Source organism: Phragmites australis, chromosome 10 (genome assembly GCF_958298935.1).
Source record: "Phragmites australis chromosome 10, lpPhrAust1.1, whole genome shotgun sequence".
In the NCBI taxonomy this organism is placed as follows: Eukaryota; Viridiplantae; Streptophyta; class Magnoliopsida; order Poales; family Poaceae; genus Phragmites; species Phragmites australis.
This window is the reverse complement of record NC_084930.1, coordinates 15,197,374-15,269,462: the sequence shown is the minus strand read 5'-3', so window position 1 is coordinate 15,269,462 and position 72,089 is coordinate 15,197,374. Positions and strand designations below refer to the sequence as shown.

General features: G+C 42.2%; 3 protein-coding genes across 3 annotated transcripts; 1 reads left to right on the top strand and 2 right to left on the bottom strand.

Moving 5' to 3' along the window:
* Window positions 1–27,367: 27,367 nt before the first annotated feature.
* On the bottom strand, window positions 27,368–31,612 carry LOC133883676 (CMP-sialic acid transporter 1-like). Its single transcript, XM_062323048.1, has 8 exons — window positions 31,435–31,612; window positions 30,818–30,901; window positions 30,461–30,675; window positions 29,675–29,753; window positions 29,129–29,298; window positions 28,737–28,923; window positions 27,965–28,042; window positions 27,368–27,863 (listed from the first exon to the last, which is right to left on the bottom strand). The coding sequence occupies exons 1-8, from the start codon at window positions 31,495–31,497 to the stop codon at window positions 27,759–27,761; spliced, it is 981 nt and encodes a 326-aa protein (XP_062179032.1). The 5' UTR covers window positions 31,498–31,612; the 3' UTR covers window positions 27,368–27,758.
* Window positions 31,613–41,286: 9,674 nt separating this feature from the next.
* LOC133883675 (uncharacterized) lies at window positions 41,287–47,173 on the top strand. The gene is made up of 5 exons (XM_062323047.1): window positions 41,287–41,798; window positions 43,228–45,169; window positions 45,306–45,366; window positions 45,451–45,674; window positions 46,878–47,173. The coding sequence occupies exons 1-5, from the start codon at window positions 41,678–41,680 to the stop codon at window positions 46,930–46,932; spliced, it is 2,403 nt and encodes an 800-aa protein (XP_062179031.1). The 5' UTR covers window positions 41,287–41,677; the 3' UTR covers window positions 46,933–47,173.
* Window positions 47,174–63,900: 16,727 nt separating this feature from the next.
* On the bottom strand, window positions 63,901–65,882 carry LOC133930406 (ricin B-like lectin R40C1). The gene is made up of 6 exons (XM_062377045.1): window positions 65,675–65,882; window positions 65,433–65,555; window positions 64,897–65,304; window positions 64,648–64,770; window positions 64,308–64,536; window positions 63,901–64,223 (listed from the first exon to the last, which is right to left on the bottom strand). Coding segments are annotated over exons 1-6 (1,011 nt in total). The 5' UTR covers window positions 65,801–65,882; the 3' UTR covers window positions 63,901–64,221.
* Window positions 65,883–72,089: the final 6,207 nt, after the last annotated feature.

The window sequence follows — 72,089 nt, the reverse complement described above, 5'->3', positions numbered from 1 at the left end:
CGGTTCTTCTAGGGGGAAGAAAAAAAAAAGACCCGTGCTTCATAGAAGAAGAATGGCAGGCACAGAAGAAACAAAGATCATTTTCGCTTAGTTCCCTTCAGAACATGGAATGGATGCACATGGTCAGTTTTGCTTTGCCTTTTTCATCCTCTCAAGAAGCCAACGAGGGCAAGATGAGCAGAAACCGGCAAAATGGGGAACAAGGGCTGATCACCAGATTCATCTCAGGTCATCAATCAGTGGAGATTGAGGATTACTGCTTATCTTTGTACAAATCAGTTAGTGTCTTCATCTGCTGTTACTTGGCATGTTTCACTAACAACTTAACAAGCATAGTTGGAACCTGCACAGGTTAAATGCCAGTAGCATTTAAGCATGTTTTGAATACGAGAAGTTTCAAGGGGAACCATTACAAACAAATGAAAAGGAAACTCTGTAATTTTCGAAAATGAAAAGAAAATTCTGTAAAATTTTGGTGTTTCAAAAAGAGAGTCAGAGCCTGGCTTGGTTGCTACATTGCCTCCATGAGACTGCTGCTCTTGGACACAAAACAACAAAAATCTCCTCATGCCTTTGCTAGAAGTTATCAAAGTGGACACAAAAGGAAATCTCAAGGCAATGCTCACTTTACAAGCTAGCTTGCCTAACTTCCTTTTTGCTCCCGTCAACTCCAAAGGGAAATTCCAATATGGAACACGGGGGGAATATGAAATCTTCACGGCTGTTTGCGCATCAAGAAATTACTAGGGAAGTCTATGATACAGACTTCAGTCTGAAATTATGAACCCCTTCTCATGTGGTATTTACCATGAAAATCACTTCCATCCCCAAGGGATACAAATGGAAATAGTACTGAGCTCAGAAAGGAACATCTCCTCACATACTTACAGGTCAACCATATTATCTCTTGTCTTTATATGTTTCTCACATGAGCAAGCAGTAAACTAAAAGATAATAATTTTTCAACTTACGAAGAAGACTTCGGTTTGATACTTTGTCAATTTTGTATTGTCTGTTTCACGTGAGAGAAACAAGCCGTCGGCGACGTTTTGCTTAGAGTAAAGTAAAACATGGGCGTGCCAATATACTTGTGGTATACAAAGTAAAAGAGACAAACAACGTAATGGAAACACTGATTCTTTATTCATTCATTCGAATTCACAAAATACAAGTTTCCAGTTACAATGAATACACCACACATACGAGCACATCTAACTACATCTCTGATGATCTTGTCGTCCTTCTAGTTCCCGGGGCTTCGCGAAGCTCGCCGGTTAATTACGTCCATCCTCCACGGATGACCTCTGACTAAGCTGTTGTGATAGTCATCGTGTCGACGGTCTCCTGAGCCCTGCATAGCTGTAAACAAGAGACAAAAGACAGAATATATAGCAAAGATAATAGCATGAATTAGAGTAAAGAAAGGTCGGTCTCAATGTTAACATCATTGACCGTATGCAATCTGGAGCACAGTCTCATATCATCAACCTCAGCATATATATGTGTAATCGCACATCATCGGCCTCGGTCTCAAGAGATATAGAACAACAGAGGGAGTCAAAGACTAGGCACACAGCAAACTCACACAGCTACAACCTAGCAGGAGCCCGATGACCTGCATAGCATCACTAGACTTCTATCTCTACCTCCTGACCTCAGCCCATAGCATCCTCGGTTACGGCGACAAGGCAACCCCTTAGGCGACAGGCAACATCCCTCTTGGCCTCAACAATATCAGGCAACAGTATCATTATCACTCTGCCATCCCGAGGCAATCAACCCACAAAAGGGAAAGCCGTTGACATATCAGGCAACAAAAGGGGAAAAAGCTCCACTGTAGCCCTTAATTCCACAAGCATCACCATCGATATCCTCACAGGCAGCAGAGCCTGCTATCACTTCAGCAGAGAGGGAGAGAGCATCATTTTAGCCATCAAGCTATCAGAACTATAAGCGCACCAGATGACAAACTAGTGCACTCATCTGACAAACAAATCTCTCATCTGACTTCAAGGATTATCATTGATTTATCCCCAATTCATCAAAAGAGCCAGCATCATCAGCCATCATCCCAACAAAGAGGGAGAGGATATTGTCATGACCGGCAACAGATCAAGCGACAACCCACTGGTATGTATCAGAGGACAAGCACCAGTACAACTGACAACATGGCAAGAGTAAAGGACACCCATCCGCTTCAGCCGTCGACTGAGGCCAAAACAATGCCAGGCAAGCATGAATATCAGAGAGAGATTATCACAAGACCAGGACAATTATTAGCAACGAGACTCATCAGCAGGCTCGGCAACAATAAGCTCATCACTAAGACCAGCGACTCTGGCCACAGAGCTCATCACCAGAAATCGCCAATAATAGTAAAGGAGACGGCGCACTATCAATAGAGCTAAATCATAAGGCAAACCGTGCAGAGCGACCATACAATGGCGCCAACAGAACACAGATCGCCCTGACAACAGCTCGAGGTGGCACATCAGTGAAAATGGCATAAAACAGCCAGAAGTTCAGAGATCAGGGCACACACGCACACCAGCTGACGGCACAAGCGCATGGCGAGCAATCAACGGCGGCAAGGCCGAATCAGCGCGGGCATGTCAACACAAGACCGGGATAGCACCCACGCGGCCGGACAAAACGTAACAAACAGCCATACGCCAGAGGGAATAGGGAAAAGGGCAACGCGACGGCGGCACGTACGCCGGCCCGGAGGCGGCACACGCGCCAGCCGCAGCCAGGGATCAACAGAATAGTGACACACACATAGCCGGGCAACACGGCATCGGCCAAGAGCACACACGCCGGGAGAACAAACTCATCGACAGCAAATATAGATTTGTTAGAATTTGATTATAGTTAAACTCATCGACGGCAAATATAGATCTGTTAGAATTTGATAACGTCGGCCCGGAGGCGGCACACGCGCCAGCGCAGCCGGGGATCAACAGAATAGTGACACACACATGGCCGGGCACGGCATCGGCCAAGAGCACACATGCTAGGAGAACAAGCTCATCAACGGCAAATATAGATTTGTTAGAATTTAATTATAGTTAGTGATCAATTAGCAACAAGATATCTACCAAAGCAACATGTCCTCTGGTTAAAAGACTTCATACTCTTTCATTATGCCCATTGGAGAGAGATATGTCTCTCCAATGTTACCCTTTTATCATGTACATATGTAAATATTTCATTGAATCAATACAAAAGTTTTATTATCTACTCTATGTGCTCTCTCTTTACTTTCTATTTGCAATACGTTATCTGACACGCTAGTTTCTACCACTAAGTGGCCAGGAGAAACATAAACTAGTGGCATGAAGGCCTTCATCACATATGGACGATCTACGCTGTGCTATGAAGGCGATGCACTCATGCTCTACAATGCGTTCATCGGCACCAACACAGAAAAGAAATCGAGTCTGACCATCAAGAACAGAGGTACGAAGGCCATCAAGAACTCATTGATGCCATACCTTCAACCTTGATGGTGTTGGAGATGGCACTTCTCCTAGTCCTTCCCCTTTGCCGTCCTCAACGAAGCCGCCCATTCGCTTACCAATATCGGCATGGATGCCATGGCTTTCGCCACGGCCAAGGGCGTCTTCCGCACCATGGCTTCCACCATCCACACCTTCGTGGACATTGCGCTCTGTGCACCAGCCTTCAAGCCAGTGGCTCCTCCATAATGACAGTAGCAGTGGACACCGCCACCCCTCCGAGTTACGGCGACCCCTTCCTCACCACAACGGCCATGGAGCGTCGCCATTGGATCTTTGGACCCGTGGAGACCGAGGCTACCTCGGCACCATAGATGACTCCCTTCGGCTCCTTGGCCACTCACAAGGCGTGAGCAGCGCCTTGCCACGATCGTATCACCTGCTCCCGATGTTCAACATCGTTGTCGACCCTGGGGTCCAGTCATGGGCCTCCTGCTCAGTGACTTACACATGTCATCCTCTACTAACACGCCGAAGTCACCGACCGACCCTCTGATTCGGCTGAGCACTTCGGGTGGCGATGCGCACGAGCACAGGAGATGGCACCGGCGGCCACACCAGTGGACCAGCCTCTTCCTCAGCTCTGGTAGCACAAGTGGAGCCGAACCCAACATGCCCTCATCCATGGAGTTGTCCCATCTACGTGGCACCCACTTTACCCGATCTACGGGATAGCGGCACTAGCGACGCTTCCACTGGCCACACCGCATCAGCCCACCTTGGCACTGCAGAATGTTGACCTCATGGTGATGGTCTAGCCACGTCCGCAATGGCAAGACATCACGCGGTGCAACAGCGTAGCCCCACAGCTGCACGACTCGACACGGCAGCGCACCGGCCCAGAAATGCGATGGCGCCATCGAGGTTTGGGTGCGGCGGCTGGGGTTAAACCCTAACCATCGCCCCCATCTCCCCTTATAAGCTGCGCCTCCACTCCTCGATTGGGCCGGTCGAAAGGCCATCACGGCCCAAGCCCAGGTTGTTTGCCGCATGGGCCACTGGAGTCTTGGCTATTTTGCAAAATGCCCCTGGGTTCTTAATAAATGGCAAAATAGTCCAACAAAATAGTATTATGTGTCTAGTACTTTTCATGTATAGGCCCTCGGTGTTTTCAGTAATTGTACATTATATTATTTACTGATGTAAAATTGAATTCCAGACCCTATTTTTCTAGAAAATCTATAATGTTCAATGTGTTTGCTATTAAGTATTCCCTATAACATGCAGTTGAATTAACGATCGTGTTAATTTTGCAATTGAGAATTTTCTTGCAGAATTACATATTAATTCTCCTTAATTAAGCTCAAAGAGCTTTTATGCCCAGCAGTGCTTAATTCAAGAAGAATTAAAATGTAAAATTAAGTGACTACCTCAACTAATATTGGTATAACACAAGGTCGTGGATGTTATAAAATCTACTGCAATATTTGAAGATTATTTTCATAACAGTGAATTACTCGCCCACTACTATGCGGTCTATACCATTTTTTGTGACTACCGTCAAAGTGTTAAACCATTACTATGCGGTCTATACCATTTTTTGTGACTATCATCAAAGTGTTAAATCACTACATTTGAGGTCTACACCATTTTGTTGATTATCTTCTAAATGATTAGCTCCATTTAATATTTGCGAAACACAAGGTAATGGAACAATGGCATCTACTATATATTTGCAGATTATCCACAATTACTATGAGATCTATATTTATCACCTTGACTTAATGATTACCTTCAATGTGTTCTTCCAAATATTCTACTTAGCATAACACAAGGAAATATGAATATAGACATCTACTGACAAATGTTAGATTATGCCTTCTACTACTGCGAGATCTATACCACATTTGGTGATTATCTTTAACGTCTACACTATGTAATTCAAGTCTCAGCTTGACTTCACAAATTTTGCATCATTATCACAATATTACCATGATGATTTTTAATTTACCTATTGTAAATTAATCAAATCTATGGTCAAATCCATGTAGATACAATGACTGAAAAAGAGTTCGATTAACTCACGTTTTGACGGTCACAATTATCTAACATGGGCAATGGACGTTAAGGTCAGTCTTATATCCCGCAAAATAGTACCAGCACTCCAACCTTTCCAAGAGAGAGAACCATCGCTACCAGAGCAAGTTAAATATGAAGCTTTATACATAATAAGCCACCATATCCATACAGATCTCAAGTCTGAGTATCTGATGGAAGAGAATCCGAACGCTCTATAGATGGTTCTAAAAACAAGATATGAACAACAGAAGACAGTCATTCTGCCTGATGCAAGTCATGAATGGACACATCTCCGACTACAGGATATCAAATCCTCGAGAGATTACAATCATAATGTTCATAAACTCTGCTCAAAATTATGTTTTTTTTTCAAAAAAGAACCTACATATGTGGAAGAATAAAGAAAACTTTATCTTCTATGCTTCCCGCTAATAGGATCTTACAGCAACAATACCGTGCAAGAGAAAACAAAGTTTATTTTGATTCAATACATGTATTACTTGAGGCCGAATAGCGTGATGAACTCCTTCTAAGGAATCATCATCAGCGGCCAATCGGTATTGCTCCTTTACCTGAAGTACATGCTAATGTCTAGAATAACAAGTTTGATAGCTCTTTTAGATATCATCCAAAGAACTTTAATGGTAAATGCAAATGCAGCAAGAAGCAGAAGCCCTATGCACCGGATCAGGGACAAGGCATTTCCAAATTTGACAAATCTAATATTTGTTGCAAGTGTGGATGCTGCAAGTACTTCACTAAGAAATATCTCAACCCGAGACATTTAGTTGATTTGTATTTGCAATCCATGGAATATAACCGACCTGCTCAAGGACAAAGATTTGAAGTACACTTCAATCTTCAAACTGACTCCATCAAGAAGGCTAGTTGTTCACAAAGTTCTATAAAAACCAAGTAACAACCAAACTCTTATGCAACCAGAAGATCCCATGAGCACAGAAAATATGTTTGTCAAATTTGCTTTGCACAACATGTTTGGAGATCTTAACTAGTCTCATAATTCATTAGATATCATGTTATCTACGTCCTATTAAATGTGGTAATACAATATTGTATAGCGCTATGATACTACAATAAAGTATGTATGTATTCTATATATCTAATAAAGAATTTCATATCAAATTCTTCAATTATATATATATATATATATATATATATATATATATATATATATATATATATATATTTCTACGGGAGTCAATCCGATGGAGAAAATGTGCCTTGTGCACAGCTATACCACAAATTCTATAATTAGGGAAACCAAAATATTTCCAAACTCTTACTAAGAGACAAGGCAATATTTTGGTAATCGTGGACATGATGTAGTGATTGTTGGCTCTGGTCGTGCCGTAATTACTCTCCCTATAGGTACACAAGTCATAATCGTTGATGCTTCATTGTATCCCGATTCAACTCGTACCTTACTAAGCTATAGAGATATATGTCAGAATGGTTTCCATATTGAAACTCATGATAAAAACATAGAGAAATTTCTTCTCTTAATCAAAATAACGGATATGACAATCTTCCCAAAATATCATTTGGATTGTACTATACATACATCAAATCCAGTACCACATATTGCGTACAAAATAATTTTTCTATCTTGATCAAATCAAGACTTGACATGATTGTCTTGGTCACTCTACTTTAGAAATGATGAGAAAAATTATTAACAATTCTATTGGTCACAATATTCCCAAAATCTTCAGATTTATGTGCACCATATGTGTCACAGGGAATTTAATTTTAAGGTCCTCTTACCTTAAAATTCAAAATGCACCACTCAATTTCGTGAATGCTGATTGATGCATCTACAAAATAGTCTCACATATGTCCTTATACATAAGACACCACAATTATGCCAACTCATTGCTCACATAATTAAAATTAGAGAAAATTATCCTGGACGCGGGATCAAATCCATTCTCATGGATAATGTTGTTCCTTAACGTGCATTCAATTATTGTTTGGCTTTAGACATTACTGCATTTAGTACCTTATGTGGACATTAATAGTGGTCTAGCTGAATATCTCATCAAGAAAATCAATTCATTTGCATGACCAACCATAGAATTGCAATTTGCCAACATATTGTTGGTGACATGCGGTTTTACACACCGCATCATTAAACCAAATTCATTCAACTGCAATCATACAGTTCCCTCCGTTGTAGTTAATACGTGGAAATTTGGCATCAGTCAAGTATTTCCCATCTGCAAATCGGTTACATTCTGCATGTACCAGTATCACCATCGCACAACATACATCAAAGGGCATTGGGGATCTATATAAGGTATAATTATCCATTAATCATATAATATCTCGAGTTCCTCACATGTGACATATTCATTGCCTATATGCTTATAACATTTTGAGGACAATTCCCGAGTATTAGGGGGAGATTAATACCACAAAGAATGCCATGAATCAAAAGAGAACGTCATACACATACACATTCATATTCAGTCCTTATATCCATGTACCAGAGATCTGAACCATTATTCAGAGCATCTTATATTTGCAATATATTGCAAATAATCTGCCATATGCATTTACTCGTCATAAAGGTGTCACCAAATCCTATTTTCCTAATAGGAATGTGCCAAAAAGAGTGGAGGTACCAAAACAAATCACTCAACTCCAAAATAAGAGGGGGAGAAGTACGGTCACAAAGTATAAAACTTCTTGTAAGCTACCACAGAAACAGACACCTTGTGGATATTCACTATCCAAACGCCTATATATGTTCAGCATCCAAATACTCAGCATAAATGTGTACACAAATTCACGCGCTGGGTCATGGGAACACCATAACTCTATTGTTTCGGGAAATACACGGAGTTAAATGAGATAAAATTTCCACAAACTATATTGATTGTATAGAATTAATCAATACCAAAGACTACAAATTGTCTATAAATATTTCTCCTCAAAAATTATAGATCTTCAATTGGATCCAGACCAAAGTCCATGGTCATGGCAAAGTGCCTCAAGCACTCGGACTGGACAAAATAGAAGGAATCAATTGAAGTAGAATTACACTCGCGTACAAAAAGAGAGGTATTCACAAAATTAATACCTACACCTCCAATGTCTTCCCTACAGAAGTAAAATAGATTTTTATTCCATAAGGTCATGAAATAGCGAGGCTAGTGCACAAGGGTTCACGCAGAGGTCCGCATAAATTACGATGTTACATACTCCATGATATATGTGAAAATTATGCTCTCATATTCAATATCATTGACAGATCAAATGAATTGGATGGATTCGGACATATAAATCCTAATGGACTTCGCATTCTAAATTTAAATACAAATCGCAATATATATTGTGTACAACTTCAAGTCATTCCATGACTTCAAGTAGTTAAGTTGAGTGGTACTGACTAAATGAGTTCTTTCCACAGAATGGTTACTCCAACGATTGCATATGTGTGTTTATAATGAAATCCTAATTGGGTGTTATATCATCTCCAAATTACACATGACAAAGTATATAATCATCTTAAGACAGAATTTGAAATGATTGATTTGGTTAACACCAAATTTCTCTTAAGTCTGCAACTTAAGCATATTCCTTCAGGAATATTTATCCATCAGTCCACCAATATTTAAATGATATTGGACAATCATATCCATCAAAACACTTATGGTCATTCAATCCATAAATATGAATCAAGATCTATTCATACCTTAGGTTGACAATGAAAGTGTCATCAAAGCACCCATGTATCTTGCAAATCGTAATAGGCATGATATTGCATTTACAGATAACTTGCTAGCTTAAATAACGTAACTCTAACAACACCATTAGGTAGGAGTCCGAGAGGATACCCACATATATATTTATGGCACCAAAAATCTAGGTTTTTCTATCAGAAAAATCAAGATATAACTATAGTGAAATATCCAGATTCTGGCTATATAATTGATCCCCATAATGCCAGCACACAGACTGATTTCATGGTAATATAGTCATCTCATATGAGTCATCAAAACAGATTCCAGTGACTATTTTCACCTATCATTCTGAAACATTACGTACATGTGTATGACTTTGTAGAATGATCAACCACATAAAAGTCATGTGGTATTTGTTCCATTGAATCAACAACCATTATCTATGAAGATAATTCTACATGCATTGCTCAAATGCAAATAGGTTACATAAAGAATAATATAACCAAACATATTGCTCTTAAATTGTTCTATCCTCGTAATAGGGAGATAGAAATGCAAACTAAATCATTTTATTTATTCTCTAAGTTCTTACCAACTTCCACATTCCAAATATTCATGGAATTAGTATGCGATGACTCTAAGATTTGCAATGTTCATGGGGAGTTTATCCCTAAATAATAATATGTTCACAATTATATTGCACTCTTTTCCTTTATGAGTTTTTCCTATACGGTTTCTCATATAAGGTTTTTAATAAGACAATATTACACAAGATCATATGTCACATCTCTTTTTTTTCCTTTTGGAATTTTTAAAGGAGATACCAAATGCATATCTATTATTCTCTAAACTCGCTTATAGGTTTTTCCTTTTCAAGGTTTTCTCTTATGAGTTTACAAAGAGACAATAATCAATATATGTTGTACCATTCTCTCCTTATTTTTTCACTAAATTTTAAAGGAATTTTAACAATATATCACCGTTATTCCTCCTATTTTCCTAAGAGGTTTTTCAGAGGTTTTAATATGATCCATATATCATAATTATTATTCTCTAAGCTCACCAAATGAGTTTTTCCTATCTAGGTTTCTCGTATGAGATTACAATGAAACAATAACAAATATATGACATGACATTTTCTCCTTACATTTTCCATTGAGTTTTAAAGGAGTTTTAATGTCATATCAATATACTATTTTCTCCTCATATTTCTCCCACAAGATTTTATAGGAGTTTTCAACAAGAAGTTTACATTATGGATTGATCAAGGGAGTGTTAGAATTTGATTACAGTTGGTGATCAATTAGCAACAATATGTCTTTACTAGAAGGACATGTCCTTTGGTTAAGAGACTTCATACCCTTTCATTGTATCCATTGAAGAGAGACATGTCTCTCCAATAACACCCCTTCATCATGTGTGTGTGTGTGTGTGTGTGTGTGTGTGTGTATATGTAAATATTCCATTGAATCAATACAAGAGTTTTATTCTCTACTCTATGTGCTCTCTCTTTCCTTTCTATTTGCAATAAGATCAACGCATACAACCACCTAGTCCACCGCATCAGTGGTAGCACGTGGCACGATGGCGGCACATGTGGATCAACACAAACAGGCCAACGCATATGGCGACATGGCGGACCAACACGATTGGGTCAACCCTCACGGCGGCAACATATACACAAATGGCACCACAAATCATGGCGAACAGCCAAATGAACATGAGAAGGTCAGCAGCATGGCGCTTGGCAACACAGTGGAGCTTCTCGGCGGCTCAACCCACATGCGCGGCACAGAAGCACACATGGGCAGAACGGGCACGCTCGACGCCGGCACGCATGCCACGCCAGCGATCTAAGCATGGAACAGTGGCCAACGGCGTCGGCGACAGAGGGGAAAACAAAATAACCAACATATCAGGCACACACACATGGCCCAGAACAGCACAACGACAGCAACCACATAAACAGGCAAAAATACCTCGACCGACAAAACACATGCACCCGGCCGGAGACCGGATCAATCTCAACACGCTCACGCTGCAAACAACGCACGCATGGCCAGAGTATCACTAAGATGCTCAACGGTGACGGCATGGAACAGTGGCGGAGCCACAGGGTAGTTCAGATAGACTAGAACTACCCTAGGTTTTGGCCCATCTACATATTGTCGCTTCCGCTCCATGGCAATGCTTCTAAGCCGTGGTGGCGAACAGGCAGAGGAAGCGCCTAAAAGCACGCGAGGATGCGGTAAAGATGGATGCGCTGGAGCTGATGGCGGCACTCCTCATGCGTGCCTCGTCATCTTCGACCTCAACCACACCCTCTAGGTCATTCCAGTGGTCCATCTTTCTCACCCTCCATTCTCCTATCACTCTTTGGCATCTCTTTTGTTTCATTTTCCATCAATACTTCTTATTAGTTGATTGCTAGAGAGGTTAATTGAGGTTCCAAGAATGGTTCTTGGAATATGAGGACTTTGCCAGTCCATTCTTGGGCTGCACATTATCTCTTATTAGTGTAGGAATCCCACAGCACTTAAGCCAAATCACACTACGTGAAAAATAGCCATGGCTGACGGTTCATACCCATCATGGATGACGGGTCCCGTACCCATCACCCCGAACACGTCACTGATGACTAGTCATTGGTGATGGGTAAGGACTCATCACCAATGATATCATCGGTAACGGGTCATAACCTCGACCCGTCACCTTTGAGCGTCTCCCATGTGCGTTGGTGGCGGACATAAGTGATGAGGTAATCTCTTCACCCGTTACTTATGTCTATCACCCATGTGCTGGGAGGAATACATAAGTGATGGGTAACTTGGGTTACCCATCACTGATGTATATATTTCCTGGCAGGAATGTACTGCTTCAAGGCTGCATCCTGGAGCGTCGCTAGGATTTGGCAGTCGTCTTGTCCCTGCAAACAACAACAACGTATGCAAATCCATATCGACAAACACAGTTATATAAGAACTCGCTTCATCGTATAATCACAAAGGTTACAAAGTTCCAATCAATTCATTACAGAATCACAAATGTTACAGAGTTCCAATCAAGTCATATTACAAAAGACCTAACAACCTAGGGGTTCTATAGTGGAACTGGCCATGTGGGTTGATGACTTCAGACACTAAGAACTCGGCGATCTGTCGTTGAATCTCTGGGAGTGCACCATCGTAGAAAAAAGAGCGTTAAATTCCTACATAATTGGACACGTAAGCAATGTCATGTTATCATGGCGTTAAACTAATTACTGAAATTATTTACGAATAATCTTGTATTGAACTTATATTGAGGGATTTGATATCCTTTGCTCAGATTGTAAGGATCATGTTCCACGCAACATAGAATCCGCATTGGTTGCCTAGTGGTTGTTAGTGGCACTGCTGGAAAGAAAATTTAATTCTAGATCAAAAGGAAAAAACAACAACAGAGAGTATTTAGTAATATGTTTGGTAGCACTTACCACGAAGCCGGTCTTGTGTGTCAGTCTGCGGTCATCTTTCTCATTGTAGTCAGGTTGAGCTCGAATGTACTTGTCAAAATCCCTGCATAAAGATGGATCGATTAGGGAGCATTTGAATGTTAGAAAAGTTAAATACGTAAACTAAGTCAGCCAGAACTTACGCATCGAGGAGTCCTTTTACAGCGCTGTAATCACGCTCTCCAAGTTTTCTTTTTCATCCTACTGGTCTTGACGAGTCGAGGTACCACACCAAGTTCCACTTGAGGTAAATAACCAGTAAGATCCAATGGCCACCGGTGTTGTGGGCGCCCATCAGGTATTGCATTTTGGAATGTTGTTGCATTGCCCTGGTCACATGGTCCATAGCATAGTCGAGGAGAAGTTGGATGACCGATATTGAAATGGCTTCGGGGTCGAGAAATGCGATGGGCTCCTTGTTCTTCTTTGTTTCTTTCATCATGTGTCTGGAGATAAGAACATAGCTAGATTCAAGACTTAGTGGTATTAATTAATGAATATTCAATTTCAAGGGACTTACAATGTGAAGATTCTTAATAACGAAACGTCCAGGGCATCAGGGTTGAAGAGGTCGTATAAGTCATTGAAACCCACAATGAAGTAGTTGTCTACATTACTTAAGAGGTGTCATCGTTTGTACTGTATGACTATGAATGTGGCATTGTTGTCTATAGAAGCCTGTATGTAGTAATTATACAGGTTGACACATGCTTTTTCTGCCCTTGTTAGGCCATCCATCGTCATCATGGGCTTCCCATATTCTAATTTCGTGTAGGCACTAGTCCACGCTGCTCCAATTTTCGTGGGCTACTTTACCAGTACAATGGCCGTCGACTTCTTCAGCAGGTGCTTCTTAGAGACTTTCTTCTCGGCCTCCTTTTTTTTTCTTCTTTGTACTCTCTAGGGAAACGAAATTGGATCTGGAAGCGAGGCTACTGGATGCAGAGGAGAAGGCAGTGGAGCCAGCTTCTTTGGAGGAGGAGAAGGTAGTGAAGCTGCTTTCTCTGGAAGTTAGGGGCAGTGGCGGTGCACTTGGAGATCATCCAGACTGGGATGTGCTGGAGACCACAATGTCGCCCCTCTTCCACTAGATCCTTTGATGAAGCGCTTCACGCAGAGTTGTAACTTTATCATTGGGTGGGAGCTCCAACACGTGATCAGTGGTATTGTTATGTACCATGTCCACTGTAACCACAGCATAGCCTGCACATATCGGGACCGTATGTAAGATAGAGACTCCTGGAAGCACCTGGCCCCTTGCAACCTTAATGTGATACCTGCCAAGCCTGATTACAAGGCTGCAGTGTGTGGGTCCTTCTAGCAGTTCAATTGTATCCGGCTCAGTCACGGCAGCAGCTACTTGTTGCTCAACCTCCTTGGAGGCGCAGCTACTCTTCCCTGCAGCTTCGGGCTAGCTTTCGCTGGCATGGAAATTTGTATTCCCTGTAATGCAAGCTACTCCATGATATTTACATAAACTTTCCAGGTGATTTCCTTTGTCAATGCATCCACATCCACTTGAGACCTCTTCCTATTCTTGTAAATCCTGAGGTCTTCGAGAAAGCTGTATTTCCAGTTCTGGGAACTTGATCCACCCCACACTCGACCTGGGTGCTCCAGGTTCCCCAGCGCCGCTGAGAGAACATCATGTTCCCTGACCCCGGTGAAAGAACCTTGGCTGGCTTTGGCTGCCTTTTCTTTAACTTTTTCTGCGACTACCTAGGTTTCGTTGTTTCTGAATGTGATTTCCCCGCTTTCGGACAGCTCACCCCTTGCACGCAAATATGACTGTGATCGTCCTGGAAATTACATCCAAGGATTCTCGTGGCCTTCTCTGGCTAACTTTTCATCATGTGCCTGCCATTTCAGCCTTTTTCCCATCGTATCCGGTTGCGCCGGTCCTATGGTTGTGCTTGTTCCTAGCCCGAAGTTGCTTCTTCTCCTCGCTCTCCTTTTTGAACTTCTCTTATTTCTTCATCTGCACAAAAGCACCCCAATCTTCCTCTTTAAAGTGCGTGTAGCTCTCGAAGAGCGCCACCCCTTTAGAGAAGTACCGATTCACAAGCTTGCTCTTAAAGCTTTGGTGAAGTTTCACGATCACTTTCATTGTTGCATTGACCACGGCGATCATTTGACGCTCATTCATGTTGCCAGGGTACTCCAGATACTCCTTGACGACATTATCAAACAACTCCCTCTTTGCTTCATCAATAAGGCCATCGAACTTAGTCGTTACCGGCACCCTTAACCGTGCAATGAGCCATGCGACCCTTCGGAATCTATTCAGGGCCTTCTCATTCGTAGGCAGCCCATCAGCATCAATTCCCGTGATGGTAACCTTGTCTGTGGACCACTGTGTTTGTGACCTTGTCTTTCGGGCTCGTGCACCACTACCAGCTATCTGGCTTGGAGATTGTGCTTCCGCCATCTAGAGAGAAAACAAGAGGAGTTGACATAAACAAAAAATATTCCTCCATTCAACAAGTATAAAGTGAGTTGACTCATATCAATACCTCTTCGGCAGGATTGTATCTTCGTCACTTGCCTGACGTTGGATCTCTCGCATCGGTGACGGGTCAAGGCTAGGGCTACGATACTTGCTTTTGCTGCTACCAGAGGAGGAGGACGCGTGCAAGCTTGAGCTCCTATCCACCCTTTCTTGTGTCAGGACGGCCTCTAGTGCTAGCATCCTAGAGATTTGTGTTAAGAAATTTCAATAGAGGAAAGAAAAGGAACCAAGGTTAAGAAATTTGTGTTGAAATGAGTGTTCTTTAGATAGTGGTAGATGTGATAACCTACTAAAATAAATAGACCAATCTGCTCATATTGCTACAAACTCTCCGAACAGCCCACCTTCCGGTTTCAGATACTAAAGGTGGCAATGAGTCCAAGTATGCCAAAGAAAAGTGTTATCAAACTCTGCATCTCATTCAAGATAAGAAAAGTGTGTATATTCAAGTGCTTCAGGATTCATGCAACTCCTGTTAAAGACATAGAGCCACTAATTCCTTTTACATATGCTTTGCAGTCAATACTTTTGTTCATTATCTTTGGTTAGTTCAAGAACAAGTGTATGAACAAGCATTTTCCGAGTAATGATGCATACTTCAACTATAGTCCATTCAACACAGACAAATCTAATTTGAGACATATCACAGATAGGTTTTGACCAAAATTTTATGAATGAACTCATGGGGAAGGGAAGAAGGACGGGAGGAGCTGGCGGCGGCGTTGCCTTGCCTTGGGCTTAGACTCGGGCTTTGGAAGGAGCTGTGAATCGACGGCGGCCAGGTGCTCGGAGAGGGCTCATGGCGACAGCGGTCGGGTGCTCGGAGAAGGCTCGCGGCAACAGCGGCGAGCTCGAGGGCGACGACGAGGCTTCGATGGGGGCAGAGAGGACATCGTCGGTGGGGGCAGCGATGGGCTCGAGGGCGACGGTGGCGATGGTGATGACAGCGATGGGCGACAGGCGATGGGGTGACTGCGGTGACAGAGACGGGTTGGGGGGTGATGGCTCGTGGCGACAGCGACAGGTGGAGGGCGCGGCGGCAATGTACCGATCAGACTCTCGCAGATATTCTTCTTTACATGTATGTTGTCGATAGCGTGGTGAACATCTAATTTTCCCAATACTCTAGCTCAAATAGTATTGGTTTCTTGTTCCACATTCGTAATTGTTCATCATCCTTTGAGGATTATTTTCGTTTGCCAAGGACAACATTGATATTCTTAACCTGATTGTGGACATCTTTCCCGCTGAAATGCCTCGAAGGTAACGCTTTCTCCCTTGTTCCATCAAACTGCTTGTCAATGTTTCGGTACAAGTGCTTCCTAGGAAGGAAACGTTGATGCCGCATGTACACTATTTTCTTTGAGTTGTTCAACCTCAAACCGCATGTGTCATCTAAGCCATGTGGGCAAGCTTCACCTTTTCTTTTGCTCTGACCTGACAAGTTACGAAGTGTTGGCAAATCATTGATGGTCATGAACAACATGGCATTCAAGGTAAAGTACTCTTGCTTGTACTGATTTTGTAACACCCAAAAATTCAATATTTGCAATAATTTAAAATTTTGTTAGAAATTGATCAGGCGCTGCAACTTAGCTCAATAGGAAATTAATTTATAAATTTAACTTGGCCTAGAAAAATTGTTTGATTGCATTCATGCCGTTATAGATGCATTAAGGTTTTATTGGGTGGAAAAAGTTTGCAAATTTCGCTAGATTTTGCCGCTTTAAAACCTCATTTTGAAATATGTTGAAAATCCTAATGGAAAAAGTTTTGGAAATTAAGAAATTGCGCTTGGGCCAAATTCTTTCTTCCGGCCCAGCAATCCGCCACATGGTGCCATCCCGCGGAGTCTCCACCGTAAGGTGAAAAAGATCAAGTCCCGGGAGAGGGCGCTCGGGGCCACAGTCGGTGGTCCCCGAGTACCCCAGTTCCCCGATGATCCACGAAGTCTAAGTGCTGGGAAGAAAGTGCTCGGGAAGGTGTGCGGTGACCTCCGAGCACCCGAGTCCCCCGACAACCAGGAAGGCTAAGTACCGGGAGAAGTGTGCCCGGGGCCGCGAGCGGTGGCTCCCTGGGCGCCCAAGTACCCCGAGGATCCACGAAGGAAGTTCTGGGAGAGAGTGCTCGGGGCTGTGTGCAGCAGCCCCCGAGCACTCGGCCCCTCGAGGATCCGTACAAGTGTGCCCGGGAGAGAGTGCTCGGGGAGGTGAACAATACCCCCAAGCACTCGGTTCCCTGAGGATCAAGAAAGGGCGTTCTCGGGAGAGAGTGCTCGGGGAGGCGTACAGTGACCCCCGAGCACTCGGTTCCCCGACGACCCAGAAAGCCCTCTGACAGTGGCCCCCGAGGGGCCCACCGATGAGGTGTCAGCCAGTCAAAGGTCCAAGGCTGCATTTAAAGAGCGTGCGTGGCCTGTCACCTCCAACTGCTCCCGCCGTGCTCGGTGTCAGTTCCTGCCATGTTCTGGCAGAAAGGCGTGGGGTCATTGAATGCACGGGTCCCATCCCGTGCCATCCAGACCGTCTCGGGATAACGTCGTAAGGGCCGAGGTGTTCCGTCTGCCGCGCTGCTGTGGCAGGGGAACAAGACAGGGCGGGCACGCCGGGCCGCTCTGCGGCTGCCCGGTGGGCCCTCTCCTCGGCGCCCGTTGCCAGTGCATTTATGGTGACGGACGACCGGCCGTGGGACGCATTTTTCACCCCCGGTCACTTCACCCAGAGGAAATGATGATGCCCTTTCCATTTATGGTATCTCAGAACTCATGCCCCCCTCCCGTTCGGGGCACGCTACTACCGGCGGGTATTTAAAGCATCCGGCGGCACAGAAGAAAGAAAAAGGGTGGGAAAAAAGACAAGCTTCGGAAGAGGAAACAATTGCTCATAAACAGAGAAGAGAAGATCACAGGCCGAAGAACAAAGAGCCCCAGGCTCTAGGATAGATAAACATTCTTGTAACCAGCAACATCCTTGAGGGACTTTCTCAAGGCATTTATAGTATCCATACAGGAGTAGGGTGTTACGCCCCTGTGCGGCCCGAAACTGTCTAACCGCTGGTGCATTTACTCCGTTCCGCATTAGATCTTTCCACCCCACCGGCCATCGCATTCATACCCATTTATTTCTCTGGCGAACATATTCAGGATCATCCCCTCGACCGAATCTCTAAAAAAGGGTCCCCCAGGATCCCTGCGACAGGAGTTCACCCTCCGACACCCTGGCTCTTGCTCTTGGGCATCGCAGGGCCCTCGGTGAAGTCTCCCGGCGTTCGTCGGCTTCTCCCCGTCACCGGAGCGCCGCCGCACCGAGCTCCGAGGTCGTCGACCGCCGTTCTTCGCCGCCGACCACCTTCGGATCCTCTCCGCCGGCAAGAAGCCCTCCGTAAGACTCCCCTTTGCCTCCTCTATCTTTTGCGCCATTTCCCGTCGAGGTCCGTACTCGTTTGCGCCATTCCGGTGAAGGTCCGGCGATCCCCGCCGCCGCCGGTTGCCGCCCGTGCGTGCCTATGCCGCCGGCTAAGCCCCCTTCAACCTCGGCCGCCCGATCAAGATCCAACGGCCCAGATTATTTGGTGCATACCCCTTTGAAATCCGGTGCACCGTAGGCATGGACCGCCTTCCAGGCCGTGGTCCATGGTCCTGTAGACCTTTTCCATACGATTTTGTGTCGAGAAATAAATCTGTTTCGCTTTATGATGTCATAAATCCAATTTCCAATATAAAAACAATTCGGATTTTCTCTAATAATAAGAAAAATTGCAGAAACACCCCTGGAACTTCAAACACTCACAACTTTTTTACTCGTAACTCCGATTTAGATGATCTTTGCGCTCATATTCTCATAGCGATGTGTAGATTCTGTTTATAGGGTTTTTCCCTAGTTTTAGGTCTGTTTGGTATACTGTTCTTATGTATGATTGTGTGCTCGTGTAGACGATTCAGTCCAGGAGTTCGGAAACTTTCAGGAAGAAGATTTTGAAGGACCTGTGCATCACTTCGACGAAGGCAAGTGTCTTGACCTTGTTGTGAACCCAGTTTTTACATAAAGATAGTCTTTATCAAATATGCATGCTGTTTTACAAAATGGATAGTATAGCAAATACTAGTGTTAGTTGTAGGTGTTTTATCCTTAGAATAACATCATGTTTATGCTTAGCCATGCTTTTAGATGAACATGTAGCGTGTAGGTGTTGAATCATGAGTTGAACTAAAAAATTGATATAGGAAGTATGTCATGAAGACTAATGTTGTTAAGGGAGTTAACAACAAAGATAATTGGGGTTTTGGGCAAGAAAGGGCTACTTTTCCCAGCATGGTTGGTTGCTTGGAAATGTTTGGTAATGTACCCTTATGGGGTTATTGGCGGTCTTGCCTAGACTATTTTAAGGACCGGTTCGTGGAGCGACCATCCATGGCAAACAGAATAACCACGAGACCAATATGGTACAGCTTGGCCTAGTAATTAGATGTTCTCACAGTGTTGTATGAGTCAATTGGATGTGTAGATAAGGAAGGGTTACTTCCCGATTCTACCCGGCACAAGAGGGGGCTTCTGGGGTGGAGGGTTACTCCACTTATGTACGGCGGTGAAACCTCAGTGGGCAAGTGCATACTGGGAGACTCTTTGAAAAAGCCTCGTAGTGATCTCTTGGCGCACACCCCGGAAGTGTGTAAGGTACTATCAGGTGCTGGCAACAGAGAAGATCACGACTCGTGGGTAAAGTGTGCAAACTCTGCATAGTATCAAACTGAATATTCAGTCGTGCTCATGGTTATGAGCAGTATGGACCCTCACATGATTAGTCAAGTGGTTGTTTTTCTTGGATTGGGAATTGGGTTGAATTCTCGAAGGTTAAAGAAAATCTTTGGTACATCTTTTCTCGTTTAAAATAAAATTTGTTTTCCATAGTTCAGGGATAAAAATTGGCTTTTATGCAAATGAAACCCTAGAGAATAGGAAACCATGATTCAAGCCACCATATCAAATTCATTTTTCCCCCACTTGTTGAGTATTGGAAATACTCACGCTTGCTGTTTTAGAAGGTGAAACTTTTGAAGAATTTCCTGAGGACGACTTCCCTGAAGATGATGCCGAGTTGTAGGCTTGTGGAACTCCCGGTCGGCTGCCTGTTGGCTTGGAGCTGCGCCGTTCTTTTTTTTTCCACTGTGGTGTTTCTTTTCTTTAGACCCGTGTGTGGTCATTTTGTAATAATTAGCGTTGTAATAAGAAGCATTGTGTTTGTTACACTAATGAAGTCGCTATATGTATGAATAAACTGATCCTGGCATACATATAGTTTGCATCTGGTTTTGGTCTTAAAACCGGGTGTGACAGATTCCAAACCTCGACACCTTCCGACCAGAGTTTCTTAAGATCATCGACTAAAAGCCTGAGATACACATCAATATCATTGCCAGGTTGTTTTGGTCCTGATATCAAGATCGACAACATAATGTATTTTCACTTGTTACAAATACAGGGTGGAAGGATGTAGATCGACAATACAACAGGCCAGGTGCTATGTGAGGTACTTGTGTTACCGAATGGATTCATGACATTTGTGCTCATAGCGAACGAACTAAATATGGAATCAACGATTCGCCACTGAGCGGAATCCGCCAAGTGTCGTATCATTGCGTCGTTCTTACAACTCTCCTTATGCCAACGCACCAATTGTGCCTCATTTCTGTTGGCAAATAGACGCTTCAGACGGGAAATTACAGGAAAATATCACACTACATTCCTAGGACCACCTTTACTTTTCTTGCCTCCATCCCCATCACCACCGTCATTTCTACGCTTATATCGGTGGGTTTCACAAATGGGGCATTGATCCAGCTCTGCATACTCTCCATCAAACAAGATACAATCTTGCTTACATGCATGTATTTTTTTTCTATTTCTAGTCCTAAAGGATAAATTATCTTCTTCGCGTCGTAGACGCCCTCAGGCACCAAGTTCCCCTCCAGTAACATGTCCCTTAGTAGATCTAGTAATGCTTCGAAACTCTTGTTAGTCAAACCATGGGTTGCCTTCAGCTGTAGAAGCTTTAGATTCCCAAATATCCGCGTGTATTTCTCCTTACAATTGGGATAAAGAGGCGTCTTGGAGTCCCGCACAAAGTCCTGGAATTTAGCAAACTCACCATTGTTATACTCGTCGTGCCGCTCGACATCCCGCACCATCTAGTCCACATTCTCCACAAAATCCTTGAGATCATTATTATTGAAACCTAATATATCCTCATCCTTGAGATCGTGATCCATTTCACCGGGTGTAAGTCCTTGATCCACACTATCGGCATGGAGGGCCCGATCCAACTCTCCCTCATTAAGGCCTTCCTCACCATGATTGTTCCAACATATATAATTCTCTTTAAATCTATGTATGACCAAGTGTGCATGGATATTGTCTGGTTTCGGGAATTTCTTATCATTCTTGCGGTCGCGATATGGACAATATATTGCCGTTTTACCACGATCTTTTATATTCACCAATGCAGCATTCATGAAATGTTTCACCCCGCTCAGGTACTCCGGACAAGTCTGGATCTCAAGGTACATCCAATTTCTGTCTGTCATCTACAATTAATATAAAAACATTCATTCTTCATTAAAATTACCTTAATTTCGTGGTTAAGCATGTGTTTAAAAATTACATACATTGGCATCTCACGGTACCATCATTGGCATCTCACGGTAGATCGGGCAAATCTAGTATCAAATCTAACATAAATACAACTCACTTGTACTAAGATTTTGGATAAAGATGCAAAAATGGCCGATTATAACTCAAAGCAAAAAAAATCTACCAAATAGGGATTAGAGGAGAAGAAAAGGAGGAGAAAAGTGGAGATGCAAACCTTGAAAGACCTAGCATCAATTCAAACTTCAAATCAATAAGATATTAGAAAATCTCTACCGGAACCGGTGAAAATCACCAATAATGTGCGGGTGGAACTGTTGAGCAACTGTTCGCTCGCATAGTGCCTGGCCAACTCTTTAAACAGAGCTAAGTAATAGGTGACGGATGATAATATTATGCACCACTTATTATTTGTTATAAGTGACGGGCTATGTTACGACCTGCCACTTATAACTGGCTCAGGGAGACCCATCACCTTTGCCAAATCATAAGTGGCGGGTCGTAATTTGACCCATCACTCATGTTATAGGTGACGGGAAGTATTACGACCCGTCACCCATTATTTGTTATCTGTGATAGGTAAATACCTGGTCCCGACCTGAAACGACATAAGTGATAGGTCGTGTAATGACATGTCACTTATGTGTGTCTCCTTTATCCGTTTTTTACGTAGTATCACTCATATTTGATCTTAGGATAAAGTTTTGAATGTCCATCTCGTGTTACCTGAAAGGGTTTTATCTTGTGTTCATTTTGTGTTGAATTTGATTTATTGGCTAAATTTCATAATTGATGAGCTGCATCATACCAATTAACGGATTAACTACATTAATTCGCATCATGCGGTGTCGACTTCATGCCGCCATGAATTATGTATTTCCTTGCTCAAATAAAACAATAGCTTTGGCATGGCTCTGGATTTAGGATTTACATAGCATAGGCTTCAAACTCTATGAAGAAATGGTGCTACCACTAAATTGCTTGGATGTTTTGCCATGATTTCAACATTTCACTCGTTTTTGCTAAACTCCCTAACTCTCATATATTAAAGGAAGAACCAGTTTTAAAGAACAGAATAAATTCAATTCTCTTATTTCCACTATGAAGATGGTTATGTACTTATGTTCACTTGGGTGTGTAGCTGAAGTGCTATATTACTTAAGGTTTTCCTTGGAGTTCTAATTCACACAAACCACGTTAGGCCATCTCCAACAGAGTCGGCAAACCCATCCTCTATCACTGTGCTGCCAGATTTGAGGTTCGAGAGCTACCGCATCTATCTCCAACAGAGCCCATATCTAGTGATACAGTGTTGCGGAAAGAGGAGCTCATTCTCCAAATTTGCGGATCACTGTAGCACCCGCAATACTGTTTACAGAGGTTGACTATGGGTCTGAAGGAAGGAGAAGAGTAATAAAAGGTAGAAAATAGAATAGCTGCTAGAGATGAACAAATAGATAGTACTGTATTAGTGTTAAAAGATGTTGTAATAGTATTATAGTACACGAATTTTTAAAGTATCTACTGGAGATAGCTTTATCATAGAAATCCAATTGGATTCCTGCAAATACAACTTACTCTTGACTCTGGATAAAATCTCATCAACATAAAAATTTGGAATTAAAAGTAAGAAGGTCAAACATTTAAAATACAGGGGGTTATTTGCATTACAAGTCTGGATTTAGAACTTATTTGTTGAATTTACAATATTATAAGACATTTTTTAATACATTTATATTGTATTTTTAGGAATTTTTTTACTTATATATTGATTTCATAATCTTATGAAAAGTTGAAGTGTCTACCCATCGTAAAAATCCTAGCTCCGCCACTAGCACAAGGCTGGCCGGAGTGTCTCGACCGGCACAGAGCACAGGCCGGTGGGAGTATCTCGTCTACGGCAAACACGCAATGCGCAGCGGCGCAGAAAACACCAGCGTACGCACATACCTCGATGGCTGTAGCATACGCAGATCAGCCAGTGCAAACTTGGAGGCTTGATTCCATTGAGATTGAGATAAAAATGGATTCAATTTGGCTTGAGATTAATGCGGGATTCGATTGGATAAGAGGGAGATCTCGTATGATAGTAGATGAATTCCCTCTCGTAGTCGAGTTGGATTCTCTGGGAAATTTGGGGGTATTTGTTGGGGATAGAGGCAACAGCGGCTGGAGAGGCTCAGTCACCCGGCTAGAGGAAGAAGAGAAGCAAGGTGGGCACACTGGGCCACTCGGCGTCCAGTGGAGAGAAAAGGGGGCGGCCACAGGCCAGCTCGGCTAGCTAGAAGAGAAAAGGCAGAGGGGCACTCCTTTAGATACACATAAGGTGAATTTATTTTTTATTATTTATATTTTCTTTGTAAACAATAATATTCAACTAAAATTTTCTGTTATTTTATTGCTTAGAAACCGGATAGAAGCACCATAACTGTCGGTGTATCAAGTAAAGAGGTACCCCGGCTAACAGATCCCACAAAGGGTGCAAACAGCCAGGAGAACATCTCCTAAAAACTCTAATCGATGAGCTACCCTGACCAGTGCAAAGCCTCCAAAGCCTCCAGCGACCAATCTCGCTACACCTTCATACAAACCCATGACCAGCCCCTGGTCTCGGGACTGGATTGGACACTTGCTCGAACGTTCTCTTCACCAGGCACCGGTCCTAACGGATAAGGTCCTGGGTGGTGCAGGGGGGCATTGTCCCATCCTGTAGCATTAAAGGCTACGGAGTGAGGCTCTACAGGCCGGCGCAGCGCCGCACGACAGATGAGATGTTATTAGCCATCCAACAGGGCAAGTGGACGGAGATGGCGCAGAGAGGCAAGCGGGCGGGAACGGCGCAGAGGCAAGTGGACGGGGATGACGTGGAGAGGCAAGCAGATGGGGACGGTGCAGAAGGGCACCGTTCCGTCCCATCGCATTAAATACAGCAAGATAAGGCTCTACGGGCCAAACAAAGATGGCGCGCAGCAGCACGATATACAATGCTGTCAAAGCAAGTTACATGCCTTGTACTCCGTAAGGATGATTTGAGTTAGATATTAGAATAAGGAAAGGTCATCTATATAGAACCCGCATGCTAGTTCTCCCTCTCCCTACTATATAAAGGGATGAGGACCCCGTTGTAATCAAGATAGATCAATTCTAGCAAATTGCTAGAACACCGTTGTAACCAAGTGAGATCTAATATAACACAAAACACAGGGCGTATGGTTGTTATCCTCCGGGAGATCCGAACCTGTATAACCCTCGGTGTCTCCGAATCCTTCATCTACACACAAACACACTCAGTCCCTGAAACGCCGTTCACACACCCACCGTCTGACATACCCCAGAATCACTGTCAGATATTTACTCTCGACAATAACCTTACCTGTACGTTATCACTCGAAAGCCAATTCTACTTGGAGTCAAAGTCGAGTTCTAGTGGAATCTAAAGTCTACTCAAAGTCCCAGAATAACACATTAGTAAAACGGATATAACTCCTACGTACGAAGTCCGATTGAGACGATCTTGAACTTACTGGAAAGCTTACGATGATCTTTCTAAAGGATCTAGCCTTGACTAAATATTTCTTATAGAGTAGTCAGAGTCGATGAAATAAGATGTTACATCACCATATTGAATCTTATCGGGTTATGTAATCGTATCGGGGTCGAAGTCCAGATTGTGTAACCTCTCTCTATATTGCACAACCCTAGATTGACTTCTTCATACCCTCTATATATATATACAGTACCGTCGTAGTTTAGACTTAAATTTTGATTAGATAATTCTATTTTAACAGTTTCACCATTTATCGATTTTCGTTTTGTAGAATCTCTAACTCGAGCATTTTATTGGTAATCAACGTCGAAACTCTACCAAATCAATTTATCATATTACTTTCGAAAGATCGAAACTCAACCAAATTAAATTATCAGATTAACTTCAAAAGATTGGACTAGATCGCATCAAAAGGACCTTTATGCTGTCTGTCAAGTGGGCCGAATGAGAGGAAAGAAAAGGGGAGAAGAAAAGAAAAGAGGCCCGGCTGCTCCTTTTCTTTTTTTTATATGTATTTTGTATCTAGGCAGAAAAATCATCCCTGACTCACCCTAGCAGGATTGAAGAAAGGACCATTGTTCACACGGTCCGATGGGCAAGCCTCCAGAGCCCTAGAAAGTATAGACTAGAGCCAGGTCATCTGGAGGCAAAAGTTTTCTTGAGGGAAAGGGAAGAACCCAATAATTCAGTGCTGCCAATCAAAGAGATACAGCGTGCCTGGGAAAAATGAAGAGCTCAAGAGCACAGGATTAGCAACACCTTTCAAGTCTAGAGCTTATTGCACCATATCAAAAGTGAACTGAATCTGAATTAATAGTGTATATTTAGAGCTAAATTGATACGATATAGTGCCTCTGATTTTGGTCCAAGGAACTACAAGTTGCATTATTTCTATACACGCGGCCTGGTAATTAGGCTAATAGTGCTCATGTTTCCAAAGGCGGCCATTGAGTAGGCCTGCAGGCAGAGAATTTAGTACACATGACCCAGGACCCAAGCGCTGCTATACCCATGGAATAAGATATGCAGAGAATTTAGTACAAATGACCCAGGACCCAAGTAAGCAATGCTATACCAATGGAACAAGATATACTTAGTTATACAGGCTAATACGAAATAACGTTTGCGGCAGGCACACTATTCAAGGGGCTCTGGGATGGATTGACTACAACTAGCAAAAACAGGGGGCAGCCAACCAACCTAGCAACAATTTTCAAGCACACATGTACCAACTTATATTGTTTTTCGATAAACATCAAAAACCAGTTGGCCCGAGATATTCCAACAAGTGCCATGTCAGCTCCTTGCTTCCAAATTGAATCTCAACCACCGCATGGGATCCACTCTCGACGATACATTACCATCAATTTCTAAGTATATCGTTGCAGCAGCAATCTGTTTTACAGAGGTTTTTTTTTTGGCACATCATGGCATGCTAATATTAGCATGCATGTGGTGCAGATCAAGGGCTCATAGTGGTGAGCTATAGATCCTATCATGAGTACAACATATCTGATTCATAAATAACTACAGAAGTGAACCAATTTAAAAAGGGAAAACTGGTGGCTTCGGAAAATGCCATTGAAATTATTAATATTGCGACTTTTGCAAATTAAATCAATCAGAAAGCGATGTGCCTTCTGTTAAGATTAAAGATACATGTGCCTAGTTGTTGACAAAAATCAGAGTAATGATGGATGCTAGATACATGTTCCGGTACAACATAGCATCTGACAGTATAACAGACGCACATCAACAACAGATGTCGACCACATTATTTGATTTGAAGTAAATACTACTATCAAACTGTAAATCAATCTCAATGGGCACTTAGTCCAGTTTGAATCTTTCTTGAAGAGAGAACGACATGATAAAATATACAAAAGTATGACTGCTGAAACGGGGAAAAATAACACACTTTTTGCGAAGATGCTAGAACTCATTTCATTATCCAGTTTTGTATATATTCTGTCATGTGAATATCAAAATTTTGAATACAAGGTGAATGAACCGTTTTGCACTAGTTGAAGAATATTTGTATGGATTTCCTTTTCCTAAGATACTATTATACAAATCAGCATCTGTCCTTTACCTGAATAAAATTAGGAAAGCTCATATGAGTTAACCTTATGGTATTACATGCTCTCCTCACAGTTGATTCACCTTCTCTGCAGCATGAAACTAAACATAGCTGTTGAGATTGCAGACTCAAATTTCTAATGGATGACTCAAATAGAGCTGAGCTACAGATAATCAACTTGCTTCTTCAAGCAACAGTGTCCTACACTCCAATCAATAGGTTAGCTAACAGTGACATTGACCTATTTTGATGTAACTGGCAATGTTTGTGGCAATTCAACAAGCATGTGCACAGGCATAAAATACATCTGCAAGGAAATTATGCAGATGATAATGCCTAAGAAAAGCTGCATAAAGGATTAACACATGTGTTAGTACAAATAAATAACTTGTCAGCTACAAGAAATCAATACAACAGCATACTACAAATACAGCATAGCTAAAGCACCTGAATTGTAGCTTTCACACTGAAAAGATATATAGATAAAACCATCGTCAAAAGCATGGCCATTGAAGTTGAGTACACCTGATAAAACAGAGTTTCAGTAACCATGATATTAACAAGGTCAAATGAGTTCAGGAACAAGCTAGGACAGCATAAACTTACCAAATCAACTCACAAATAAATGCAGCAAAGACAACTTCAGTAAAGAAAAAATAATGTCTTCTGCACTATGAATTGCTAAATAAATCGTGCTTTCGGACACAGGACATATTGATCGCTCAATTTCCATGTTTTCTTACGCATAGGTGCACAGCACATCTAAAGCATGCTATAAAACAGCTGGACTAACCAGGTAAACCAGTTTTCCTTTCAACATATACGAAGACAACAAATTAACACAAAGAAAAAATATACAGTTTGACTGTACAGGCATTAGGAACAGGCATAAAATCAAACTTTTTAGCTGCACTTCTAAGGCCAAGGGTCAGTTTGTGGTTCCTATGCTGCACTTATTTTTAAGCTGCTGCGGGAAAGCAATGATGAATAATCACATAGTTTGTTCCGGAAACAAAATTAAGGATAAGATAAATCTTGTTACCCAACTGTTGTTTCTGTCATAATTAATCTGTATTTTGAAACAGAATAATATTGTCCCTTGCAATTTAGATTAGGAAAAAAGAAGCGGATTGCCAACACCAAAATCTCTATAAGTGGTTTCGACAAATGAGACTATCATAATACACCTCAATGGCAAATGTAGCATGAACGATCTCACCTTGACTATATTGTCTGAATACTTCATCAACCATGATACTAGTAGACCAGTAGACCCTAAATTGAAGACAACCATCCATGTTGTGATAGAATAACCATTAAAGAGGCGTTGCCACCATGGACCCAACTCAAATCCAGCTTTAAAGTCACCATAAACTAGCCATCCCATGTTGAACATAACTCCAAACCTGACAGCATTTAAGATGAATATGAAATAATGTTTGCCATCCTGTTCAAGCACACTGGGGACAGTCAACAACATGCACACTTGATATGATGGTTCAATAGCCTTGAGAATGTTTTGGTGCACATTGAAGTCAGGAAACATGCATAATGGGGTTTTGAGCCAGGGCAACGGCTGATAACAAACCATTGTTAGATATAGATACATACGTGTATAATTGTATATTTTGCCAGTACAAACTATCATTGTTCTTCTTCATCAAATACTCTGTGTAGACACCAGCTAGAGCTGAAAGACAAGCGGAAAGTATGCCAAGCATGTAACCCTGAAATGGTGCTGAGAAAAGAGAATCACACGGTGCATCTCCACATCCTTTCACCTGTAAGAAATGGAAAGTTTAAAATTGGTCCGAATTTAGTGACTTAACATAAGTACAATTAAGATATATATTACAATTTAATTTATATACTGTTTAGTTAAAAAATCTCAAAAGAACCGAAAGATAAAAATCAATTTGTGCTGTTTGGTATGCTTATGGTTTATCCAGCAATCATGTGATAGCTTGTGAGTTTGGTATGGTTCTGAGATTAGACTTCTGTATATATCAGAGAACTTATAGGTTAATTTATACATAAATTTACTAACATCACAGTGAAACACAACTTAAGAAGTAAGATCATACTCAAAATCGTTTTGTGTAAAACAAACCCATGCAACGAAAACAAAAACAGAGATATTTCATAATATTAACCAACCTGACTAGTAGTTGTACCAACAGCCAGTAAAACAATTGCCATCCATTGGAGATTTGACAGCTTCCTTTTTAGTACAAGCCTAGTAAAATTTGCAGAGTATAAAGCACCAAAAAGCACAAAACACACTTTGATTAGCATATTGACTAAACTTATTGGGCAACAAACTAAAGTAGAAAAGATGTAATGAATTCATAATCCCATTACATTTAGGTTTCGAGACACAACTATAAATTACTGATATATCAACCAGAACAACTCCAGAAATTCCACGACAGTGTGCACACACTATGTGAAAAAATCTCACTTTGAGATGTGTAAGCAAATATAAAAGTTATAAGCATTTTAATGACTGATTGCATAGTGTAGCAAAAAACGCACAATTTTATAATTTATGACCTGATAAAAACAGAAAATTAAGATAGTTGTCCAGGGTGAATACAATAAATAATCACAATTATTGCACCTTGAGGAGTGGTCAAGCATTATCTACAACTACAAGATGTATTCGGATGATAATTGGTAGTGTGGGTGAGTTAACTGCTCAGAGTTATAATAAAAAAACAGATCTCCCCATGACTTCAATCATTCTGTATCAGCTGACTCTTTTAAAAGTTACAAATGTACTTCAAATCTCAGTTCTGCTAACACGAAGCAAATTCTGGATTGGAACTGCTTCAATGACTGGAGTTGGACCATACAAGGAAATAAAATAAAGATTTTATGATGCCAATGGTATTAAGAAGAATAACAGAATGAACATTGCAGTGAAGAGACAAATTTGCACACCTAAACAATATTCCAGTTGTGACAATTTTCAGGTTTCCCATTATCTGATAGGTAGATGGATCAACATAGGTCAAGGTTGCAAACTGGACATTGTTGTGGATGAGGTATATGACTGAGGGAACAAGATATAGCCGCACAGTCCTCCATTCCTTTGTCATCCTTGGTGGAGGCGAGGACTGGCATTCCTTCCAAAGTAAGAAGCTTGAGACAGACAACTGCGTCAAGAACAGGGTAATGTTAACACAGAAAATTGATGAATCAATGTACCCTACATGTTTTCACCATTTAGGATAAACAGCTATGAAGGTGCGAAAAACCTTATGCACAATAGAATAAGATTCAAGATCAGTGCTGTACCTTGAATAGTTCTGCTAGAAAGGGAATCGTGGCATAGTCATACTTATATTTGCCATTGCTCTGGGAAAGAGTAGTCAATATACCCTGAACATAAGTAAGCCAATTAGACACAATAGAATTAAGAAATTAAGTCAAATAACAATTCATGTGTAACGTTCCAGTCTTATTTAACCATAACATTGTTCTGCCTCCTATCCAAGGGTTCTTGATTGCACAATTACCATGATCCTTCACTCAGAAATAAAGATTTTCCCAACAACAACTCACAGCCAGGTCTCTACTAATCCACAGTTCAACTTCTCAACTACAATCAAGATACAACTGAGAGTCTGGAGAGAATCTTGTTATCTATCTGAACATAAGGAGTTCAAGCTAACACTCTTCTGAACCGCATTATTTTTCTCCATCAAGACTATAGAAGCTACATTCGGGAACACCGCCGCAGATGGAAGCCGCCGCCAACGCCGTCGCGCATACGATCAAAATCCCAAAAGCACGTAGGAATCAAATTGCAAAACAAATACCTGCTTCTATATAGATCTGGAAGAAATCTTGATCAAATTGGCAGAAAAGAAAAGAAGGGAAAACGGGGGAACAGGGAGGGTTTAAGGGGTTGCCTGGGAGCTGGTGAGGACCGTGAGGAGCGCGGCCACCGAGTACCACTGCATCGTCACCTCCATCGCCGCCGTCCTGCTCTCTCCCTCTCTTTTTATCTCCGGAGATTGGAGGCGGCAGGGCACCACTGAGGCCTGACTGGACGGCTGGCTGAGCACGCCGGGCTTTTCCGAGCATGCTTTTTCCACGTCAACCCCATGGTTTCAGTTAATTGTGTTTTTTCTCAGCAAATGTTGCATTCAGAGAAGAAAAAAAAAGTCCAATTTTCTATCTCAACACATGTCTTACAAGTCTATATCTGGAAAAGCTAACATATGCAAAATGCTATGTCTAAAAAGACTGATATTTTAAAAAAATAAATGTAATTACATTTGTATTAGTTTGTTACTCAATACTATTTTTGTTAATCATTTTCAATTTTAAAAAAAATCTTAAAAATATCAATTTGTCACCTATTTGAAGGGCGACAGGTATATATCGTCTATCCACGTTGACAATATGTTAACTTGCTGAGATTTGTAATATTTTAAAACAGACCTATGTATTTATAATTTTTTATTTAAAAGAATTCCAGCGATAGGATTCCGAACTTGCTGTTTAAGGGACTGGGCCTAAATTTGCAGAGAAGATTGCACAAGCTGATGGGCCTGAAATTTTGGGCTATCAAGGTTTGGACCTGAGGATTTGAGGTTGAGTTGTAACATTTGGGCCGTACTGATCCGGATTGGATTTCCTCCCAGCCCAGGTAAACTAAAACCGTTTGCTTTTTTTCTTTTCTTTTTTGAACTCAAGGCAGGTGTGGTTTCATGTAATAAGAAGTTGCCTCATCTTAAGTGCAACGGGACCAAACCGTACAACCCTAATTAGAGAAAGCCAGGTTAAGAACCACAAATAAAATAGCCAAATTAACTAGCTAAAACTGTCACATCTCACTTTGAGTTTCTTCCGGTGTTAAGATTGTCTTGCTGTCTGGATGCAAGAATTATTAGCAGCAGTGCCTGGATCGACCAGAAACATGTAAAAAACTTAGCCTTTACTGCTCCTCCGCAGCATCCAATACTGGAACTGTTGCACTGCATAGGATTCTCATTCGCCAGTTGTTCATCATGGGTTGAAGCCTCTGTCAGAAGTCAGACCACACTGCCTTCTTTGTTTGTTTTTTTCCCAAAACAAAGAAAATGGGGAAAAAGAGAGGAGAAGGCACCCTGTCAACAAGATTGGCAGCTTAACCAAGTCGTATATGTATGAGCAATTTCCATGAGTTTTATTTTTGTTTTTCATGTAATGCTGGCTGAGAACGGACAAGTGCATCTCCTTGCTTGTAGTAGTATTTGCTTATGAGCCACAGCAAGACACACAACATGACAGAAAAGACGTCACCTTGTACACTGCTGCCGGCACCCCACAGCCTAGCTCAGGCAGTGCTACAAACCTACAATGCAACAGCTAGCTAGGCAAGCAGTGAGGCCAGTGCACACTGCACGCTGAGTGCAGCTCCAGCTCCTCGCAGCTTCAGAACCCAAAACAATCTAAACATTTGCTTTACATAAAATCTTTAGAAAGAGTAATTAAAAGTTGAAGTGTGAAATTGTTTCTAAAGGCACTCTGGGCATCTTTGAGAAAGAACAATGCTGCATTGATCTCCGTGCAGGAAAATGAATTGAATGAATGGTCATGTGGCAGGCAGGCACCGGCGCTTGGCTGGGGTAAGACATCATCCCCCTTTTCCTTTGCTGGCCTTTCATGTGAGGAAGTTTCACTGGGAATCCTCCTCTCAAAGTTCGTTACCTCTTCTTTCGCAACTTTCCTCCTTTCCTTCCTACTTGCCATTGTTCAAATTTGCTATGGCAGAAAAAGAGAGAACCCTGCCCAAATTCAAACAAAAGTGCACGGCACAAAGTAGACCTGCTGCTGAATTCGTTGCAACTGAGGTGTGTAGGGAGTTTCTTTGGAAGACGAAAGTATGCATTGGCTGGGTAATCTTCTGCCGAAAGATGATCCTCCTGTCGTTTGCTTTGTTCCATTCTTCCTCATTTTACCCTTCTTTTGTGTGTCAATTTATGCATCGCTGTAACATCAGTAGTTCAAATATGCGTGGACTAGCATGTAGTGCATGTAGTATTTGTTAGTAACAGATATATATGTGACTGTATGAAAAAAAAGTCATTAGTGATGGATAATAATAGGTATTAGTGACGGATCATATTCCCGTCACTTTTATCACGTTACTAATGATACGTTATCCATCACTAATGAGATTATTAGTAACGGGTTATAACCGTAATCCGTCACTAATATTCAGTCATTAGTGCTCAGTCGTAACTGTGATCCATCACTATTGACTGAACATTAGTAACGAGTTATAATCTTGACCCGTCATTAATAACTGATAAATATTTTTCGTATTTTTCTAACATCAAATGTCAAAAAAATATTTTTTTTCACTCGAGTCATCTCAACGCAGGCCTATCACATATGTCTCAAAAGCCATTTTTTCCACATTGTTTTCAAGTTTGCGTTATATGGAAATTGAACCCGCGACCTCCTCCTCGCGCTTGTAGCCACCTTACCACATCTGCTATCACGTAGTTGTAATAGAAACTAGATATTTTATCCTTTTAATCTTATTTACCAAAGGTCATTAGTAACATGTCATAACCATGACCTGTTACTAATGACTAATTTTGCCAAATTTCGTCGAGGTTTATAATTTGATAAGTGATCTGGAGTGCATTCGATAAAAAGGGCATAACTTTTGTATACAGACTCTGATGTCAACATTTTTTAACTCTATGAACATCTACATAAAAAGTTACATTCATTTCTCCCCTACTTTCTCAGGTTCAAAGAATTTTTAAGGCCAAAATCGGTTTGAATGATTGAGTTCTCGCCCACAAAAGTTTCTACATCGTTTTCGAAACGCTCGTTTGTGTCCATAGCCACCATACCTTACATCAAACTTGACTAGAAATGTACAGTAGTTTCTATTCTAATGATGCTGAGGTGACAAAAAATAAGAAAAAAAAATAAAATTAAAATAAAAATATTTGCGAATACCGTCGTTAATGACTAAAGTTGGTAATTAGTGACGGATTACAATTTGATATATTACTAATGGTTAGTTTAGTACGCCCCATCACTGATGAATGGATCATTAGCGATATGTCAAGTTATGATCCTCATTAATGACTGGCCTAGCATGACCCATCACTGACGACTAGTTATTAGTGATGGGTCACCATTTCACATGTCACTATTATCATCAGTAACAGATTATATTACGATCTGTCAATAATGATCACTCATTAGTGACGGATCTATATCTGACCTTGATCAGAAGACACATTAGTGATGCATTTTTATTGTACCGGTCACTAATATCCTATTAGTGACGCTTGTTAAATAGTCTTTACTAATATGATATCTCTTTTTCTCATTTCTTACATAGTGCAATGATACATGAAAGCTAGTCAATAGCAGACTTGTACCAAGATGATGTATATACCCAGTCACCCAGGGATAAGGTCCTGCATGGACCATTCTAGGCTTAAATGAGCTCAGCACTTTCTTGCAGCTCCATTGGTTTGGAGATTGGTTGCAAAGATCTCTCTCCCAGGAAGATACTTAACCTTACTTGTCTTCTTTTTTTTAAAAAAAAAATCCCTAACCTTAGTTGTTTAGTGAGAGCTAATCATATGGGGCTGTTTGGTTTGATAACCACAAGAAACATTTTGCTTCACCTAAATTTTGACAGGTATGGCCAGTTTTAGTCTCCTAAATTTGACTCCAATTTAGGAGAATCCTTAAGCCTACTTGTCGAGTGGGAGTAAATTATATGGCCATGTTTGGTCCGATAACAAGAGAGGCATTATTTTGATATTCCTGAATTTTGTCAACTTTGACCAGTTTTAGCCACAATTTGGTTCGGCTTCAAAATTCAAAAGAGTCGGCTTTGTTACCATGTGCTTTATCCGGTCACAAACCAGATAGGCCCATCATCTTCGAAACCACAATAACAGTCACATGATATTTAAGATGCCTGTGATATATGATGACACTGTAAGGCACCACTAATATATGGGCTAATAACATCGGATTATGTCAAATGAAAACCTGCTGACCTAGCTAATCTCCAATTCAGATAACAAATACGATCAGCAATAGTTTTTTAAAGCACTGCATTAACATGCGGCACATCGTCTTCCTCGTGCCTGACGTGCTCCCTACCCGGCACCACTCCACCGCTGGCCCCACCCTCCGCGTTGTTCCTCCACCCCCTCCACCAGCGCCGCGGCTGCCCTACCTCACCTTCCACCACCGCGCCTCCTAATGCCCACCCGTCGAAACCTCCTCCCCACCCTTCGCTAACATGGACACCTTGACACTCCCGCCCCGACCTAGCCCATCACACATGGCCGGTGGTGCTCCGCTGTCTTGATACCCTGCCTACTGCATCGCTACCCACCACCGGGGAATCAAGATAAAGAGGAGAGTGCAGCCCCCAGAACCCTCCCCCTAACCCCAGCGGCCCCCTTGTCTTCATTTGGAGGGGGTCGCGCTATATAGTTTCCTTTTAAAAAAGATATAGTAGCAACATTAGCAATTGGAAAACACCAAGGTACCTAGTGGTATATAGATAGGCCTGGTAATTGGATAGATACTGAGAAGACGCCATCGAATCATAAAGACAAGGCCGTCACCTGAAAGCCGATTAATTCCTACAAATGTTCTTGCACCGCTGCACGCGAACATGTTGATAGATGATGCTTGCTTTGCGTTAAATAAAATGAAATGAAACATGAGACCGTGATAGCGATTAGTTCAGGTACAGGTGTGGTAGTAATGATTTTTTGGCATTCAAGCAGGTCATGTATAACGCAATCAAGCAATCACATATGTTAAAGAAGGCCGATGTACCGTGAAGGAAATGGATTCGGCTGTGATCGGATCCATTGCCACTTCGCATCACCGGAGAACTTTTCCAAGGTCACAGAGGTTTTGTGGGTCTGTCTGTTGCTTTTTGCGACTTCTTGTTCTACTTTAATGCAAAGATGTGCAAGTCTTTTGCATGTTCTCCAAAAAGTATTTACATGTCGCCTAGTGCGAGGAGCGGCTCGTGGAAGGCTGATTGGTTGGGTCGAGGATTTTTCAAAAGCTGTTTCTGACTAATGATCCTAAGAAGCTGCTTTTAGTTGATGGCTTTTGAGAAGCTGATAGGCCATTTGGTTATCTTTTTGGCTTATGGCTTTTGAGCTGAATGAAAAATACAATGTCTGTAATTCTCTAGGCTATGTGGAGTGAATTATTTACTTATGTAAACTGTTTTAGTAAATGTTATTAATATTTACTGATTATATTAGTGATTGATTTAGTTTATTAAAAATGTAATTAATTAAGCAACAATATATCTTAATTTTTGGAAATATGTGTGTCCCAAAATACAATGTGATTATTCTATAAAAGGATGATAAGGAACATTAGGCCAAAATCCAAAATTAGACAACATACCTGAGCGTATTTGCCGAAATAGACAACATGTAGTTGTATTTATTAATTTAGCATTTGTATTCGACACATCGTGTACCGAAAATCCATTTTTGGTACACCGTGTACCAAAAATGGATTTTTGGTACACCATGTGCCGAATACGGCACTGTTGCCCGTATTCAGCACACGGTGTGCCGAAAATGGACTGTATTCGGCACACCGTGTGCTGAATACAGTCTTTTTTTTTCATACGGTGTGCCGAATACGGGCAACAATATTTTCGGTACACCGTGTGCCGAATACAAATGCTAAATTACACCGTGTGCCGAATACAAATGCTAAATTAATAAATATGACTATATGTTGTCTATTTTAGCAAATACGCTCAGATATGTTGTCTAATTTTGGATTTTTGCTGGAACATTACATGTTACCTATTCTCTCATTGACATCAAAGTATTAGCAATATTATCATGAAAAGTATTCATATCACTCTCTTCATGTCCTAGTGAACTAAGTTGAGACGACAATGCTTCATGATCATTGGGCATATAGTCTTCATCTTCATCACATCTCTCAAAAAACTATTTCAAATAAAGTTGTGAAGAGATATGCATGCTATAATAATCTTTGATTGCTTGCTCATTGGATAACTCAGCAATTTAATAATATTCCCCACTTCATCTTTAAAACACCAAATAATTTCTCTATGACATATGCATAAATCAACTAAACAACATTTTTTGTCTGTGTTTTACACAGAAACAGTAAGATTTCTAACTCTTAACTCAACTGCTATTACATCTATGTTGTACAGTATTACTAATGATCTAACACATGGTTTTTCCATTGATTCACATCTTTTGTATAACCTTTTTACCCATCCCTCTCTACCCATCCAAGAAATAGACACACTCCACAGGGAGACATGACATGATAATATGCAAGAAATATCAGCTAGACACAGTGAATCACATTACATCCCTCTCTATCCATCCAAGAAACAGCCTAACTTGCCCTTCTCCTTCCTTCGGCCTAGACCCAACTTGCATGAATTTGAGCCGCATACATGCACACAATGCAGCTCTACTTCCACTAGGATCACCAACACTTGCACGAACACCAACTGCTGCTATTCGGAATCACATTACTGCACATGCCCACTAGTACAGATGCAAAAACAGTGAGGAATCACATTGCACCTCAAGAAGAAGATGAGACGGGCTATGACGGGATCAACGGGCAGCCCTGGCGGCTGGATCGATGAGCGGTGTCAATGGGTGGCCCTACCAACGGGAGGTGTCAATTGGGGGCCCTGGAAGCGAATCGACAGGTAGCCCTAGAGGCGGATCGACGGGCGTCAGGGCTGACATGACGACAGTGGGAGGCGTTGAAGGGAGACAGGGGACAGCGATAGGGCGGCACCATGGACGACTGCGGGCGACGAGGCGGCAGTCGGATGGGTGGGGCGATGGGGCGACAGAGCGGCGACGTGGATGGTCGGGGGTGACGGCTTGTTGGCGTGGACTGGCGGGGGCGGCGGCAGGGGTGACGGGGGCGGTGAGGTGACGTTGTGGATGGTTGGGGGCAATGGCGTTGATGGCTAGGCGTGACAGCTCGGTAGCATGGATTGACGGGGACGCTGGCCTGGACGAGCGGGGGCGGCGAGGCAGTGGGGTGATGGCATGGACAGACGTGGAAGACGAGGAAGCGACTTGACGGGCAGGGTTGACGGGGCAGCGACCCGGCATCCATTGTCAAAGAGGAGGAGACGAGAGAATGGGCCGAGCAAGAAGGGTTGCGAGGGTGAGCAAGCACATAAAGAACATTTTATATCTGATGGCATTTGCAGATATTTTCATTCAAACTTGAGGCCTATTCTTGAAACGTGCCCCATCGAAGCTGAGGAAGCCAACTTGGGCTTGCTTCTCGGGCTTAGGTCTTTTTTGTGCTTTTGGAGCCTCTAGATTTTCAGAAGCTGAGATGAAAAGCTCGACGTTTAGTTGGGCTTCCGGCTTCTAGGGGTGAAAAGCCGAAAATAAGCACAACCAAATAGATCTTAGTAATGCTTTCGATTACGACTGAAATTAGGTGGTATGGGCTTTGTACCGGGCTGATAACCGATTACATGGGATCTGATTACACCAAAGCCCAACCAAACATGTTTTTAATAGTATTTGTTCCCGTGTAATCAGATCACAAAGCATTTTTTTCCCGAACCAAACACTTCCTTAGTTTGCAACATGGCCTGAGCACACTGCTCAGATGAGATCTCCGCCACACAAGCGTGTCACATTAGCAGTTTAGCACTTGTTCGCTTCGACTTCTTGTTCGCTCAGTGGAATATTTGATGAGAAAGACCTCACACGACACATAGCTCTTGTACTAGGGTTGCTATATATGCCACTCGTAATCCCATTCCCCGTCTTCTATATGACTCCCAACTCTCGCTACACCGTCTTCCTCTCACAGTGTCGCGGTAGAAATGCTTGCACGGCACTGTAGCCCGTGATTCTGACGGTCTGCGGGCGGTTCACGTGGCCGATAGAATCGATCGATTGCCCGTGGCATGGAGCAATGCTGCAGCAGCAGGGGCCGGCACAGTTGGTTGGATTCGGGCAGCATGGCTGCAACAGCAACGTTGGAGACTGTAAAAGAGCCAAAAGGGGCTAACTGAAAGCAGTAGCGGTAGGAGTGCAGGACCAGCCGGAGTAACAGTGGCCTCTGCAGCAGGAGGCCAGCCCAAGAGAGTGGCCCCGTCGTCTTCGCCTCCACGCGAGGAGCAATGGAGCCTTGGTGGTTGCTGCAGCAAGGGAGAAGGGTGCAGCATTCCAAAAGCTCAAGTATACCACGTGGAGTTTGGTGGCTCGGTTTTTGGCCAAATTTGTACCTTAAAAAATGAGGGGGAGGTGCTTTGCCAAATTTTTTGGGGTAAAAATTCAAAATTAGATAATATATATATGAATGTATTTGCTAAAATAGAAAATTTAGTCGTATTTATTAATTTAGCATTCGTATTCGGTACACGGTGTATCGAAAAAGCTATTTTCGACACACGATATGTAGAATATAGCACTGTTACCCTATTCGACATACCGTGTGCAGAAAATAGATTGTATTCGGCACACAATGTGCTGAATACGGTATTGTTACCCATTGTACCGAAAAAGCTATTTTCGGCACATGGTGTACCGAATACGGCACATCAGTCTATATTCGGCATATGGTATGCCGAATACTGGCAATGGTGCCGTATTCGGCACACCGTGTGTCGAAAATGGATTTTTCGGTCCACGGTGTACTAAAAATTCATTTTCGATACACCGTGCGTCGAATACGGATGCTAAATTAATAAATACAACTACATATTATCTATTTCGGTAAATAAGTTCATATATGTTGTCTAATTTTGAATTTTTACCAATTTTTTCGTTTATACCAAACACCGGCCAAATTTTGTTAAAAGAAGCCAAATTTCTGCTGCCATGTTTGGGCACCATTGAGCAATTAATCGAACTGGTCGTACGTGAGCAACTCAGTTTTATGCGGGACTTCTTCTTTCGAATGAAGGATAAATGGAGAAATTCAACGACTCCACATGGTATTAACAACGCGCTGCCTGCCTGTCAGACAGACTTGTTCTCCCGCTGCCTCTACGTGGAGTGCAGTTCTGAGTTTCTTCTGCTGGCCTGACTTGTTCTCCTTGGTTTGTCCTTGCCGTCACGATTCATAGGAGAGCCAGGTAAACTGTGTTTAATATTCCTAGTGATCTTGAAAGGAAATGCTCAACTCTAGCTCAAGTACGTACGATTCAAATGATTTGTGGTGCCGCCACACTTTCTTTGCAAACAATTGCTGCTACATTTCGGGTTGAACAATGATGACAAAATATATGATAATGGTTGAACATTTTGCACTATAAAGTGATTTTTTTTCTTCATAATCTGAAGTTTATAATGGTAGTACGTGTAATCTCAATGTTGATATATTGATAACCATTTGTTTGAAAAGTTTAACAACATATATTCCAGGCCAACCAACACTCTTTTAAGAGTAACTAAGTGGACATGCATAGATCAAAGTATAATAAGACACGAGGAGTTTCCATGGACGTTCAACACTAGCTTACTACTAGTAGTAGCATCTAATGCACGAACCATTCATCCCTACACGTAGTGCAGACCACAGAGAGGACGACGATATCAAGGGAAAAAAACAGGTCAGAAACACAAGAGAAACACAGGCGGAGTTGATTAGTTGTAGCACCGGTCCGCAGTAACGTGTGGGTGAGCTACTTGTTCTTTCCATAAAAAATGTTCCATTGTTGCGTAAATTTGTTGGCCACCCTCACCCGCGTGCCTCATCGTCGCAGAGCGAAAGACGAAAGCCGCAGCGGCCAAAGCTGAGCATCGGAGTCAGAGACCAAGATGGCCCCGTGACGAACGAAATTAAATTCGCACCCACCTGACCTCCCTCCCTCTCTTTCTCTACGCTTTTCCCCTTCCACGGCCCTCAACGACAACCAGCCCGCCCTTTCTTCTCTCTCCTCCCGCTCCCTCCCTCCAGGCTCCAGCCAACGCCGCAATGGCCTCGTGAGCCTAGGATTTGTCTCCTCTGGCTTCCTTCGTTCACAGCTCCTAGCTGCTCTTCCGCGGTGCGAGCTGTTTGGTTCCTGGGTTGATGCGGCGGCGGTTCGTGTGACGGGAACACCGAGTAGGAGCAGGAGGAGGAGGTTGTCCGGTGAGGTGGGAGTCGGGAATGGAAGGGGAGGCGGCGGCGAGGATAAGGGTGGTGCGGTGCCCCAAGTGCGACAAGTTCTTGCCGGAGCTGCCCATATACTCCGTCTACGTCTGCGGCGGCTGCGGCGCAACTCTCCAAAGTGCGTGTCCGCTATGCTTCGATTTATTTGTCTACTGTTTTGCAGTGTAGTTTCCACTGCTCATATATTTAGTATGATTTGTTCATCAATTGTATCCTTGTTGGTAAAAGTTGGAACTTTATCCTCCAATCTGGCTAAAGATTTGGTTTAGTCCGGTTTGTGGTTGCCATAGTTTTGGCGTGCTATAGTTTTTCAACATTTAACTCCATCTATCATAGACTATCTTTTTTTTTTTTGTCAAACTTTGCCCACACCTTAGACACTATTTTGCTAAAGATGCGATAATCGACTGTAGTGAACCAAACAGGCCTATTTCTATTGGTCAGCTGGGACTTCGTCTTTGGGTGACACTGACACTTGCAAAGGGGAAGATTTAATTTTCGCAAACTAATCATCATGCTTTGCAGCAAATTTGGGGAGGGTTTGCATTTTTTTTCTAGGATTTTTAGACAGTTTTAGACTTCAGGAATTGGTTTGACTTATGCTCGCTAATTTCTAATGAAAAAATATTTGTTTTGGGGCTACTTCATCCTCATTTTTTAAGAAAAAATTGGTTTGACTTACATGGTACTGCGCGGTAATGTTTACCCCATTTTTTATGAACAAATGCCAACTTCTGAATATTTTAAGAAATGTTTGCTCCATTTCTTATGAACAAATGTAATCTTTTGTTTTTGTTCAGGAAATATTTACTCCCATTTTTAGAAGCAAATGTAATCTTTTATTTTTTTAAGAAATGCATACTCTGTTTTTTATGAACAAATGTAAACTTCTGGTTTTTTAGAAAATGTTTACTCCCTTTGTAGGATAATATTTTTCTCAATTTTTCGGAACAAATGTATCTCCTGAATTTTAATCCAAGTTATGTTCTGTAGTTTTTTAGTCCTCCTTTGAGAAGCATATTATCGTCCTTTGGATTTGAATTGGAAGAATCATGTCTCCTTTTTTTCACGAAAAATAAATTGAAGCTGAAACTCTAGTCTGTGCCTTGTTCTTGATGGGACATGGCTGTCGCCTGTGCATGAAGGCTATCTTATTTGGTTATCTGCAGCTATCCTTATGATTTCTTGAATAGATCGCATCGGGCTTAAAAAACATAATGTTGGTATATTTTCTACTTGATTCAGTGATTTTTATACCCAATATATGTCCTGTCATTAGTGATTAGTTTAGGATCCTAGCTGTATTTTAGTCTCCGGTTGTACTTTTCAAGGTTGCTTTTGAGGTCAATGGCGAGCCAAACCAATGCTATTGGCGCCAGGCTAGCAGAACTGGTTTTCCTTTTCATATCATTTTGAGCTCCTTGTTAAATATCGTAGTATGACCTGGTAGCCTTTAGCCTTCCTTTTCTTAACTGCTAGTTAAACTCTGTCATAAGGTGGTAATCTGAATCTGAAAATAATATCTTCCCCTGCTGAAAAATTTGCAGCAAAGAAGAAGAATTCAGCCCAATTTTCACATGACTCGGACAATAGAAATGTGAAATACCTCGAAGTACTGGAGTGTGTTCCAGAGGCATCTAAAACAATGCCTGAAGCTAGTATTGCTGATAGATCAGAAACTAAAAAAATGGCAGATGTACATAGTAAATCAGTTTACAGCCGTCATGATAATATTCGGACTGGGCCAAGTGCCTCAAATCTGAACTCTACTGTTCGAGATGATGGCAGGGAGGCAAAGTACCGGCACGTTCGTGACTGGGAGAATGAAGAAATGGGGCAATCATTGAGAGCGAGAGACATATCCCCAAGGTCTCCAATAGATGGCATTCCGCCCAATGCTTATGGTGGAGAAGGCCTTGTTGACTACCATTCGAAGCCGAGGTACAGATATTCCAATAGGGAACGCTCCGATGAAAGAACCTTGGATGGTCCAAGCAGAGTCAGGGGCCTTGAGAAAGACCGTGCTGAAATCTTGAGGATGCTTGATGAGTTGAGAGACCAGGTGCAGCAATCCTGCGATGTAACTGATGGGCCAAACGTAAGTGCTCCAACAAATAGAGCAACAGATGCCGCAAGTTCGTATGGTACTTGTGACCGGTTGAGTCAATTGAGGCACGATGCACCTCAATTGCATCGAAACGGTTCACATCAATCTCCATCCTTGAACGTGAAAAGTCCTAGCATTCCTGTTTATGCTGCAATGCCCACACAACAAGATCATCATGGATATGCAGAGCCCATTGCTCATGCAAGAGCCTCTAGCTATCCTGCTGGCCTCTATCCATGGAGAACTTCTGATAATTATTTCTTTGGACAGCATGATCCTGATCCTCATCTCTCTTGCCGCCACGATGGCTTCTATAACCAGCCTGCTTGTTCTTGCTTGCATTGTTGCCACCGAGAATTCTTGCCTGTACAGGGAAATCACCTGGGCTTCAATGATCAAAGGGCACCGTATCTTATGAACAGTTATGGGGCCTATCCTGTGGACAGTCCCCTGTATGGTCAGCAAAGATATAGTACAAGAGGCACTGATACTACCTTGCAGCAGAACCGCACGAGGGCCAATGTAAGCAAGAAGCCCGCACAGACTTGTGAGCCGGTTGCAGGTGGTGCCCCTTTCACCATATGCTACAATTGCTATGAAGTGCTGCAGCTACCAAAGAAACAATCCTTGTTGGGGAAGGAATATAAGTTGCAGTGTGGATCATGCTCACATGCGCTTGTTGTCAAGCTTGATGGAAGCAGACTCGATGTATCAGAACTTGCGCTAAGTACACATTTATCTGCTGGACAGCAAAATTGCATCAGCAACAGCATGGAAACCAATGAGCATACTGCAGATGAGAGGTCCGTTCCAGCTTATTGTTTTTCTGTTGGAAGCCATGAGTCTCAAGAAAATGATCTGCACTCCAATTTAAGTGAGCCAGAGAACAACCATACTCCTGTAGGAACTAATTCTGAGGACACTTCACAGTCCAGGAATCTTCCTTCCGAAGCCAACGTTGCTTCCCATGTACCAAGTTTACCACATCGTGATCATTGTGGATTCTCTCCGTCTGGACATTCTGGTGTAGGAAGTAGAAGTACCCACTCTGAACCTGAAAGGGTTATACTGTTAACTGAAAGTTGCAAGCAGAATTCAGTTAAAGATGTATGTGTAGCAACTGAGATGCAGTCACCAGACAATGAGTCTAACGATCCTGAATACACACAAGATGCATTAAATGTGCCACAGGAAGCTGCCCACATTAGGGTGACAAAGGCGGGTGATTCGTTTCTCACCAGTCTGATAAAAAGGAGCTTCAAAATTAACAATGGCATGCGTAATGGAAGAGCAAGGGTTTTCATAAATGGCTTTCCTATTTCTGATCGTGCGGTCAGGAAGGCAGAGAAGCTAGCTGGAACAGTCTGTCCTGGTGATTATTGGTAATTTTCTCATGTTGCTATGATGCTATCTATATTTGTTTTTTTGTCTTAATGAATTTTACGTTTCACCTGTGCTTCACTAACCTAGAAATGGTATACTTCCGACAAAAAATAATTCTGACGCTGTGTTACTTAGGTATGACTACCGTGCTGGCTTCTGGGGTGTTATGGGACAGCCCTGCTTTGGCATGATACCTGTAAGAGCAGCCATCATGAAATTTGTGCATTTCCTTATCCTGCATTTCGATAACCAAAGCTCTAAGTGGATCTTTTGCTTGCAGCCGTATATTCCAGAGTTTAATTACCCCATGCCCAAGAACTGTGCCGGTGGAAACACTGGCATATCTATTAACGGGAGAGAACTTCACCAGAAGGATTTGGATTTACTTGTGGCTCGAGGACTCTCTGATTCCCCTGGAAGATCGTATATAGTAGAAAATTCTGGGAAAGTTTCAGATGAAACAACTGGTGAAGAGCTTTACGGCCTTGGCAAGCTTGCACCAACGTAAGTATTTCTTTTCTTATCATTAAAACTCTGTGAAGAAAATTACTGCATATTTGTTACATATGGAAGCAAAACATGATCGATACTGCAATAGTACAATTTTGCTGCGAGACATCTTATCTTCCTGCAGTGATATAGCTTGAATCTAGGATCATTTTTTTTTAAGAATAATCCAGGGTCATATGAAATCTATTATTAAGGAATCTTGCTCTATGGATACAATAGTCTATACTTGTTGGGAGTACTAACATATTGTGCTTTCCATGAACTGCTTTTTAGGTCTCTGCCATCAGATACTCTGATATATAGAACTTCTTGAGTTGCTGAATATGCTCAGAATGGCATATCATATAATATTATTAAAATCTTGTAATCCTGCCAGTTAAATGTCAATTATAAGCCCGATTTTTTTTTTCTTTCGAATAGCTTTCAGAAGTTACATATGGTGGAGAAAGAAAAAGCATGCGTTATGTGTCATAACATAATAAGATCTAAGGACCAGGTATCACTTCGATAGGGGCCACCCCTACTTTATTTTCCTAAAAAAAGGGTCAGGTATCAGCATAGTCAAATAACAAAATCTGTCTTGGTAGATGGGTTATAGGTCCCATTCTAAAATAGTTGCCCTAATTCATTTTTCTTAATATTGATTACATTGCATTTTTCCAGCTTAACATGTAGTGCTTGACAGTAAACTAGTATTATTTACAAATGATCGGAAGCACTGTCAATCTATAAAGTGCCAGATGAGATCATATATTGCACAGTTAGCAGAGAAGGATTTTCAACTTAAAAAAACAGAGCAGGTTCTACAATTTCCAGTAGGCAAAATTTTGGAAATCTTGTTAAGAAATTTTTCAGAGTTACATTAATTGGTGATCCATGTGTGTGGTGTCTTCAAGAGGGTTCGTATCACTGGTTACCTTTAGTTACTCTAAATCCTTTTGTCTTTCATGGATAGTTACTCGACATCCTGACTGTACAACATATTAGTTACTCAACGGACGGATGTTCTATTTGTTATACTAATTTGTTTATGCTGTCACAAGAACTTCTATATGTGGAGTGTGATTCTCATATTCAGAAACACTTGTGCTCATTCTTCGATTGCTGTATTCGTTTTTCTGCCATGGACCAAGCTATAATTTCGCTGAACAGGCCCTGCTAACCGAAGTGTATCTGCTTGTTCTTTCAATTGTGCAGTGTTGAGAAAATGAGGCGCGGATTTGGCATGCGAGTCCCAAGAGTCGCCCAGTGACAGGTCAACACTGCACAACTTTCAAAAGCTCGGTCGTAAATGGGTAGGGATGTTTTAAGTCTCCTGTAGTTTATTTCAGTTGTGAAGCTAGTTTCATCTTTCTTTCTTTTTTCTTGATTGTATCACCCCATTATACATGAGGCCTAATTCAGTCACACGGAGGTATTCTTGTAATTTTCTAATGCATTGGTTTTCCCTGGTAAAAGCCTGTCAATGGAAAATATTTCCTTTTTCTTTTGCATGTTGTTGATGAACCATGCACGAAAATTTAAAGCAAATACCTAGTCTATGAATCTATGAATCGTATGCAATGCATCAAATTAGCTAAAAGGGAAATAATCACTACTTTGTTTCATACTGAACTACCTAATCATGATTATTTTCAACAGCAACAGTATCCTTCGTTTTTTTTGGAAAAGAGGAGCTTATCTCTCAATATTACATAAAGATGATACAATGGTATCCTCGGTACCTGTGGAATTGATAATTCGTGTCCAGAAATCTGTCTCAAACGTTGATGACTTGTATCTCGGAAGGAAAAAAAAGATTTATAGCTTCTAGGAGCCGAGTACTCCAAGAGTGTTTGTAATTCAAGAACTTTGTATGAAAAATCGAAGAACACAATTCATTACCTGCGTGAATTGTGAATAGCTATTGGGTTTTAAAAGTGCTTAAAACTATGGCTGATGCTATATTACAACTGCCTGAAAATGAAAAAAAAATAGTGGATCAATCATAGCAGTTGGATCAAGATCGGATGGCTCGTGTTCATTCTTCAACCTCCCAGCTATGCACTGTTCTTCTTCCTCCTCCCTTCACTCTCTTCCCTATCACTTTTTGCTCCCTCGCCCAGCCCGCCTCTAGCGGCTCTCCTGATGTTGGATTCGCTGCCGTCGCCCCTCCTTCGCTAACCACTCCTTTTTGCGTTCCCTTACCGCCAGCACCACATGCTTGCTACCAACGGTGCCATGCCGCACTACCAAACTGTAGCCCACCGCTGGTCCACTCGCTGCCCGTGGCATCCCTTTTAAGCTAGGCAAGACTCCAGCACCCCAAAAACCCAAAACACCTAACCCTAACCCTCGTTGGCGGCGTTCAGTTGCTCGTTGACTGAAAGCTCTTGAGTTTCAAGCGCCTGAACAATATGAAGCGTGTAAAACTATTAGTCACCCACTAAGCTGAGGTCGCTACCACATTCTTTTATTGTGCTTGCCATTGCCCTTGTTAGTCGCCTCCTAAAGAAAGATCAAAAGCTTTTTTGAATTTTATTACGCTGTTTACCATTTCAAGAGACTTCGTATCTCTATTTATACATTTAAAATGTTCTGACACAACCAGCATCAAAATATTAAATGCCCCAACTTCCACCTACCTATCACTCAACTACCACCAACCACGTTTAAAGTGTTCTGACACAACCAGCCAACTCTCTGACGACAAGAGTGACTACAATGATGATATCCACTTTGACTACGAGCATCTAGAGCATTGGTTTACTGCTTGCATTGTCGCAACAATATTGCATACACTTGCTCGCATGTGCAAGAGGCGAACAGGCTCGATGAAGACCTTGCAAAGGAGATTAGGGAGATGCACTATTGGCAAGAACGCGACTATTGCTTCTTGCTATGCAACATCAGATGCATTTCGACAGTGCTATATAGAAATAACGTGGGAGGATGTGCCTAGATCAAGTAACAACAATATCACTTTTTCTATAGGTTACAATGTGGACATTGTATTGTTTGAGTGTGTGTGGGTGGGGGTGTAGGATCTAGAATACCGACTAGAGGGGGTGAATAGGCGGTTTTAAAACTAATTGCTAAGCGATCAAGAAAACTTGCGAAAACAAACTAAAGATCACTAGAGTAATATAAAAACAACTAAAAGCTATGTCAAGGTTTGCAATCCTAAAGTGACATGCAATAATTTATATTCTAGAAAGATAAATTGCATAAAGTAAATTTGCTCAAAGTAAATTACTCAAGGATGACATAAGAAATTTTTCCTGTAGTATCGGTCATTTGCCGATCACCCCTAATCCACGTTGAGGTGAGTTCAAGCTTCTAACTGCTTCTCTAGCAAGTGTCCAATTCTCACAAGAGAAATGGCTCACACCAAGCAACTTGATCTTAAACCGGAACAGAACAAGAATTACTCAATACCTCGATTCCACTAAAGTAGCACTTAGCCTCTCCGGCAAGACGTGCTCAAAGCCTCTCACAATCACCGCCGTGGCTCCTTCACAATTTTCTTTGAAGGGTTCAATAGCGCAACAACCTCCAAGCCGTCTAGGAGGTGGCAACCTCCAAGAGTAACAAGTCGATGATGCTTGCTTGAAGGATCACTAGTGCCTCAATGCTCAAACTCTTCAAAGTTATACACTAGATGCTCTCACACTCTCAAAAATGCAATCACTAAGCCGAGAGAGGGAGAGGAGGAAAGCAAGAGCTCAAAAGGGTTGTAATGAAATTCTAGAGTGGTTCCTTGAACCAGCCAAGCTCTTATTTATAGCCCACACTCAATAATGTGGCCGTTGCTGTTGATTTGACACCTCTGTGAAGTGGGCGGTCAGACCGCAGCTCAATCGATGGTCGGACCGCCGCAATTACAATGGCTACAAAAGGCATGATGATGACACTAACACATGTCTGACAGTCAGACTACGACCCCTCATGGTCAGATGATGAGTAGGGAATAGAGTGCCAAAAACACTCTGTTCCTAGGGCGGTCAGACCGGCCATGCCAGGGGTCAGACCGCTAGCTAGACCAGAGGGTCCAAACCCCTTTGTTCGTTTGGCGGTTAGAACATCACACTCCCCGGTTAAACCAGGACTGAGTTCTACTAAGCATCGACCAGCGGTCAGACCGGTCATGCCAGGTGATCTGACCGTCACAAATGAAACTCGAACAGTACTACCTTTCCTTGGTTTCTCTCAAACTAAATTTCCCACTCTATATGAAATGCAAGTTTGAGCAATTATGGCACTATAGATATCTCAAATAAATGCACATCAACCCCTCTTAATAGTACGACACTTATCCTATCAATCTGGTCAATTTCTCTTCTCTAATCTCCTTTGACCGGTAAAATAAAATACCCTACAATTATACCTTTACCTTGAGCTAGCCATTTTCACATTTTCCACTCATGCATCTTCTAGTTTCGCAACATCTTTGTGACTAACCTTTTAAGACTCATTCACACATGTTAGTCCACAAAAGACATATTGTCAATAATTACCAAAACACGAATTAGGGGCCTAGATGCTTCAATCTCCTCCTTTTTGGTAATTGATGACAATAACATTAAGAAGTGATGTGATTTAAGTTTTGAGCCTACTTTTAGCGATTAGCATAAAGAAGACTCGAAGGTGAGTTTCTATAGCAAGAATTTCAAAGATGTGAAATTAAATAGAGATAATTTGCTATAAAAACTCATGTTAAGGTAAGCTCCCCCTACACTTGTGTCCATAAGATTTAGAGTAAAACAAATGGCACAAGTTAAAGATTTGAATAATTTTTTTGACGGAGTTTAACTTGTATATGTGGATCCGAGGAAAGAGATATGATCAATATAATCAATAAGATCACCAATTTAAATATATCACTTAAGAATATTTTTCTCTAGACATCCAACAAAATTTAGATCATATAGATATAGATGAATATGGAGATAAGCAAATAAATATATTTCATCACATTACAATACTTAAACATAGTTCATCACATAATACCAAAATAAATAAAGCTGCATTACAATACTTAAACATAGTTCATCACAATGCAATGCAAGATATGCAATGCAAGATAACTATTTTCTTCACTTCTTCCAATTTCTCCCCCTTTGGCATCAAATACCAAAAGTTCTAATCATCCAGAGGAGGAGGAGGAGGACAAGGATAGATACTGTAGAAATGTTCGAAGAAGGTAGTGAACTGATTATCAAGCCACTGCTGTCCAAGAGAGAGGTTGTTAAATATTTCATTCAATTATTGGTTCTGAGTATTAGGAGTGGCAATATCCTCTCGAGCCAGGGAGATGGATAGACGAGTAGATTGGAATTTGGTCATCATAAGCTGATAGAAGTTCTGTTGAAAGCTAGCCTAAAAAGAGTTTAAACTTTGCTGAAAATCCTACTGAATGGATGCCATATAGGGATCAAAGAAACCAGTTGGAGGTGCCCACTGAGGAGTAGCTGGCTGAGCCTTAGGAGGAACATAATGCTGAGGTTCCTCATCCTGACCTCCCTGAGCTGCAGGGATATCCTGACCTCTATAATTGAATCTAATACGGTGGCTTAAGGATACATGTGGTTTGCTAAAGAAGTGAACCCATGGTTGCTTATAACTCGCTTGAGGATAGTTAAATGATCAAATGAGAAAGTTAACTTGTGCATTTTAATGTGCTAAGGATGTTCTTTTTCATGTTGTCAAAGTAAGGCTTGGATTGATATGTGGGTGTTTGCGTAGCCCGTCGGGTTGAAATTAGTTGTCTAGTTTGAACTTGATATATCACTAGTTTCTCTAATCTTTACACTGATCATGAAACTGTGGATGCTTTTGTGGTGACATCTTTTGATTAATTGAATAACATGATCAAAACTTGCTTCACTCCCGGTGCTTGTGACATGAACTCACTTCGAGACTTTGTGCACCTTTGAGTTATATTGTTTACTCCTCGTAGTGCTTTGACTTCTCTAGTCCTTGCAAATGCTTTGTGATCTATATGTGAAGCTTTGTAGGCTTGCATTTTATTTACACATCTTTTGCATAGTCTTGTATCCTTGATGTTTGCGTTGCCAAAGGGGGAGAAAATATGCCCAAAGATATTATGCAACAAATGGGGAGAAAACTGCATTTATCTAGAAATAAAAGGGGGAAATGGAAAGTGTGCAATCATCAAGGAGGAGCATGTGTTTTTGGATTTTTGAGTTTTTCTTGCTCTTTTGAGGTTTTTGGCTCGTCTTTGCTTCTCTTAGGTCTTTTGCGACCTTTCTTATGCCAAGTGACATATTTTGCTCTTTCTCGAGTTTTTGTCACTTGGATGAGCTTATCTTAATTTCTTCAGACCAAAATCTTTGTGCTTTGAGGGTTGTCAATGCACTCATCAAGAGGGGGGGGGGGGGGATTGAGAAACCAAGTTGAAATGTGCCTTGGTTTACTTTTGATGAGTGATTGATATTGGTATTTATTTGGTTTGATGATCTTCGGTTTTGCATGAGCTTTGATGTGATTTGAATTGATTTGGGATTTCATTTGAGCATATTGATTATAGATTAACTGGAATTGAAGTTGGATATATGTGTTTGCTTGTCTCATGGTGTACAGGTGATGGATGCAACTTGGCAGTTGATGGCGGGATGATCGGGGCCAAGCGGAGTGCTTGGTGCTAGACGATCAAGGAGGCTGGGAGGAGTCAAGGGTGAGTCTAGCTAAACACGTGGAGGTCAAGCAAAACATGTAAGGCAGATAGAGACGGCGTGTTGACAAAATCAAGCGAAGGGGATACGGGTGCAAGTGGCAAGGCGGCCCGAGGGATCGGGAGCGGGAGAGACTTGCTGGCGGTCTTGACTTCATGACGAAGTACACGAGTCGACATCGAAGCGCTTCCTTAAGGCGTAAGCAAGGCGGCGAGTCACACTTTGAGAAGCGTGCATGCGGTTTCGCGGTTTAGCCTCAAAACCGTGGGAGGACTCGAGGAGTACGTGGCACCATTGCAAAGCTTGCGTCAAGGCGAAGCTAAATCGTGAAGGCGCCGCGGTCGTCCGATGAATGAAAAAGAAAATAGACCAAAATGCTCACAGTGGTAGGTAGGAGTGTACTACAAGAGAGGGGTATTTTGGGAAAAAGCTAGAAAATTTAGGGGTCAAGTTCCCTAGGCCAATAAATAGAGAGGTAGGGCTATAAGAGAGTTTGATCCAGCCAATTGAGCCCCCTTGTGCCACTTATTTAAGAGCCTAGTGCTAGGGTGTTAGAGGAGAGAAGAATGAGTGTTTAGTCTATATAATAGGTGAGAGTTTTGAGAGATAAATCTTTATAATTCATCTAAAATAGTGCTAACCTCTTTGAGTAATGAAGTTTATGTTTTTGCATATGCTTGAATTCACCTCCTTCTAGTTTCCCTCTATCGGTTCCCTTGCAAGTTTGCAAGTTTTTCGGTTTCTGATTTTGATTTTCTTTTTGTTTTTTTGGGGCTGAAATTTCAGCACCTTGAGGTCATTCTTCTTGTTGCTAGAGGCATAAAATTCGCATACATACGCTTTTGTGATGGGGTCCTGAATTCCCTTGCATCTAGATAATCAACTTGGAGAGTTTCGTTGCTTGTTGCTCATATTTTCTTGTTTCTTTGCAAGTTGTGATCTTTTGAGTGCTAAGACACATGGATTGATCTGAAGTGGAACCTATGGTTCATATATCATCTGTAGAGTCGTGTTGCCTCAATTTTCTCTTGTTAAAACTTCACTGTATTTTTGCTTCCGCTTGAGTTTTGAGGTGCATTGGTGATCCAAATAGGAGAAGGCCACCAATTTCGCAAGAAATTTGTTGAGGCGCCTATTCACCTCCCTCTAGTCACCAATCTCGTTCCTACAGACAGACTCTCCGAGTCTGCTTAGTGTTGGGGGTCGTTATTAAGGACCCCCGAGGGCCCCTTGGCTTAATTAGCTTAGCCTCCCAAAGGCTAAGCCTGTCTCCGCCTTTCGAAGCCCCGGCCTTCCGAGGCCCACCCTCCTGAAGGTTCGGTCTCCGAGGCTTCGGCCTCCCGAAGCCTCCACCTTCCGAAGCCCTGGCCTTCCGGAGCTCAGCCTCTCGAAGGCCCGGTCCCTGACGCTTCAGCCTCCCGCTACCCGGGCCAGCTTCCCGGAGGTTACTGGGTGAGTCATCAGGCCTCAGGAAAAATCTACCAAAAGGGAAGAACTAGTCGTACTTTGCCTGCGAGGAAGTGATCGGCATTAAATGCCTAGGCTAGTGGACGCCGTTCTGACACCCCAGCACGATGGTACCTATCCTGACATCCCGGTGGTGCGGCGTCGTGCCACAATTGGTGACCGGCTCGCCCCCTTCAAGGGACAGGCACCATGATAGTTACTACGGTGGATATTTATCTCCCAAGAAGGGTAGAAAGTAGTTATCCAGGATAAGGCCCAGTGATTTGGTCAGATCCGAGATATTTGTACATTATGATAACTTGTACGCCAAGCTACGTATGGCCCTATAAATAGGAGCCCAGGTCGCCTGGGCAAGGGAGAGGGCGAGACGGCAGAAAGACACAGAGGTGGAAAAACACCAAGTCACGCTGTGATACTCCTCCCAGATCGATCCATTTTTTCTACCATCAATACATTCGTGGTGTTCCTTCCTCTTAAACTTCGTCTCCAAGCTTGAGTCTCCTCCTTAGAAGAAACTCTCGCTGTACTTGCTAGAGCAAGACGAACTCTAGCTCCAACAGTGTGCCATCCGTGGGTACTCGAACACCGAAGTGCTAAGAGAGGTAGGATGCCGCCCAAGAAAAAGACCACCAAGGCCGCATCGGCATTAGCCGACCCCCCAGTCACGCCTTCGCGACAGTCCAACCGGCTATACGCGACTGGCACCGAGAACGACCCCCAGCCAGGGGGAACAGGAACCTTACGGCCACCACCAACCCAATCATAACTACAGCCGCGGGCAACACCGATGGGTTCTCTACCCCGGAAACCCAGCAACAGCAAGACGAGGCCCCCGCTGCGCCCCTAAGGGCTACGGCCAGCGCTGCTGCCGGAAACCGGAGTGCTCGGTGGGTGATGGTGAAGCTCTTGGGTGGCTTGGTGGCGGCAAAGCAGTGCAGAGACAGCAAGTCAGCGAGCTCAGCCGAGGAGCTCCAATGGTGGCAGCGGCTAGTGCTCAGGGCAGCTTGGTTCATGGAAACAGATCAAGGGGGAGGGCGCAGACTTATATAGGGGAGATAAACATGTAGATAGTCCAGGTTCAGTTGAGGCTCGTTGGGATTCGATTCGAGGGAGGGCGGCGAAGGTCGTGGCTGGCTCAGACTCGAGACGAGCGGTGCGAGGAGGGAGGAGACGGCTCGAGAGGCACCAAACTGAGGGGAAAATAGCTTTCATCTGGGTGCCAACAGAGAGAGGAGGCGGCGGAGCGGCTTGCTGGGTCGGGCGCGGCCCAGGCAGGAAGGTGGGGGAGGGAGAGGGAAGCGGGCTTAGCCCGGGAAGAAAATTAAGCGGGCCAAAAACAAAAGAAAGAAAAAGGGAGGGGGAAAAGGGAATTCGAGCTAGGGAAGGAAAAATAGATTTTTCTTTATTTGGAGAAATTCAGAAAAAAAGAAAGGAAATAAAATCCAATTAAAATAGCAAATGACCTCAAATAATTTTAGGAAAATTCTACAAAGCTTTTGAAATCATTTAGAAGCCAAATAAAATATTTCAAACTCATGAATTTTTTTGAAATTTTTGGAATTTAAATTTAACTCAAATGAATTCAAATAAACTCCAAATGAGTCCAAATAAAAACAAAGAAAATTCAGAGAAATTCAATAACTCAGAATAAAACCTTGGAAGCCTATTTTCAGCATGAATGCATCCAAACAAATAATAACCTTATTCAAATTTGAATTTGAATTTATAAAATAGGATTTTTCCTAATCTAATTATTTTTTCTATAATCTAATCTTGTAAAATTTTAGAAATTTGAGAAATCTGAAAATTAGGTTGTGAGAAATCTACCCCCTCCTCCCCGTAAAGGAATCTCACCCTCGAGATTCAGAAAGATCGCAGAAGAGATAAGGGATCTTGGTCTTCAAATTTTCTTCATTCTTTCCAAATCGATATTTCTTCTCGGTGGTGACCTCATTGCACAGACATACTTTGATCACCTCGCTTTTGATGGCTTTCTCAACTGTCTCAAGAAATCTTGATTGATTACCCTAAGTATGTAATTTTTTTCCAAATATTCTATTTTCGGTATCTTCAATGATTGTAACTACCTTTGATGTACTGCTTTAACTTCTCTAACATGGATCAGATAGGGCCACATACTTTGCTACACCACTCTTTATTAACAATAGGGATCCTCGAGATCTTGATACATCTTTGTGCTGTCTGAACTATCTCTTGAGAATCCGTAGCTTTAGCACTCATGATAAGTTTCTTTCATTTTTCTCGATCTTCTCATCTGCAAATTGACCTTGATGGACCTTCTTATTCCTGGAGATTTAATGAGGCCTATCTTAATTCTGAGGAAGGGGTACTTGTTCTTGAAGGTCATTTCTGGGATCGTAGTGTAGCTTCTGATTACTGTCCTTCCTTTGGCACACCTTAATTACTCCATCAAACTTGCTGACTAGCCGTTTCCAATATTTGTCTTTGGGTTCCAGAACCAAGAGGCTGGCTAGAAAGTCTACCCTTCTTAAAAAGAGCGGACTTCTTTAACATGCATTTCCAGTTCTTGAGATGTAGACAAACTAGAGATGGAGCAAAGAAACATTAACTTTTCTTGAGTAGAATGAGGGGAAACAAAACTTCCATTCAATTCTTAAACATATTGTACTTAAGCAACATGGTTTGATGATAATTGATAAGAAGAGATGACATAAGGATATTCCAACATCGGATCCACATTATTACAGGGTTGCATCTGACATGGAATATCACTCTCAATGTTTTGGTTCCTACTGAGCTTCTTTGGCCTGGACATTATCCTGTTGAGCTTATCTATCTTGAGTTAAAGCTTGAAAGTTAGGTGACCTTGATGCTGAGCTGAGGTCTTCATCTGGGCTGGGGGTTGATACGGTTCCAGGCGGGGACACTTCTTGGGACATCTTTTGACCCAGTGCATTTGGTCTCCACCACGGAAACACACTCTTTTTTTTTTGTAGTAGAACCCTGTGATTTGTTTCCGCACAGATTTGTAGGATGGGGAATCTGAATATGGGGTATGTGAGGGGAGATTTTTTTGCCGTATCATCCATTTCTTGACTAACGGGATTGCCTTGTTGCATTGATTCAACTTGATTTTCGCACTTATTGAACAGTTTGGCCCCGTTCGGTTGAAATTCGCTGCAGGTGGTCACCCAATCACTGATGTTGAGATCTTGAGGTCTACTTTGCGTCCAGGTGTTCTGAGTGGGCATATTTCTTCCATTACGTGCTTGAGACTGGGTAGTCATTAGAGTGTTGATGTTGACCTAAACTGGATACCTCTTACGACACTGATTCACATAATGTCCTTCCTCTCCACAACGGAAACATCATTTGCTTGATGCGGGAGTAGCTGGGTTGTTCTTGACTTAAGGAGTGGCAGGCGGAGTAGAACAGGGTGTTTGATAATCCAAGCGCTGAATAGGTACTTGAGGTTGAGGCCAGTATTGATTGTTGGGATGGAACATAGGCCCTTACTAAGGAGCTTGAGTTGTCATACGGGGACGTGCGTTGCTTCCTTGTCATTGGAATGACATCTTCCTCTTCTTCATTTTGTTCTGCTAACTATATCTGTCTCCTGCACTTAGAGCTTTAGTGACCTGTAACAGACTTTCCATATTCTGAGCCATGCTTTGAAAGGTTTGAGTCAATGTCATCAAGAGTTGTCCTTGTTGAGCTGTGGTGGCACCTGCTGGTTGTTGTCATTGTCGTTGTTGGTACCTTGACCCAGCTGACCTTCCTTCAAGTTCACCATCTGATCAAGATTGCATAGGAAGGTTGGGGCAAGAAGAGAAATGACTAGAAGGAGGAAACCCAACTATACTATTAGCTATAGAGATATATAAGGAATATCAATGTTACCGAATGCTAAAGCATCCCACAATGCACTATATCACTCAAACAGAAAATCCAAATCACTCAAGACACACCACACAAAGGCACACTACTAACATCGTTCTAACGCTTCCGAAGAATAGGGAAAATCCTTCTATAACTTGAAAAACAAAAACTGGGAGAAGCGTGAAGGTGGATCTTTATGTCTTTAGTATTGTGGTAGATGATTCTTCCCTGTAGCTAAGGGTCTTCAACTTTATCATCGGAATCTTCATATGAGGTAGAAGCATCAAGTGAGATCTTCAAGTGTGTCCTTCTCAATTGGAGTAGCTGGGATGGTTCACCAACTAAAAGTTTGAAAGGGGAGCATTGGAAATTCATTTTACTCAATAGATTGAAGTAGGTGAGTACAGAGAGAAATTGAGGGGTTAGAAAAGCACAGGGGTGAGTTTTTTGAAAATAGGCTTTTAAAATATAACCTTATGGCACAACCATTCTATCTAGGCTCACATCCTACGGTTAGTATGGCTCTGATATTACCTCTGTCACACCCGGTTTTAGCAGACAAAACCAGATGCGACTTATGTGTGACTAGGATGTTTAACACACATAAGAACATCACAGGTGAAGTAACAAAAGCAATACTTTTATATAAATAAACGTCAACTCTTACAACAATTGACATATATTATCTTCGATGTAGATATCTGCAACCCAAGTGTAAAGGAGCTTGAAATTTTGTCAATGAAGTGTCTAAATTCACTGCAATACCTATGTATGAGTTTGGGTCTTCTCGAATGCATCGACCTATCGTGTTTTAACCATTGATACACTTCTTTCAATTAGTTTACATATTCCTCAACCACTTATTGGGACATTCATCATGGATTGCCTTAAGTCAGACTTGAGTGAAAAGCATCATAGCTTTTAGACTCTTGTGGATTTGATAGGGATTTTCACGGTCTGTGTAAACATGGTTTGTGATCATCATCCCTTCTTGTTAGAAGATGTTTCTCTTTGATGTCACACATCTATCACCATTAGCACCGAATACCCACAAAGGCCTTGTCTATTCAATAGGAGATTGTTCCCAGGTGGACAGTCTATATCATCAAGCACGCTAGTTGGCATAGACACCCGAATAGTGACTTACCTCAACGTAAGGCATTGAATTGCGATGTTTGAAAAGTAACAAAATATACAAATGATAGCTAAGGTTCAAAAATATATCATAAATACTTACTCATAGAACTTACAATGTTGGTCGATATTCCATGAATTTTGTAAGGACTTACTCATAGATAGGGAAGAAAGGCGTTTCACCCATAGTCCTGCTGGATATCGTCTGGAGTGCCCATAGTACATTAGGTAACTCGTAGGCCCAAGCCTTAGCTTCAATCCACTTGGTGGAGTATCGACTACCTCGAATAGGAATTCAAAGCACCCAGACGCTATCGAAAAAGGCTCCAAAATATCCAGCCCCCAAGATGAAAATTGCCACAATAAGGGGATCGTATGTAAGGCTTTGGCGGGCTAGTGTATGCGCCTTTTGTGGAACTGACAGCTGGTACATGTTTTTACCAATTTGCTTGTATCACGGAGAGCTGTATGCCAATAGAAACCTTGTATGAATGCCTTTCTGACTAGGGTTCGACAGGAAGAATGAGCTCTGCAAAACCGTCCATGGATTTTGTCTTGCAGTTCTCTACCCTGCTTCTGATAGCCACACTTCATGAGTACTCCATGGGCTCCTCGTCGATAGAGGATGTTTCCACCAGAGTATACAACTTGGATCGATGAGATATTTGCTCGAATAGTGCATCATCTTTAGGCATAAATCTATCTTGAAGGTAATTGAGGATTTGACCCATCCACGAATATTTGTTTTTGAGTTGAGCCATGAGTTCCCCTGCAACTCCTTTTGGAGTGTTGATTCCTGGCGATTCCCCGAGATTGTTATACGTATCGTAGATCACTACTCCTTCTGTCGTGTCATCTAATGATTTCACGGACAACTTTGAGAGTTTTTCTATGAAAAACCCAGTCCTTCCCGGAGACAATGAAGAGGCTAGACGGACAAGAATACAGACTAGGCAATTATGCTTCTTTGAGATGAATTTGACATCGAGTCTGGTGAATTTCTTCTCTAGCTTCCTCACCTCTGTGAGGTGGTCTGTCATGGTCTTATCCAAGGTTTGATACTCCTTACTAATTTGTTTGACACCCAACTATGAATCCCCTTTCATGAGAAGGTGGCGGGTACCAAGAGAAGAAGCTACTCGGAGTCCGGCGAGTAGACCCTCATATTCGGCTACATTGTCTATGGCCGAAAAGTCAATCTGCAAAGCATAGTGCAGGTTTTTTTTCTTGTAGGAGACATAAGTATGATTCCAGTCCCCGCATCTTGAAGGATTATAGCAGTAAGTACTTGTTAAGCCCTTGATTGTTTGCCCAGGAAGGATTTCTGCGTAGGTAATCTAAATGATTAACATAATGAATTGAAGAGAACACTATTTCCTTTTTGTTTTGAAAAAGCTTTTTGCATCCCCAGGTGCACGTATGGGCCGAAGAACCCGAATGGTGGCTTGCCTCGCTGTTGGGCATTAGAATGCATGAGAGGACAGATAAGGTAGAAAAATGTATGCAAGTGTCTTTCTACGCAATATGATCTTTTATTATTACGAAGATCTTTTGAGTACTTACACTTGGGACATACAAATCTAATTGATGGATGATGATTTATTATAGACCTACTGTCTTAAACCTATTACACAGACTAAATTAAGCCAATATGCAGGGACATTACTACTTCGGGAAAGCACGAAGATATTGCATTGGCTCCGAACTAGTCGTGGAACCAAATGCTTAGGTTATTGGGTTTGCTTCTTGAGGCACTGTGGACGCGATCATGACGTAGGCTTCTCGTTCACCATGATCCTTGAGATCTTGGGATCCTTGTCATGTCGGTGCTAAGACGCCATATCGAAACTTTGCTTGTCACAGCAAAGGCTTGCCTTGGTTCAACCTCGGATGGTGATGACTCCCTCAGATCCTAGGATCTTCATGCACTGATAGGAGTAGTGCATAGCAGCCATGAACTTGGCTAGGGTCAATCGTCATAAGATGGTGTTGTACGCCATGTCGAAGTCAACCACATCGAATGAAATCTTCGTTGTTAGGAAGTTTAGTTGCTTCCCGAAAGTAACGGGGAGCGATATCTAGCCAACGAGTGTGGACGAAGATCTGAGTATATGCCATGGAAGGCTTGCGTAACCAATTGGATGGCAGATCAGAAAATCTATATCCTTTTGAGTGCGCCTGCGAAGAGGATGTTCAGTGAACTTCCTCCATCAACATGAAATAGCGAGATCTTGCAGTTGTTGATCATAGGCTTCACCACTATTGGGAAGCGGCCTGGCTGTATGATGTTTTCAGGGTAGTCATCCTAGCCGAAGGAGATCTCGACATTCAACCACTTGACGGTCTGACGACCCTTAGGGATAGTAACTAGGACATCTTGAGCCACCGTGTTGTACTGCCGCTTGGACTTGTAGGACACTGAGACGCTGAACATGTGGTCAACGGTCCTATCCTTGGTTCACAGGACATCGGGTCCGAGTCATCCTATTCCCCGGTTGCCATCATGTTCACCAGTGCCTAACGTGTAGTTCTTGCCTTGGGACGAGCCAGAGTACTTGTCCGGATGAGTGCCGGGCAGATCATGAACTTCTTTAGTTTTGGTTTTCTTGCCCTTACCTCCATTGGAGTTTTTCTTGTGCTTGCTCTTCATCGTGTTGTTGTGGAGTCCAAGCTAAGGGCGGTTGATGCCCTGATCCCTTTACTCAATGAATAGGAGCACCTCTTTGGCCTTGGCTACCTAATCGACGATCCTCATGAGTACTTTGGTCGTCTCGGGCTCCTTTATGGCAACATCTGTGATGCATCATCAGCTCCTAACACCTTGAGTAAACGCCTGTATGACATCATAGTCGTTTATTTTATGGATGATGTATCAGGTGTTGCTGAAGTGGCACATGAACTTGCGTAAGGTTTCCTTCTTTATCTGCTTGCAACAGAAGAGATCATTTTTTTGTGCCGGGGTGTGCATGGGTACCCTGAAAGTTTTCTCGAAATTGAACGCACTGCTCCCAAGAGTAGATCGTCCCCAGCATTAAGTTGGTCAACAAGGTTGTGGCTTCCCTTTCAAGAGCTATGGGGAGGCAATTTGCCATCACCCTTTCATCCCCGCCAACCACTTGGATAGATGTAGTGTAGATCTGGAGGAACTCAATAGGGTTGGTATTCCTGTCATACTTCTCGATTGACCCGAGCTAGAATCGAGTTGGCTAGTTCACCCTCCTTAGTTTTGGAGAGAAGGCTTGACACTCGTTGATGACACCTTGTTTGGTGTGTGTAGCCGTGGGTGTTCTTCTTCCTACAAGTGTTGGATATCTAACCTGGCACCTACCCGAACGGTGCCAAGACATCCTCTAATTAGATTGCTATGGAGTGGTTAATTTCTCTTCAGGGTTCATCGAGTGTCTTCGCTGATCGATGACTTTGTGTAGATCATTGATATGATGGTCCTTATTCGGAGAGGTCATTTGGTGGCTAGGCGCTCTGTTATCCTCCTGGGCCTTCTTGTTCTAGGGATTACGTCACTCTAACTCTGATTCACCACAGGAAGGATCGATGCCAGACTTCCCTTGATTAGAGCTATTCGCGGCCACGTCTAGATGAGAGTTCTCGGCCTAGAGGATAGCGTCTTTTGTCAGGCTAACGATCATGTTGATCCAGCCCATGCCATCGGGGCTAGTCAGATCTGCTGTAGGGGCCGCCGAAGGGCCTCCTACAAAAGGAGGAGCCACTGGGCCATTGCGGACCTGTAGCATTGAGCCTCCTGCTAATGATTAGGAGACGCTTGATCCTGCACAACATTAGGGTTTGGGATCTTAGGAGCTAACTATGCCAAGCCCGATCTTGGTTCCAATGCTGCAGAGAAAGGTTATGGGTGAACTCGTTGGATCAGTCGAGGAAGAAGAGTGAGGTGTGAGCGCGGGGGTGGTCGGTTGTCATTAGCAGAGGCTAGATGTTGTCTCCCGCAGCCAGAGCGATGGGGACCTGTTTGTTTATGGGATCGTCATCATGATTGATTAGACTTCTTGGGGGTAACCTCCACTGGAGGAGGAGTCTAGATTCATCATGGATTTGCCATCAGAGGAGGTCTCCGAATAGGTATATAGACAATCCATGTTGTCGGAAACCGCATGGGAGGATCCCAACTTGCGGTGAACTTCACTCTTGTGATCATCTTGGCAGCCGAGTGGTTCAAACTCAATGACATAGTCCCTCGTGCACTGATCCATAAAACGACTTACCTTGTCATTGGAGTCGTCAAATCTTACATCATTGTCGAGGTCCACCCGATCGATTATTGGCTCGTCATTGGTCGGAAGGGTGAAGTTGTCATAGAACCCCCCATTTGAGAAGCCAGTCCTTGGTGTTGGTGAAGCCGATGACATGTCACGTGTAGAATTTTCAACACTTTTTGTCATGATCCCCATGGTCGGCACCAGTTGTCGATGATTGGTGAATTGATGATCTTACGAATTTATATGAACGATGGGGAATGCTTCGAGGAGATGAATCGCACAGTGCACACACAATCTTATACATGTTCAGTCCTCCCTTAGGATAATAGTAGTACATCCTGTTTGTCTAGTATTATACTCTGAGACTGTTTAGAATGGGGTACGTGACTAGCCTACATAGATCCGAACCTCGTCAGATGGCCTCCTTGCATGCAGTCAGGGAGAGTAGCTAATGCAAATCTATGTTGTGGTTGGCTCGATGCTGCAGAGATTCCGCATGCTTGAATGGCATTAATGGTATTGTGTAGGCATCTTAGCTTCAATTGGCTTCCTTTTCTGCAGGGTCTACTGGCTCCGTGTATATAGGGTGATTATTGTACGTCTCACTGAGTCCTTCATTCTTATTCTTGGAGATAAACTTCTCCTTTTTGAGATGTTCTGGACATCTGTAGGTAGCTTCCATACCACCAGGGATTCCTTTTCCGGGGATAGTGATATATCCCAAGAATGTAGAAAACCCTAGGGTGTCTAGATTAGGTAGTTTGGCAGTACTCATCATCACTCCGTTTTGTAGATGATATCGTTTTTCAAAACGTAAGTATTTGTCACTGGAGGGAGTAAGAGTAGCGCACAAAAGAAAATAACATCTTTCATGAAGTTATTTAATTCATGATGGACACCGAAATACAGGAAAGAAAGCCAACTGAATACTCTAAGACAAATGTCATAATGGTGAATGGAGCTAATTGATCCATCTTGCCCATCAGGGGCAATTAACAATCTCTCACACGACAGGAAAAATTAAACTGAAAGTACCTAACAGTAAAGCAATAGATCTGGCATCATGCCATGTTTTATTTGACAAAATAGGTAGTAAGGATGTAACTGGCGCAGAGCTGAAACGGTTTTATTCAGACCATGAAAATATCATTCCCAGCATTTAGTAAGCATGAGTCCTGTCAATTCAGAGGAAACAAAATAAGTAGGTGGCGTTAGGATGTCAATTCAGAGGGAGACCAAGCTAGCTTCAGAGTTCTTACACCATGGGCGGATCTTCCAGCTCTGGTTGTCACCCTCACACCACTCCCAGAGCACAATCTCTGTACCATCACGGATGTCTCCATGGTCCTCGTCCCCGTGCATGGCATCAAAGTTAAGGTAGATGTTATTCACCATACGGATGCAGCGGAATCCGTCACCAACATCCTTGCTCTCGGTCCACAAGACCGACTCGTCAATCTCTTGTGTGTCATACGGCACCAGTTTTACCTGATCAGTTGATGATGAACTTAATGAAGGCACATAGATAAGGATTGTTTGACAGTTTGCATAAAATATGTATGAAATGATCAGGACGTTGATAAGGTAGGAATAGTATACTGGGTGACTTTGGCCAAGTGAGTGCTTGATGGCTTCACCGGTGGCCTTGTTCACCAGGGCAAATGCAGGGAACCCTTCCTCATCCTGGATATCCCTGCTGTGCCTCATGTCTTTCACCCAGTGCTACATTAATTTTCAAAAAGAATCACAGAATAAACTATGTAAGTTGACGGCAACATCTAATTATTATTCACCGTTTAAACTGTTGCACATGGATGATCATATATGCTGCCTTCATCACTACCATACCTGGTAATCGTCCGAGGGGTCAGTAGGCGCGAGGCAGACTGTGCCATCTCTCACAGTGATGCTGTACTCCTCGTCAGCCTTGCAGAAGATGCGCACAGTGCGTTGTTCGGCAAGTTCAACGGGCAGGCTGCTGTTGCCGTAGGATGGTGCAGGCGGGTTGTAGGCCTCGCCCCCCCATGGCAAGATCTTCCAACTCTGGTTGTCGCCCTCGTGCCACTCCCAGAGACCCACCACTGTACCGTCACGAACGCCTCCATGGTCCTCAACGCCATGAAGGGCGTCAAGGTTGAGGTAGATGTTGTTCACCATGCGGATGCAGCGGAAACCATCACCGACGTCGTTGCTCTCCGTCCACAGTACAGATTCGTCCAGGTCCAGGTCGTCTGGGTTGTATGGCGAAAGCTTCACCTGCGACAAGCTTACCCTTATACATGACCTTAATTATGTACGACTACTGTACTAGATCATTATCCATCAGTCGTTACATAACATCATTAAAACTGAAAGCAGAACCGAGAGAGATGGACAAAGCTTACAGGGTGGGACCGGCCATGGGAGTGCTTGATAGCCTCCCCTGTGGCCTTGTTGACGAGGACGAACGCCGGCGCGCCCTCCTCGTCCTTCACGCTGCTGGCATACCTCATGTCCTTGTACCAGTGCTATGCATGCCAACATGGGTGAGCCAGTAGCCAGGTTCCGCCAGCAAACGAATACACGAATTAGTTGCATGCTGATTTGTATGCGCGCGATTCACGTAGCAAGATGCAGGGTTCATTACCTGGTAGTCATCAAAGGGGTTTGCGGGTGCGAGAACAACAGAGTCGTCCCGGATGGTCACGCAGTAACCCTCATCGGCACGGCAGAATATCTTGAACGGCTGACCGAGGCCATGGTGGAAATTCATCGCCCGAGATCACAACTTTTTTTCTTAGCTACTTCTGGAGATTGTGATCAGATGAACTGACCTTGCTCATTCAGATTGCCCCCGGTTTTATAGCCAAGTAAACATAACTAGATAGAGAACCCAATTAAACGTTACTGTATAAGCATACTACATGGACCCGGTCCATGTGCACCCAAAACATACACTCCACGCAAGGGCCCCAGAAGACTACATTAATTGCTTGTAATCTACAAGACTGCAAGTCAAGCGTATCTGGCATCCCATTTGTCTTACATATACGTGGAATTTATTTCTGTAATCAAGCTATCAAAAACTACGAAAAAGTTCATTGTCGATGCTATTGACATTTGTTATTCCTTACAAATGCCGTGTCTTAACTTTCAATTTTTGTCAGATATATAATAGATGATTGCATACACTATATTGCAAAAAGAAATTCATGTTTATGACCATTTGTATGCATTTCATATCTTGCTGTTTAAATTGGTCTGACGGCTCTAAACCTATGTAAATAGCAAGAAAAAATTTATTTATAGCAGAATGTCATCGATAATCCCAAAATATTTGAACTTACATCCTGACTTGTGTAAGGAAAGAAAAGATAAGTTCCATTAAAGGGTAATGTCGACCTAGCTTTATTTATTTGGGAGCTTAAGGTGAGCCAAAAAAAGTGATTATCTTTTTTTAGATAATGGAAAAATATCCCGGCCTTCAGCCTGTGAGCTTCTGGGCAACAATCATTATTACATAGTTCAGCTCTCAAGCTTCAACATCACACATCTTAATGGTAGAATAACTTAAACCAACGAAGACCAACATAGTTTAATTTAGATGACGAGACTTTATTAAAAGCAAATCCTATTGCTAAATCTCCATCCGTTGTTGGAGAAAATCTGCATCACCACTGTTTCAAGAGTACAACATGCAGTTCGCATCATATATTCTATTAAAATGATTATCTAGGCAACCAAAACCCTAAAATAAAATTACATCAAACAATAATATATATTCTCTTAAGATGAGCACTCATCATCAAAACTATAGGGAAACTTGGGAACTCCTGATGTGGATATATGCCTGCAATTTACTTTATTTGATTTGAGATCCAACTATATCCGTGCACAAATTACAGCATATGACCTCTTGTATATGCTTTATATGGCGTCTGCATGCGGTTCCTACAAAACGACTCAGGATACCTCGGTACGAGTTTCAGGGTACATCGGTACGAGTTTCAGGGTACCGTGGCAATTTTCACAATACAATCGTGTTGGCGCTTGAAGCTATATATGCTCTGCAAATTGTTTGAATCTTTAGTACAGTGATGCAAATAGGACGAAACTATACCTCTGGAGCCACAGGAGATATCATCAAATTTAAAAAATATGTTGTTTCGTTTTATGTTTCTAGGGTGGTGACACTGGACAGATTAGGACTCAATGACTTGGAGAAATATGACTAGAGTCACGGATCCTTATTTTGATCAGGTACAGTTGCCACCTCGGTTTAGATGTCAGCAGTATTTGCATGTAGCAGGTTGTCTTCTGTTTTGTACCTCGCCTACTTAAATTGCGGCTCATAACATTTGTAAGGCTCCAATAAATTTTGGCCCGTAAACTTTTGGAGTTTGATGTTTGTGGCCTTTTGTGGGTGCATTGGGGCGTGAGAGGGACCACGTGCTATTTTTCTTACTGCTACTAACACTGTTTTCTAATAATGTGGTAAAAGGAGACTTCGATTGCGCAGTTTAAAAGGTAACAGTGTGAACATTTGACAAACTGCGTACCAAAGAGTGGTTGTACGTCTGTAACCCTAAGTTAATGGCGTCATGTGATTTGGTTTGGGCTTTGTAAACGACTAATTAACAAATGCGCATTATACTCAATTGAGTGGGACGAGCTAGCTGCCAATACAAGTCTCCGCTCTACTTCCCTCCACCCGACGATATAAGTCAGGTCTGCCAATTCTCAGATGTGTTGATAAAAGAGAAAGTTGATGATATTGGACCATGCATCCTTAATGATTGAATCTGATTTGCTTTTGATCTGCATCTTGCTGATGCATTTATAGTCAGTTGGTGGCTTACTTAAAGCTAACCCCGTCTATTTAGCTTTGGTCATTTTCATGAAAAAAATTTCAAGACATCTTCAGACACAATAAGCTTCGGTAGAGGTGGTGGAGGATGGAAATGAGATGTGATACTAGCATCGATAACCTTTTTTGTTACCTCAGCAGTGAGTGAATAGACATTCTTGGGTTCCGCCAACTTCTTAAATGCCACTGACTCATTAGATGATGTCGTCTGCTTAGATGTTGCAGAACCTGATCTTGTTTTCCAAGCTGATAGCTGGCTTCTTGATGGTTCTACCTTCTTGAGTGATGGACTTCTTCGAGGCAATGGCTGAGGACGTGGACTTCTTTTGGGATATGGCTGAGGAGAGGGAGATCTTCGAGGCGACGACGACCCAGGGTGTAGTGGAGAGTAGAGAGTCTCGGAAGCTGTCTCTGGTGGAAACACTATGTAGACCTTCTCCCACTCGATGAATGTGTGCTCGTTCTCTCCTATAGTGTTCGCGCCCTCCTCTGCGGGGTAGTCCACCTCAACATGGCGGTTAGGTAATCTCAGTTATCCCTTTTGTTTCGTCGAATTCCTTTATCCAGAGTCCAGAAAATTACCCCAACACCATCACACGCTTTTGAGGTAAGCAAATCTGTAAGTTTGCAGGGTCCAGCCAAGAGCACTTCTTCGGTTGCCTCTACAGGCTAATCGATCGGTATTGTATGCCACCGATGCAAGGGAATGGACCACGTCATGAAGGATTACCCAAGTCAGTGAGTATACATTGCAACAGAGGACAGTGGATATGTAAGTGCTAGTGATGTTGAAGATGAATATACTCTTGCAGCTAACCCTGCAGGTAAAGAGGACGAACTCGAGACAGATATCGACCATAAGGAAGAATTGAGTGTAGCTGTTACGGAGAATTATAGGACACTCATTGTGCAGCGAGTGTGAAGTACTCAAATGGAGCAAGCAAAATAGTTACTGCGCCATAATCTATTTCAGATGTTCCTCATAGTCAACGACTTTTGTGTTTGAGTCATTATTGATGGAGGAAGCTACAACAGTTTGGTAAGTTCAGATTTGATAAGAAACTTTCCTTGCCGACAGGAACACATCCTCATCCATACCACATTCAGTGGTTCAATAATAGCGGTAAGGTGAAGGTAATGCAAACAGCTGGAATGCATTTTTCTATTAGTTCATACCATGATTGTGCTGATTTCGATATAGTTCCTGTGCAAGCATGCTCTCTTTTGCTAGGATGACCATGGGAGTTTGATACTGATGCAACACATCATGGTAGATGTAATAAGTACACTCTTATGCATAAAGGAAAGAAAATAACTTTTCTACCTTTAACCCCTGCTGAAATTGTAAAATGTGAACAAGACATAGCTGAAAATAAGAGAAAAGAGTTTGAGAATGAATCTGAAAATCAGCAAGTAGCGAAAAAGGTTTTTCCACCCAAAAAGGAGAAAGCAACAACAACTTCTAAGTTCGATGGAATTAGACTGACATGGTGTGTTATGCTTGCCAGTAAATCTGACCTTTTTGAAATTTGTTATAATGAACTACCATACTATGCTTTGATATGCAAAGATGCTTTAGTTTCACTTGAGGATATATCTACCTTTTTGCCTCCTACTGTTGCTAACCTTTTGCAACAAATTTGTGGATGTATTTCCAGCTGAGGTACCCCCAGGATTACCACCTATTCGAGGGATTGAGTACCAAATTGATTTGATTTCGGGATCAACTTTGCCAAACCGTGCTACATATAGGACCAATCCGGAAGAGACTAAGGCAATTCAGTGACAAGTCCAAGACCTTTTGGACCGTGGGTACGTATGAGAAAGCCTTAGTCCTTATGATGTTCTTGTTATTTTGGTTCCTAAGAAAGATGATATTTGGCATATGTATGTTAATTGAAGAGCCATCAATAATATTACCATAAGTTATCGTCATCCTATCCCTAGGCTAGATGACATGCTTGATGAGTTGAGTGATTCTATAATTTTCACTAAAATTGACTTGCGAAGTGGATACCACTAGATTAGAATGAAACTTGGAGATGAATGAAATACTGCATTTAAGTTATGTTTGGTTTGTATGAGTGGTTAGTGATGCATTTTGGATTTACTAATGCACCTAGTACTTTCATGCGATTGATGGACGAAGTTTTATGTACTTTCATTGGAAGATTTGTGATGGTATATTTTGATGATATCTTGATTTATAGGAAGTCACATGGACTACACTTTTGCCATCTACGTGTTGTTTTTAAAGCTTTGAGAGATGCACATCTATTCGGTAACCTAAAAAATTGCACCTTTTGCATTGATCGAGTCTCTTTTTTGGCTATGTTGTTACTCCACAGGGAATAGAGGTGGATGAAGCAAAAATTGAAGGCATCAAGAGCAGGCCAACCCCTGAAACGGTCACACAGGTGAGAACTTTTCATGGTCTTGCGGGGTTCATTAGGCGCTTTGTTTGGGATTTCAGCACCATTGCTGCCCCCTTGAACGAGTTGACAAAGAAAGGAGTGGTATTCAAATAGGGACCTGCACAAGAACAAGCATTCAAGTTGTTGAAAGAGAAGCTCACCTATGCTCCATTGCTCCAACTCCCAGATTGTGGTAAGACTTTTGAGTAGAATGTGATGCAAGCAGGATTGGAATTGGAGGTGTGCTAATTCAAGAAGGTAAACATGCTGCTTATTTCAGCCAGAAATTAAGTGGGCCAAGTTTGAACTATTCTACCTATGATAAATAATTGTATGCTTTAGTTCGTCTGCTTGAAACTTGGCAACATTATCTATTGCCAAAATAATTTGTTATACATTCTGATCATGAATCGTTGAAACATATTAGGAGTCAAGCTAAACTGAATAAATGACATGTTAAATGGGTAGAATTTACTGAGTCTTTTCCATAGGTCATAAAGCATAAGAAAGGTAAGGACAATGTGATTGTTGATGCACATTGTAGGCGTTATACTATATTATCTTAATTTAATCATAAGATTTTTGGTTTAGAGACCATTAAGGAATTATAAGATACTGATTGGGACTTTAAAGAAGTGCTTGAATATTGTAAAGAAGGGAAAACAGGGAATAAATATGTGCTGAATGATGGTTTGCTCTATCGTGCTAACAAGCTATGTATTCTAGCTAGCTCTGTTCTCCTTTTGTTGTTGCAGGAGGCGCAATGAGGAGGATTTATGGTACATTTCTGAGCAAAGAAGACTGAAGATGTGATAGCCGCCCACTTCTCTTAGCTAAAGATGAGATGCGATATTGAACGCTACGTGTCACGCTGCACTACTTGCAATAAAGCTAAGTCTCGCTTAAATACACATGGTTTTTACATGCCTCTTCCTATTCCTAGTGTACCTTGCAAAGATATTTCTATAGATTTTGTTTTAGGTTTGCATAGGATAAAGAGGGGGAGGGATAGCATATTTATAGTTGTGGATCGATTTTCTAAAATGACACATTTTATTCCTTGTCATAAGAGCGATGATGCTACAAACATAGCTGATCTGTTTTTCAAAGAAATCGTTCGCCTGCATGGAGTGCCTAATACTGTTATCTTAGATCATGATGCAAGGTTTTTGAACCACTTTTGGAGGTCACTTTGGAACAAGTTGGGGACGAAGCTGGTGTTTTCTACTACATGTCATCCCCAAACTGATAGACAAATAGAGGTCATCAACCGCACATTATCCACCGTGTTGGGGCTATTTTAAAGAAGAATTTGAAGATGTGGGAAGAGTGTTTACTGCATATTGAATTTCTTACAATAGGTCAGTACACTCCACCACTAAAGGTAAGTCCATTTCAGGTAGTGTATGGACTTAATCCCAGTACTCCTATTGATTTACTACCTTTGGCTACTTCTAAAAACCTTAATTTGGATACTGAGAAGCGTGCTGAATTTATTCTTAAGTAGCATGAAATAACTAAAAAGAATATAGAGAAAATGACTCAAAAGTATAGGATTGCTAGAAGTAAAGGTAGAAAAGAAATAAAATTTGAACCATGTAATTTAGTTTGATTGCATTTTAGAAAGGATAGGTTTCCAGAATTAAGAAAATCAAAGTTGATGCCTAGAGCTGATGGTCCATTTAAGATAATTGAGAAAGTAAATGATAATGCATATAAATTGAACCTACCTGTAGATTTTGGGGTTAGTCTCACGTTTAACATTTCAGATTTGAATCCAT

Excerpts from the sequence above, each read along its gene's own strand:
- LOC133883676 (XM_062323048.1), bottom strand. The coding sequence starts at position 31,497 with ATGGAGGTGACGATGCAGTGGTACTCGGTGGCCGCGCTCCTCACGGTC. Across the intron at positions 29,754-30,460 it reads ACAACTGGAATATTGTTTAG|GCTTGTACTAAAAAGGAAGC; the intron begins GTGTGCAAATTT and ends AAATTTTACTAG. Across the intron at positions 28,043-28,736 it reads ATTCAGACAATATAGTCAAG|GTGTACTCAACTTCAATGGC; the intron begins GTGAGATCGTTC and ends CTGTTTTATCAG.
- LOC133883675 (XM_062323047.1), top strand. The coding sequence starts at position 41,678 with ATGGAAGGGGAGGCGGCGGCGAGGATAAGGGTGGTGCGGTGCCCCAAG. Across the intron at positions 41,799-43,227 it reads CTGCGGCGCAACTCTCCAAA|CAAAGAAGAAGAATTCAGCC; the intron begins GTGCGTGTCCGC and ends AAAAATTTGCAG. Across the intron at positions 45,170-45,305 it reads GTCTGTCCTGGTGATTATTG|GTATGACTACCGTGCTGGCT; the intron begins GTAATTTTCTCA and ends TGTGTTACTTAG.
- LOC133930406 (XM_062377045.1), bottom strand. The coding sequence starts at position 65,800 with ATGAATTTCCACCATGGCCTCGGTCAGCCGTTCAAGATATTCTGCCGT. Across the intron at positions 65,305-65,432 it reads CCCATGGCCGGTCCCACCCT|GTGAAGCTTTCGCCATACAA; the intron begins GTAAGCTTTGTC and ends AGCTTGTCGCAG. Across the intron at positions 64,771-64,896 it reads ACCCCTCGGACGATTACCAG|CACTGGGTGAAAGACATGAG; the intron begins GTATGGTAGTGA and ends AAATTAATGTAG.